Source organism: Abramis brama (assembly GCF_963993115.1).
Source record: "Abramis brama genome assembly, chromosome: 22".
Classification (NCBI taxonomy): Eukaryota; Metazoa; Chordata; class Actinopteri; order Cypriniformes; family Leuciscidae; genus Abramis; species Abramis brama.
Genome location: NC_139984.1, coordinates 23,955,841 through 24,015,356, shown reverse-complemented (window position 1 = coordinate 24,015,356; position 59,516 = coordinate 23,955,841). Strand labels below are relative to the sequence as shown.

At 38.0% G+C, this 59,516-nt stretch overlaps 2 protein-coding genes and 1 long non-coding RNA gene across 6 annotated transcripts in view; 2 read left to right on the top strand and 1 right to left on the bottom strand.

Moving 5' to 3' along the window:
• Positions 1 to 15,158: 15,158 nt before the first annotated feature.
• On the bottom strand, positions 15,159 to 29,045 carry LOC311073313. 2 transcript variants are annotated; one of them, XR_014604130.1, is made up of 3 exons: positions 28,287 to 29,045; positions 23,723 to 23,899; positions 15,159 to 22,020 (listed from the first exon to the last, which is right to left on the bottom strand). It is a non-coding gene; the product is annotated as an uncharacterized lncRNA (long non-coding RNA). The 2 variants fall into 2 exon arrangements; XR_014604131.1 differs by having other exon boundaries at positions 15,159 to 19,098.
• Positions 29,046 to 29,277: 232 nt separating this feature from the next.
• Positions 29,278 to 45,628, top strand: cd34 (CD34 molecule). Its single transcript, XM_084098945.1, has 5 exons — positions 29,278 to 29,411; positions 40,309 to 40,512; positions 40,601 to 40,755; positions 42,991 to 43,143; positions 43,884 to 45,628. The coding sequence occupies exons 1-5, from the start codon at positions 29,336 to 29,338 to the stop codon at positions 44,073 to 44,075; spliced, it is 780 nt and encodes a 259-aa protein (XP_083955071.1). The 5' UTR covers positions 29,278 to 29,335; the 3' UTR covers positions 44,076 to 45,628.
• A 10,056-nt stretch (positions 45,629 to 55,684) lies between these two features.
• The window catches only part of LOC311073911 (L-rhamnose-binding lectin CSL3-like), a 22,679-nt gene continuing 18,847 nt past the window's right edge, over positions 55,685 to 59,516 (top strand). The window contains exons 1-3 of one of the 3 annotated variants that reach the window (XM_084100026.1): positions 55,685 to 56,333; positions 56,927 to 56,974; positions 57,297 to 57,333. In XM_084100026.1, coding sequence (XP_083956152.1) covers positions 56,961 to 56,974; positions 57,297 to 57,333 — 51 coding nt within the window. In that variant the 5' untranslated portion in view covers positions 55,685 to 56,333; positions 56,927 to 56,960. Of the gene's footprint in view, positions 56,334 to 56,926; positions 56,975 to 57,296; positions 57,334 to 59,516 lie in introns of those variants that run through there. The other 2 variants (XM_084100027.1, XM_084100028.1) reach the window with 2 other exon arrangements.

Below are 59,516 nucleotides of genomic sequence, written 5' to 3'. Positions count from 1 at the left end.
CGCAATCCACTGTACAGTTCGTCCCTCAGAATCCACTTGCCCTGGAAAAGTTATGGACTCAGATCCAACTCTCTCTGTCTGTGTTCGTCCCATCGGTGCTCCCTGAAATCCCGGGCTAGAAATCAGATCATCACAGTCCTCACTCATGTTATCACGCAAAGAACTTTGTCTCACTATTGACACGAAGTCGTCACTTGGGTTTGACTGCTGAACAGAAGACAAAGATGAGACTGGGTCGGAGATCACACTTGTGTTTTCCACAGGCAGGAAATTCACCAACATCAACAGATTACGGTGGACGACTTTCTCCTGTCCAGAGACTGTGTCACATATCCTGTAAGTGTGTGTTTCAGTGTTCCTGTCTACTACAGTGTACACAGTGGATTCCCAACGATCTGCAGTCTTCCTCTTTCCTCTTTCCTTTTTGTTAGCCACCAATACACGGTCACCAATGTCAATGGTAGGGCCCTTGACTCTCTTGTTGTAGATCTCAGTGTGACGGTGCTGTTCTTTCATGACATGTTCCTGAGCTATCAACATAGCATCTTGTAGATCTTTCATCAGAGATACCACATACTTGTCATAGCTGACCACAGCTGGATCATTCAGAACAGTACGGAAGAGGACATCGACTGGCAGACGAGGAGTCCGTCCAAACATCAAATAAAAAGGTGCATATCCCGTTGTCTCATGAACTGAGCTGTTGTACATGAATGTGAGGGTCTGAAGACGTCTTGGCCAATTGGCTTTTGTGTCTGGAGCAAGTGCACGGATCATATTGCCAAGGGTCCTGTTAAAACGTTCCACGCTCCCGTTACCCATAGGGTGATATGGTGTAGTGTGTGATTTCCTAATACCAGAGACTCTAAGTAGCTCGCTGATCAGTTGACTCTCGAAACTAGCTCCTTGGTCACTGTGGATACGTTCTGGAAACCCAAATACACAGAAGAACTTGTCCCAAAGGACTCTCGCCACCTGCTTTGCTGACTGATCCTTGCAGGGGAATGCCTGGGCCATTCTTGTAAAGTGGTCAGTCACCACCAGCACGTCGACCGAATTATTCCTTGCATCCTCCGCTGACCAAAAGTCAATACAAACAAGCTGTAGTGGCCTGGTGGATGTGATGCTTTCCAAGGGTGCCCTGCCAGCAGGTTCGGCAGTCTTGCTGACGATGCAACGCCTGCAGTTGCGGACATAGTCTCTCACGTCCCTGTCAAGACTAAGCCAAAAGAACCTCTGCCTGGCCAGCCCAAGACTTCTGAACTGACCCTGGTGACCAGCATCATCGTGAACACCTCTCAGGACAACAGCTTTAAGTGACTCAGGGACTACATACTGGTGACGCTTTGACTTTGTGATCTGGTCTCTTGAAACTCTGTAGAGTATCCCATTGCTCACAATAAGCTTCTCCCAGTGCTTTAAATATCTCAAAACCGTGACTGATTCTTTTACTCGTTCTCTCCTGGAGGGTCTGCGACGTCTCTCCACATAATACAAGACTCGAAAGAGGGCTCTGTCACCGAGCTGTTCATCACGAAGTTCCTTTTCTGTGTAAGCAGGCAGGGAAACCTGACCACCAGGGACAAACTGTGGCACATGGTGCAGAGCGGCAACAGCACGGGTTCTTGCTCCAGTCTCCCACTCACTGTGTGACTGCAAGACAGCAGATATATCGTCCATCCCAATGGACTGAGTGTGAACACACAAAGGAGCAGACATACTCCCAACACGATCATCACCTTGCCGTAGATTCCCATCATGGGCACTGGAGTAGCGAAAGGTGTCTTGAACAGAGTCACTCGTCAAACCTTGGACCTCAGAGAGAAGTGTGGTATAAGGCTCCTGAAGTAATCTGAGACTGACTCTCTCCTTCACAAAAGGCACACGGCTTAAGGCATCGGCAACAACATTCTGTGGACCTGGAACATACTTGATATCAAAGCTGTAGCCGGCTAGCTTGGCCACCCAACGTTGTTCACAGCAATCCAACTTGGGCTTTGTCATGATGTGAGTCAACGGATTGTTGTCTGTCCACACTGTGAACACATGACCCTTCAACCAGTGGCTGAACTTGTCACAGATGGCCCACTTCAACGCCAAGAATTCTAAACGGTGTGCTGGGTAATTCTTCTGAGACTGAGAAAGAGATTTGCTGGCAAATGCGATGGGCCTTGCCCTGGTTTCTCCCTCCTTGATCTGCGATAAAACGGCACCAATACCGTCAAGAGAAGCATCTACAGACAGCATGAAAGGGCGGGTGAAATCAGGGTGAGCAAGGACAACTGTTTCGGCCAGTGACAATCTCAGTTTCTGGAAAGCTTGCTCCATGTCAGGGGTCCAGTCAGCGGCACTCAACTTCCTGCTCTGAGACCTGTGTTTACTCATTAGCTTCTGCTTACTTTTTCGTTTCTGGCCTGACAACAGAGAGAAGAGGGGCTTAGCGATGGCTGAGTAATTGGGTACAAAGTGTTGGTAGTAATTGATCATTCCCAAGAAAGACCTAACCCGCTTCGCTGAGGGAGTCACACCGTCTGATTCCATTAGGTCAGCACTTGTCATTTTCATGATGCCCTCAACTTTACTGGGATCAGTCGACACACCAGTTTCATCGACTATGTGCCCAAGGAACTTCACAGCCTTTCGAAGGAAAAAGCACTTCTTGGGGGCTAACTTCAGGTTGTGGCTACGTAATCTGCTAAACACCACCTCCAAACGTTGCAGAGCAGTCTCTTCATCAGGAGCAAAGACAAGCAAATCATCCAAGTAGCAAAGCAAACTCAGATAGTTCTGATCTCCAAAAATGCTAGTCATCATGCGCATAAAACTTCCAGGGCTATTGCAGAGACCTTGTGGCAACCGATTGTACTCATATAAACCCATTGGAGTGGTGAAGGCAGAGTACTTTTTGTCATCTTCGTGCAACGGCATGTTATAGAACCCGGAAGTCAAATCCATAGTACTGAAAAGGGCGTTTCCTCCAAGTGCTGCTAGGCAGTCGGCCTGGTGAGGGAGAGGGTGAGCATCTTTAAAAGTTCGCTTGTTCAACCAGCGAAAATCCGTACAGATTCTAAGATCCCCATTCTTTTTCCATACGAGAACTAATGGAGACGCATATTCACTGGTGGACTTCCTGATAATTTCTCTCTCTTCCATCTCACTCAGCACTTGGCGCAGCTTCTGATATTGACTTGGGGGCACCCGCCTGAAAGGGAGTCGGAATGGCCTGCGATCTGAGAGGTGAATGCGATGGACAAAATCCTTTGCCTCTCCACAGTCCAGATGATGACGTGAGAAGATATCATTGTAGCGCACAACCAGTTCAGTCAGCTTGCCTTTACACTGCTCGGACACATCACAGGAGTTTATGTCAATCTCACTCAATCCAACTGCCTTGAGTTTGTCGTCAACAGAACATGCATTATTCTCAGATCTACTAGCTACTAAAGAACACCTGGCCATTGAGACCCCAGTGTGTGTGTCATCCATATCTTCCAGCGCAATGCAGGGAAAAACGTCAGCTAACTTAGCATTGCGTCTCACCAAGACGGGTTTATCAGAGGTGTTTATCAGCTTTAACGGAAACCATCTGTCTCCCCACAAAGACGTCACCATTCTTGCCACCAGAATTCCCCTTGGAGCTGAGCGGCATGATGTGAGTTCAGCCATCACAGTGCTACCAGGAGATACAGCAACAGACTTGGGTAGCTTTCCCCACATCAAGTACTCACGACCAGGTTCAAGGCACACTGCCGAGTTGCTTCTCACAGTGCCTATCTTGCAGGGAACTTCCTCACCTCTCCAACGGTCCACACCAGCAAGCATGGAGAGGAACTGTTCAGATTCTGGATCACCAGCAGGACAAGGGGCAGACACAGCTTTCCAATAGGCATCACACTGCTTATACTGATGAAGAACATGCTTGATTACATTGGTACCCAATATCATTTCATCATGCTGGCCCTGGACAACTAGAGTAGGAACTATGATCTTGCAGCCATACACCTCCATCTGCAGATAGACAGCTGACTTAGGCATGACGCGACGGCCACCACAGCCAATGAGGACAACATCTGTACTGAACTGATCATGTGCTGTGAAAGCTCCAGCTCCTCTAAGCTTCATCTCGGCAGTTTCACTGATAGTACAAGCCATAGAACCACTGTCTAGCATAGCGTTCAGGGTCACTGTATTATCAATAATCACAGGAGTATAGAAAAGACTGTCACTGCCGACAACTTTGTGTATGTTCTGAAAGACAACAGTTTGAGTGTCATTACAAGCCATCTTGTTCATCGTGTAAACGGCTTCTGCATTAGAAACATCTTCACTGTGGGAGTTAAAATTATGACCCATACTGTCTCCCTCTGAATATGAGTCTACTAGTTTCCCTTCGACTGAGGCTCAGGGGAAGACCTGGTGGGACATCCCATACGTGTGTGGCCTGGGGCAAGGCAAGTGAAACACAGCTTCTCTGACATGCAATGGGTGATGGTGGTGTGTTTGCTGTCACCACAGACACGACAAGCTTTCTCTCGATTACCACCCTGGAATTTTCCGCCACGAGCACTGCTGCGCTGCTGCACTTTCCCCATCATCTGCTCTAACATGGCCATCATACGAGACATAATTCTATCCTCAGCGTCTTGACTATTCTGTAATACAGCTGGGGTAGAGGCACATGATGGGGGGCATGGAGTTTGATGTGAGGTGTAGCTCTGACTTGAAACTGTGACCGAGGACGGACACTGCGGGTGACACACTGGACTAGGGACTGGAGCAGTAGTGAGGGTAGGGCACTGAGTGTGACACTGCTCAGGCACAGACTGACTGTATGCCGCTGGGTTAGGCTGCATGTTGGCAAGGGTGGTGGTGTGGCTCTTTACCCGCACATCTGCACAGGCTCTTCCAGAGGCCCTTAGCTCTCTCTGGTAGTCATCAATTCTCAACTGTATGTCACGTGCACTCCACTCATGAATGGGCTTACACTTAAAGATAGAGGAGAGTTCTGGGTCGGGACAATGCTTGACAAACATACGTGTCACCTCTTCACCGGAATTCTCCATCCGCCTGCCTTGCCTGCGGAGGCCTTCATCAGCCAGATCAGCTGCTCTGTTTACTCTCAACCAGTAATCAACTGGGCTCTCGCCAGGTCTGGGCAGGGTGGAGTAAAAATCTGCTAGTGGGAGACATGAGGACACATCACTGAAATACTGGAGGAGAATATCATAAATGAGGCCAGGGTTCTGTTTCACGTCGAGAGTCTGATCACTGCGCAGGGCAACCTTCACAACATCTCTCGCTTTGCCCATCAACCTCCCCATGATTTCTTCTGCCTGCTCATCCACAGAACACCGCTGCTTTCTCAGATAAGCTTTAGTTATGTCAATCCAGTCCTGGACTGGATATTTGTCAGAACCGTCACCTCTGAACAGCTTAGGCTCTTTGTCTGATTTTACATGTACAGTAACGTGTGAGTCTGTCTGTCTTACAGTGCTAGAGTCAGTTCCTATATGTGTAGGTGATGTGTTCTGCATGTGTGTGATGTGATGTGCAGGGGATGAGCCGCTCTGCTGTTCACTGCTAGTATTCACTACTCCAGCAGACATTAACTTGGCTACAATAGACTCACCAATCTGGGCACCTAACTGTCCCACCATGCTCGTGAGGTGGTTAATAGCAGCAGAATCAATACTGCTGGGTGTGGATGTGAGAGGACCCTCCCCCAAAGACTGGCCAACAGGAGTACAACCTGGGTTCTGACTTAACCCTGTACCCCTACCACTGTCAGTTAATGACTGGGAATGACCCACCTCCCCACTGTCCATCCTATGTCCAGCAGCACCGCTATCAGAACCCCGCCATGCACCCCACATTCCCCTCCCTTTAGGAAGAACTGGACTAGCAAAATTATCTCCAACATTACTGTAACTATATTTCTCAGCCATAATGGTAAGTATCTGCGTTGTGTATTATCAAATGCAAAAAAGAGAGAAAAAAAGAAAGAAAAAAAAAAAAAAGAAAGAAAAAAAAAAATGTATATAAGAGACAACAATATTAGAGAAAGAAAGCCGTAGCTTACTGTATATCAAGGATAATGAACAATTCCCCACACTGGAATAATATAAACACAGCCCTATACTGCCTAACCATATACAAAGACAACTCTAACCACACTTGATCTCGCACACTCGAGCTGGACTTCAAAGCAGCATCCACGGCGATCGGCTTTGGGCTGATCTGGGAGATCGACAGGTCACGGCACCAGTGTAACGGTGGTCAGGCGGTGAAGGGACTGAGACCAAAACTGGCTTTTCTCACATTTATTCCTTTGGAAAATCAGAACACAAAACATGCCTTCAGGCACTGGAGTACATTAAACAGCATCCGATGTAAAGCATACCGCTTCTGATTTTCTGTTGTAAATTATTACAAATAGAAACATTCATACAGAAGGATAAACCTTTAGCATACTAGACAGGGATAAAATAAACATAAGAAAAATACACAGGAAAATATTTCCTCATTCTGTAACTAATTCACATTTAACATATGGAGCAACATACCTTTGGAAAATCAGAACACAAAACATGCCTTCAGGCACTGGAGTACATTAAACAGCATCTGCACATACAAAATAAAAGAATTGCACTGAATACATGGAAAGTTGCTAGCAGAGTTTGCAGCTAGTCACGTACGACTCAGTGTGTATGAACTCGTGGTCATAATGAAACCATTAATAAACTTTCTCTAAGTTGCTAGAATTGCACCCAAATCTTAACAATACATGTAAAGTAATATAACACAGGTGATATGTCGAAGTTTTCAACTTAAACAACATTTTACAGTTACAACATTAAAACAAAGTGGGAAGTGCTTTATACAGTCAACCTACCCGATGTAAAGCATACCGCTTCTGATCAGGTACGGCAACTACACAAGGACAAAACACAGCAGAGCTGCAGTACACCATTTCTCCAAAGGGGGGCTCCAAAACACCAAACTCAATACAGCTGCTTAATCACGGTGAAAATCACATACTAACACTAACTTACATTTCTAACTCTGTTACACTAGCTAAACGACCTGTGAGAAAATAGCTGCTGGTCGATTTAGTTTTTCAACCGCCATCCATCTGTCATTGATGGTTATGCATCTAGTCAATATTAGCTAGTGTGGTGAGGCCTGTCGCTAATTAGCTGGTCAAATGGATAGAGGTCCGGTGCAGTCCGCGCGCCTCAAAGGGCGCCATCAACCGCAGCCATCAATAATGAAAGAGGCTGCGTGTAATAGCTGGTCATAAATATTTTAGCGTGCTTTGCCGAGACCTCCTATCGCCATTGAGGTGCTGCCCAAGCCAGTGGAGCGGGTTTTAGTGCAACTTCATTAGCCCTGATGCTTCACTGTGAATGCTGATGGTTTGTCGATGTGTTTTGATGTGGGAATGTGAGAAGCTTTCAATACAAAGTTAAGAAAGCTCATTAAAAGAGGTGCTAGTTTAAGCTTAATTGGCAATGATGTCAATTTGAAATGGCTATTCTATAGCAGACTAATGTACATGTGCAACAGTCTCACAAATAATATGGATTTTTGACCAGTGTAGTTGTATATCAAAATTTGTTTCATTATAAAACGCATACTATAGTTTAAATTATACAAGTTGTTTTTTAATTTACCAATCAGAAGGAAAAAAATCACATCGTATTGTTTGGTTGGTGTATTTAGCTACCAAAGGCTAATGTGCATTTAAGTGTGCTAACTGTACTGACTTAGCACAATTTGTACTTTTATTCGCTAAAATTAATTGGACCCTGACTGTTTTTATGAATAAGAACTATGGCATATATATGCATTATAAGTTCAAATCTGTGCGTACACACGTTTTATAAATGAGGACTCTTAACTCTGTAGCCTGAGTTTGAACAAAATGAACAAATATTTTGCGGCGGTAGAGTGGGCGGCATTTGCAAGGCAGAGTAAACTGAGTTAAACGTACAGTATGGGATTTTTTCTCCACTAGGGGTCGCTAACCTATTTACAATAACAAAGGCATAGTTTGATGACGCAACATTTGCTAAGAATTATGGATCTTGTCGTCAACGTCAAGCCGACCGATCTAATAATGTTTATGGATGACTGAATACATCGATGCTTTTATCATGACTGTGATATGAAGCAGTTCGGAATTGCTAAGAGACAGCTATCAGCTCCAAACGCGACGCGAGTCCCGCGGTCGGATATAAAAGGAATATGGACATTTCATTCTACCGAACTACACGCAGAATTACTACTCACAGGTCAGTTTATTAGACAAATTAAACTTGTGAGGTAACGCAGCACTGTTTCACCTGGTCTAACATTACACTAGCACACTAAACTGCATTTGAATGTGTTGAAATGTATGTGTTAGTCTGTCTGTATGAGACTAGCAGTAAACTAGATCAACATTAGAATAACATACAGATCATATTCTGACATTTTATCATTGTTGAACTATATAACATTGATCAGTTTTATGTAAATGTGCTCACCTGTTTAATAAAGTACATGTAGAAGTGGTCGAAGTCTCGGACGTGGAGCTCTCGTTTATATACTGTCTATGGGAGCTCTCGGCATCTCGAAAACACCGCGCTGATATTGATTCTCGTTTTAGTTCTCCTTTTTTATCCAAAGTCTGCTTGCCATGGTCCATAATGTTTGAACGAAACAACAAGTCTAACGTGCAGATAGACATTGCGAACTACAGTGGTCCACGTCTGTCGTCTTGGTTACTATCAGAGGCCTCTGGTTCATAGCTCTGGTTACCATGGCAGCACGAGCGGAAACCATGGACAACACGGATATGACGCCATTGACTGCGACAAAACGGAAATAAAGAAACGTGCCGTGTCTTCGAATTAAATTAAAATTTCTCCTGGTTTGAAAGTTGTTGGAAACAGTCCGGATAATGTAAGTACACAACTAAAAAATATATATATAACATAGATATAGTGATTTTTGCTATTTTTAAAGCAAAAAAGTTACATATTGTGCCTTTAAATCTAAAACTATTCAGCTGCACACAATTTCAAGATAATTTGCGATTTATGAATTTCACATCTGGAAGAGAGGCTTTTTTTGTGCATATGTTCGTTCTCTGAATCACGCACATTTGAGAAATGATCGCAAGATCAAATGTAGGACAGTTTATACACAACATTTTATAAATGAGGCGCTCTCACGAACGGCATGGCATGAAAAGTTGCGATAGTCTTTTACTTTACTATAGACCTTATTCACAGCAGCGACATCTTTGATTTTTAACGTGAATGAGAGCGAGGCTGTGAGGGATAGACATGCATCTCTTCAGTGGGTTGTACTATTATTTAATGTGTTTTTGGATTGTTCTGCTTAAAAAAACCTGCAAAAATGTTTTTCCAAGAAATTTCAGTACATAAAAAAACTCCTGACAACATGAGGTGTGGTAAATGATAAGTGATCTAGCAGCTTTATACAGCTTTTTACAGCAGGTGCCATTGAAAATACGGTAAGTCTATCCCTCACAGCCTCGCTTTCATACCTGTCATGGCGCTGCTCTGAATAAGGTCTATTGTGACGTATATCTGAGTGTAACGGCTCTCGAACAAGAAAAAAAAATGATGATTTATTCAAAGATATGACTTAACCTTGTTGTTATGCTTTTCTTTTTTTGTATGTATAATTACATAATATGCTGTATGCAAATCCAGGATATTTATGTATTTTTATTATTATTATTATTTATTTATTTTATTTATTCTCTCTTTGTTTCATTGTTTGTTCATTGTAAGAGATACAACCTTGCTTCACTTCCCTGAGCTTGTAATTATGTGTAAGTTCTGCAATAAAAAAAATAAAAAAAACAAGAAAAAAAATGTAGGATGGGACTTGGATTTTGTCTATTGGCCTTTGTAGTGAAGAGATGCCGCTGCAAGAGGGAGGGGTAGTTATTTTGATTATAGATTACGAGGGAACATGAATTAAAAAAAAAAGATAATGTGCATAGACAAATCATATATTATAATTATCATTTACAATTTTATTTTACATTTTTACATTTTAATGAGCAATTATAGACCATTTGCAGGTCTTCAATGACCACCAGAAAACCACTAGCATAGAACATGCATTAACCGTAGTAAGTAACCGTAATAAAACCGTAACAAGATACAGAAGCTTTGATCAATAATTTGGTTTTATCTGGCGTTCACCTTGATGGTGTTCCTCCAGCGATGCCAAGGGTGAAGAGATGGGCACCGCTGTCATCCGCAAGCCTCGAGCAGACGGCCTAATCCTGGATACTCTGACAGCGGCTAGTCACCGCTTCCCCCGAGGCTACTTACAGAACTAAAGCCTCAAAAACCTGTCCACACAGGGTACCAGTCAGACGGAGAGAGAGGGGGAGGAAATGATGAGGAGATGTGAGAGTTAAACGTGTGAAGGCTGGAGAGGCGAAAGCAGAACGAGCAGCGTGGCTAACACAGAAGAGAACAATAAGGGAGGGAATAATGAACAAATGATGAAATAATAACTCGAGAAGGGACTTAACATGACACGAGGCCAAACTAAGAGAGCACAATAATCAGACTTTGTGAAAAGAAGTGAGGTTCTGATCGACAGAGCAAGAGATTAAAGGAGGAATAGAGATGGAGATATAAGTCAGAACAGCTGTGTGTTACTGGAGGAGGGAGGGAGGTGTGCAGGAAGAGTGGAATTTAAAAGACTGGTTTTTAGGAAAAATAGTGGGGGAGAGAAAACGCCAGGGTGAAATCACCCATGTGTCAAACTAGAGTTATTTATAGAATGATGGCTTGTTCACCTGATCTGTTACTTTCCTCACTTTCTATCTCACTCCCCCTCTTTCTCTTCATGTAAAGGCCAATTTTTTTCAGGTTTAAGGAATAAGTTTCATTACAAGGTAAAGGAAGTGTAATTTCTGCAGTCCAAAAGTACACACTACATCACCAAAAGTAAGTGGGAAAAAAAAACCCTGTAATTAAAATAATTAATTATAAATTATATAAAATTAATTAAAAAATTATTATGGCAAGGCATAACCAGAAGTTTTACCTTGAATAGTCAATTTAGACCTTTTAACACTCCAACACTTAATCAAAGCATTATATGGACTATTGTCTGTGAATATTAAACGCAAAGAAAGAATACTATTTGAAGTCTGCACGCACATGCTGGCGCTCGAGTGACATTCATGGTGTTTTCAGCGTCTGCAGTCTCATTATTTGTGAAGGACATGAACACATGAGCTGTTTCTCAATTCCAAGAACGCAAAGAATAGGACACAGAACACATCTTTGTGAAAATTGAGATGCGTTGTGCTTATTAAGTATTAGAACTGAACTAGTTGATGATGACGTAGTGCTAGAACACAAGGACGCAAGATTCCTTAAGAATGCATTCTGAGAAACAGTCATGAACTCCATGCAACTCAAAAGGTCTTCACTACAACCCTCCAAAATAAAAGTTCGGTTTAACTTGAAATTATGACAGAAATATTTTGTACTGTACGCCTGACTACAGTCATTGCTTTTGTAATGCAGTTTCACTTTCACTGAAATTATAGTTGAACATTAGTTGATCAAGCCTGGGCTGTTTTACATGGTTTTTACAAGATTTTAAAACACTGGTTGTACGTATCAAAGTAATAATAATAATAATAATAATAATACAACTTATTATAATTTTATTTTTAAGGAATATCACAACATCACACAATTTTTCATCAGTGTTTTAATAGTGCAAACCTCTGCTGTGCAGCACTTTGTCAAAAAAAAATGAAAGGAATTGTTCAAAATTTTAAACGATTAATAACATTTTTAAAGTTTTATGTATTTATTTGATTACAATAGTTTTTGATAATACATTTTAACTAAAACGTTAAATACATAATTTTACAACAGAATTTATGAAAAAAAATATATTGTTACAATTTGAATCAAGATTAAATTGTGAAAGATTTACATAGTCATTTGTTTAGACATCCTGATTATTAATATTTAACTAAACCATTAAAACAGAATTTAAAAAAGTATTTTAAAAAAAGGATTCGGGGGGAAATGGATTTCATAGGGCTGTACACAAGCATTAGTCTTGGCATCTTACTTCGTGTGAGTCACTATTCAGACTGTCAACATAGTATACACTTGTTTTCTGTCAGAAGCGTTGAGCATCATAAGAAAGCAGAGGAGTTTTTCCTGGTTCTATGTTCTTCTCAATGTTCTTCCTGTCTCATTAGACTTGTAATTCATCCAGTATCACTGAACTACATGACTCACTAGGCTTGACTGCCCTGACGGTCTGTTATGAGTGCCTCTCCTTTTTTTTCCCCGACAGCAGCAGGAAGAGTGTGGTAAACAAACGCAGAGCACTTCTCTGGCCCTCAGTGGCCCCTCACGCTCCCACACCATCTGGGTTGAGCTGTAGAGGCTTCCAGTGTGGGAAGATCATGTGCTTATGGGTCCATTAGTGCTCATTCTCATATATAGTTCATGTCCATGTATTGTTGATGGAAACATCTAGCTCTTGCATTCATTTGAGAGCTTACCAAATTCAGTGTCACTGGTACATTCACATCCTGACTTTAGGCATAGTTGGGCATCTGCATGCCAAGAGTGTTCTGATGGCATGTTTATGAACATTTGCAGATGAATCTCGGAGGGTCAGTCGCTAATAAATACACCTCCTCACACTTCCTTAGCTAAATCAGTCAGGAGATGACAGAGTTTACAGAAAATGATGGGCACAGACTTGAAAGTATACAGTCGGAGGATTTCAAACATGTTTAATATATCAAGCCAATTTTAGAACATGTTGTATTCATTTGTCATGCGTCTCCTAGCAATGAGTTTGTATTGTTCGGGAATGACTGAAAAGTCTGTTTGTGATTCTTAAACGTATAGTGTATGCCCAGTTTTTCTCTGTAAGTATTTACAAAGTCAGCAAGTAAGTTTTTAAACCAGTGTTTTAAAATCTTGTAAAAGCCATGTATTCCATCCTTGTTTTGCAAAAGTACAGCCCAGTCTTGATCAACTAATGTTCAACTGTAATTTCAGTGAAAATGAAGCTGCATTACAAAAGCAATGACTGTAGCCAGGCGTCTGCCTAGATAATAGCAAAAATCATTACCAATAATAATTCATAATTATTGAGCATATTATCAGCATATTAGAATGATTTCTAAAGGATCATGTGACACTGAAGACTGGAGTAATGATACTGAAAATTCATCTTTGCCATCACAGGAATAAATTACATTTTACAATATATAATTTCACAGTATTACTGCTTTTACTGTATTTTTGACCAAATAAATGCAGCCTTGGTGAGCAAGAGACTTAAGTATTCCAAACCAATAGGGTATGCATTGAATATGCATCGTGTAACATGCATTGCAAGTTTGAATTGAGATTTGAGATCTACAGGGAATGCGGGGAATTAAACTTTATTTACCCAAGGTGATCATATGGATTTAGAATACTTCGATTATAGTTGTCAAGTTCCCTCACTCTAGTGAGGTTCAACCCTGCAGTTTCCCCCACTTGAAAGGGTATGCTTGCCTCTGAAGGTTTGGACTGGATTTTACTCAATGACCTGGAATCAATTCTTTCTTTTCTTTCTTTTTACACGCCTCATATTGAGCACTTTTGTGGTGCTCCCTTCCCTGATATTCCCTTCTTAGTATATGCGTTCTCATTATCTGAAAGAGCAGCGTGAACATTCTGCAAAGTATCTAGTTTTGTGTTCCACAAAACTACAAGGTCAATCCATTAAGCATGAAAGATTTAGAAGTTTATTAACTTTGCCAAAAGCATGTAAGAGAAGTGTTGAACCTAAAGCGTGTGCTGCCTGGAGAGTTTAGTTTAGCTAAAGACATGATGCTAAAGCTTAGCTAAACAATGCTTATATGTCTCTCAGTTTATGGATTTTCCCCAATATTCGTTTTACTCTTCTTCTTTTTTTTTGGTCTGTCTGTCTCTCCTCTGTTCCCTTGAATCTATTGTCCAGGTTGAAGCGTGTCTGGGTTTGTAAGGGCTTGCTTTTGCTGCAGTTCTTTGAGAATTATTTAAGGCATAAGAGTTACTGTGGGATAAATATTTGATGCCTAGAACCTGTGAGTCTGTATTCAAGCCCAGAGCACATACATCAGAGGCAAACAATACACACACACACATGAAAACAAGACTATAAACTCTTTGTACATTTGTTTTCTAGTAAAATAGACTTTTAACAGAGCTCAAATAGAGATCATTTAGCTATAGAGGTTTTAGTGTCCGTTTCCCGTCTCAGTCTCAACATTTCAAGTTCGCATTTTACTTAATGTATCAATTTGGCAGATGCAGCTTAGTGATGCATTTGAAGATGATGAATGTGGGTTTAATGTTTTCTCAGCAGCTTTTGCTTTTTCTAGACTATGCTGTCTTATGAAATATGAGGTGCATAATTAGTATGTTCACAGACAATACTATGTTTGACCATTAGAGGGCATCGTTGTAACATGGCACAGCTTCACTGTCTCCTGTAACAGTTCAAAGGTTTAAATGGTCTTATGTTGCCATCAAGTGGAGAAAGCTGGATTGCTAATATAATAGACTTGAACCATACTCGAATCTAGACAAAATTATAACCAGGTTTGCATTTCCTGAAAGGAAAATTAGGGCTTGCAAGGAAGCAAAAAATAGTTTTAGGTAAGCTTAGGTGATGAAATGACATCACAGCTTGTAAAGTCAATTTACGGTAGATGGTGAAGTCACAATTCAATATGCAAATAATTCCAACAAAGAAAATCAATCATAATTCATATGTACATTTTAAACATTTTGTCACAAGTCTATGGAAGATTTAAAATTGTATTACATTTTTTTCACCCTCAGAGACCCAAGCACTAAATATTCATGTTGTATTATTTTTCAACTCTTAAATATGTCTTTAGGAAGATATTTGTTTCGCATCAATGTCTAATCTGAGACATTGTCTCTTGTCATGTGTTCTCCAAACTCATCAGGCATTATAGGAGAAGACTCAGAGCTGTTATCTTGTCAAAAAGTATATAATAAAAGGGGGCAAATAATTGATCCCAACGTGTTTTTGAGAAAAACATTTATTTCATAATGTGATTTCCCCCCCACTTTCAATGAAAGGTTAGATTTTTGCACAAAAAAAATGAATAAAATATCAAAAGGATAAACAATGCAAATTATTTTTTTTACAGACATCTTTGATCATATTTACCAAGGGGGCAAATAATTCTGACCAGCACTGTATATAGATGCAAGATGGCAAAAAATAGACAATTTAATATACACATAAATGCTAGACGACAAATATTTGCATACTGAATTTGTGATCGTGACCTCACTGCTGTTGATGGTGGACATCTTAAGTCAATGGGAGAATTCAATCTTTATTTCTTTGAACACATAGTTTCGATATGAGATTATGAACTCTATTATTTATCAGATCACTGTGTTGAATAACCGTAAGGTATCTATCACAGGCAAAATGCTTGCGTGAGAAATCCGTCAAATAAAAACATGACAGTCCAACAGTATGACCTCAGTTCAGATATGATTCTGATAGCAAATATAATAAGAAGCATGTGCGTGCCCTCCATAATGGATCAATCTCACAAGCCTTTGCTGGCAATACCGATTCCAGCTTTCTCCAACACGCACACACACACACACTTCTAAAGATTTACAGTAAAAATAGACCCCATAACCCAGACATGCTTTACAACTGCATGTCATTTCAGGTTTGCAAAAAAATGATTGAATTTACAATGCAAAATCCCTGTTTGCTTTCTCTCAGCTCTCTTCCAAGTACTGTCTCGCACTCATTTTGCAGTCAGGCCTAAGTCTGATTTATTGTAAAAGACCATACATGGAGAGAGAGAATGAGAGATAGGAGTGAAAACCACATAGACGGAGAATAACATCCGTGTGTGTAAGAACGGCATTGTGGGAAGTGGGTTTGGAAGAGAAGTATGCTATGCAATGACTGCACATAAAGGGTTAGGAATTATGCTTTATTTTTCTTGATATCTCTCCTAGGTCTCTCTTTAAGCGTTATATTGATGTTTGAAGGAGGTTTTGAGAATTTCACAAGGATTAAACGTCTACAATAAATCACTTATATGAGCTGCCAAGCCACCCAATCAGCACCAATTAGGACTGGTCATGTGGTGTGTTCTGTCCTCTTCAATCAGCTAAAGACAGAGAGACACAGTGAACCAGCAGAGAGAGAGTGAGATGAGAAGATGATGAAACGAAGGATGTGGTTAAAGCCACATCAGAGCCAGAACATGACAGATAAAGAGTGCTTTTCTCCCAGAATCACACAAGTACAGAAAGTACTGGCATCACTGATGAGAGAATGCTTGTTGAGCAAACTTTTGTATGATGTGTTTGTCTTTTAATCTGCAGGTTTTATTTTTTTTTATTCAACTACAATTCAGATGAAGTGCCTCTCTCATGTGTAAAAAAATGTACCATGAAAATAGTCCATACGACTATTGCACTATATTCCAAGACTTCTAATGCCATATTTACTATGAGCTGTTCATTTGACGACAACTGACTGGATCATTGAGTCAGTGAGTTGAATCTGAGAACCGGATCAGTTGTGAACATATTCTTTTCAACCTGTTTTGCTTTGAAAAAATCATTCTTTTGTACCTGTTTAATTATTTTTTTAAACAAATTATTATTTTGAACCGGTTCTCTTTTGAAAAATCATTCTTTTGAATCAGACCTTTTTTGTACAAATTGCTATTTTGAATAATTTATTTGAATAAACTAATTGTTTTTCTGAATTTCTCTCTCTATATGTTACGAACTGCTCCGAGACACGAAGGTTGAGATCCAAATGCAGCTTTAATTAAAGGGGTCATATAATGGTACATGCACTTTTACAAGTTGATTGTACTGAAATGTGTGTTGGCAGTGCCTGTACACAACCATCATAAAATGATAAAAATCCATCCAGTGTTTTTTTTTTAATCTTCTTATATGTTTCCTCCTGTCTCAAATCAAGCTGTTCGATATTGTGACGTCACAATATCGACGCCCCTCCCACGATGGCTGATTGACAGCAGCGTTTCAAACACAGACCCGCCCTCGTGAGCGAGCTGTCAATCATAACACGCGCCGACCGGCGCGTTCATTGTTGATAGCTGGAGTGCTGAGTAGAATGACGTCTAACAATTGTGGTGTTCTGTTCTTGGGTGTAATAACGAACACAGCAGTCATATTGATGATGTTTCTAAATCCGTACAGCTGAAGACGCAGTGGCTGAGTTTGTTTTCGAAGGGAATATTCCCCACGATCAACGTCAATGCTGTCATGTTTGCGCGAATCATTTCACCAGACTGCTTTACAAACGAGGGTCAGTCTAAAGCTGTTTTTGCTAAGAAGCTGCTCTTGAAAAAAGGATCAGTACCAACTATTCGTGTTCCTGCTGAACCTCCAGAAGAACAAGTGAGTGTAACGTTTTATTGACCTTTATATTAATCTTTATATTAATCTTTGCAAATAGCTTGCAAGCTTCATGATGAATGTGGCTATTTTTACACTCGGGGTACATTATGGCATGTTTTCTATGTACGACGTTATCAATATAATTCATAATCCCACGTTTATAATGAACAACGCGTTAGGTTATTGTGTTATTATAACAAACAGTGTATGCACAGAACAGAGGGGCGGGGTGAGCAAAGCTCATTATCATTTAAAGACACATGCACTGAAACGGCGTGCTGAAAACAGAGCTGTTTTTGACCAGGTAAAATGAGTGTTTTCTTACAATACTAATTAGAATTTTTAATTGAAGTATATTACAAACTTTTAATTTAGACCCTAAAGAATCATATTAGCTTGTACAAAAATGACATTATATGACCCCTTTAAGGGGCAATCCAGACACGTAATCCAATATACAGGCAATAGGTCAAAACACAGGTAGGCCGCCCAAACAAACAAACAAACCAGGCAGGGGTCAGAGGCAAAAGAGTAATCCACGGAACAGGCAAAAAAATCCAAAAACCAAGAGACATGAAACCAGGGAAAACATTCAGAAATGCAGTGCAACAACATACAAAACTTCGCAGTGAGTGAATGAGTGAACATGGTATAAATAGGCTGAGACTAACAGGGTAATGAGACAGGTGAATGCAATCAGTGATGATGAGTCCGGGCAGTGAGTTATGGGAAATGTAGTTTGTGAGGGAGTGATAATAGTCTGGTGTGGAGTGCCCTCTGGTGGCTCTCAAGGGCACTCCAGCTGGTGACCGTTACACTCTATCTATCTCTGTCTCTTTTTTGTTACAAATATTTTTTCAACAAACCATTCTTTTGAACTAGTTCTTTTTTTACTGATTTTTATTTTTATATTATTTATTTTATTTTTTTATTTTTTTTATTTTTTTACAAATCATACTTTTGCACCAGTTAATTTCTGAACAAATTGTTCATTTAAATCAGAATTTATTAATTTATTAATTTTACAAATTGCTCCTTTGAAATAGTTCTTATAAAAAGTTTTTTTTTTAACTGTTCTTTTTTGACCAGATCAAGTTATTTTCTGAACAATTCTGATTTTCTTCTTCTTTTCTATTGTAAGAAATGCTCTTTTTAGTCATTTATAACTATTTTCAGCCGTTTGGGTTAGTGTTTTTTTTTTTTTTTTTTTACTAGATAATTCTTTTTCACAAACTAATTCTTTTTTGAATCAGTTTGTAAAAAAAAAAAAAAAAATCTTTTTTTACAAATTGTTCTTTAACAAATCGTGTTAACTGTCTGTAAAATAAATGCCACTTGGTTTAATATTTGGTTTTAATGCAATAAAGTTCCTCTGCAGATATACAAACAGTACGTTTGTAGTATGTCTTTTTCGCATTCTTGTTTCTTTACTCCATTGAATGTCAGTTGTATGTTTTGTTTCCCATACTGTTGAGCTTACGCTTTCTGTTGGGTGTGGTGAGGATGTTTTATTAGCGCATGGAGAGTCCTTCCTTCTGAGATAACTGCTAAAGTCAAACATCTGCACACACTCAGCTCAGACAACAACAGGCTGTAAAGAAAGAAAAGGAGAGAAGAAATGAGGACAAATGGAGGGGATTTTGGACAGAGAACAAGAAACACAGAGCTGTGTGTTCTGAAGTTTTCACTGCATTTCATGAACAATTTAGCCCGATCACTTAAAAATCATTAGAGACAAACCAACCAGCTATTCATTACGTCTGTAAGTGGTCTGTGTTTTCTATTGGTAGCTAGAGACAATTTCAGTTTCAACCACAATAGCTAGAAAATCAGTTTAGGCTGAGTTGTTGTTGTCAAGGGAGATTAAAAAGGCACAAGAGTTGTTACACAAAGCACCATTTCCTCATAGAGCAGCACTGGCCTGAAGTCATTTAATTGGCCCAGACAAAAATTTAGAAAGCCAAACTGAACCTCGGTTTCCTTTATATTTGCACAAATTGTATATCATCAAATATTTATAGAGCAGGCATGCATGAAAATAATGGTCAGTACAGTAAAAATTTCAGCACATGAATTTTGAATATTGCACAACCCTGCCATTTACAAGCTTTTGATTATATAATAATATGTCACAATTTAAAAGTCATTAGTTATCATATTAAAAGACACTACCTTTTAAAAAGTTTAGGGTTAATAAAATGTTTCTAAAAAAAATGTTATGCTTACCAAGGCTGCATTTATTTGATCAAAAATACAGTAAAAACTGTAATATTGTGAAATATTATAACAATTTAAAAGAACTGTTTCCTGTTTGAATATATTTTAAAATTAAATGTATTCCTGTGATGGCAAAGCTGAATATTCAGCATCATTACTCCAGTCTTCAGTGTCACATGATCCTTCAGAAATCATTCTAATATGATGATTTGCTGCTGAAATCTGCTGCTTAATATTTTCGTGGAAACTGTGATATTTTTTCTAAATTCTTTGATGAACAAAGTTTAAATGAACAACAAATCTTTTGTAACATTACAAATGTCTTTAATGTTTTGATCAAATAAATGCATTCTTTCTGAATAAAAAGAAGCACAAAAAGGAAAAATCTTACTGACCCCCAAACTTTTGAATTGAAGTGTAGTTAATGCAACACGCATCATAAAGCAATTATTATTCAAATATACAGTATATAAAAACAAACTGCGAGACAAAACCAAATCCTTCAAAATTGACGTCTCTGCACTTTAGACTGGGATAGGGATCCAAAAAAAAAAAAAACATATTTCACCTTTAAGATTTTGTTTGAGCCAGGCTGTCTTGTTGTAAATGATCTATGAATGAAAAGCACCACTTTCCCAAAATATATGATACAATCAATTCAGAGATGGATCTGGCAGGAAGTAATAATGTATTCCATCTGGATGCCCTCTGACTGGATTCATCTTAAAAGACTCAAATAGAGAAATAAGACCAGTACAGATGCATTACAAACGCTGTTCAAACATATCTCAATCTGTAATGGCACTTTTCCATTAAAATCCATTTTCCTGTGATTCCCAATCGATTTTTCCCTACATGGAAAAGTGCCTGCTGTATGTTGTTTCAGGGTCTGTCTCCTTTTCCGTGTGTCTTGGAGTGAGCCAGAAGACAATTCCATTCTAATAAAACATGGAAATTCAAAGAGGTATGTGGAATTTTCACTTAAAGGGATAGTTCACCTACAAATAAAATCCTGTTTTCATTTATTCATTCTATGTCATTTCAGACCTGTTTGACTTACTTACAGACTTACTTCACAAAAACCCACAGAAATAGATATTTAGAAAAATGCCTATATATGAAGTCAATGAAGTCTAAACCCCAATGTTCTAAATTTCAATTTTTTGTGTTCCACAGAAGAAAGAAAGTTATTTGGAACGACAAGGTTGACTACTGAAGAAAAAAAAAAACAATAATACAAATTTATATATTCTTGTTTTCCGGTATAAATATTTAAATATACCTAATTCAAGATACATTAACTTGAGAATAAAAAGGCTTAAAATATTAAGTCTTGTTTTCTGGAAAAAAAAAATCAAAATTTAATTTTTTATTTTATTAAAACAAGAAAAAAAATCTGACAATGGGGTAAGAAAAAATATAATACTTTCCTCCTTGAATTAAGTTTATTCTTCTGATCCCAATTGCAGATATATCTCTCAATTTTGATACATTTTCAGAAACAAGACTTAATATCTCGAGTCATATTTATATATTGGAAAACAGCTTATAAATCATACAAAGTGATTTTTTTTGAAAAATCTAAAAAAGGTTTCTGTGGTGAGTAGGTTTAGGGTATATAATTTACAGTTTGTACAGTATAAAAACCATTATGTCTAAGGAAATCCCCATAAAACATGGAAACCCAACTTGGGTGAACTATCCCTTTAAGGGGACAAAAGAATAATGTCATCAGTGCAACAGAATGAGCTTGGGACAGTTTCTCTGACCTGGACCAGGATCCAGAGGGTCATCTCCCAAAGTGATGTCCAAATATAGCCACAATCTACACACACTCACACTCATAAATACACACATACCAGAGAAAGACAGGAAGCAGGCAATAGTTGGACAGGAAGAAGGGGGTGTTGGCTATCACACTGTGCAGAACATGGGCTCCCTGTATTGTTTCCTGCGTTTTCTGGCCAAAGTGACTCCAGTCTCATTTGTTCTACAGGATTGCAATCCAGATTCCTGTGAGCTTCTAGGCATTTGCCTATTTTCAGATGGGAACTCGATTTGCACCTCCTGAATGTGCTTGATAGACACATTCAACGGTTCCAGTAATCTCCCATAATTCCATGCATTGCTCAACAGCTGCCAGTCACTGTTTCTTTTGGCTTGGCATTTGTTTGTTTGTTTCTTCTTTCAAGTCCCCATTGATGACATCAACGTCACATTATTTTGGCATCAGACGTGAACACAGGCCTGGTCTTGGTCAGTCTGATCACTGCTTGTTTGAACAGGCCTTTAGTTTCTGTTTGGACAGACAAGGGAGGAATTTTGTGGCCATTACACATGTGTCGTTTTAGCTTATTTATAGATTTCAGAAGCTTTTGTCATGACAGTTGTCGAGAAGAGGAGCCAATGTAAGTTATGTTGCCATTTAAAAACAGTTTGGGGATTTTGGGGCTCAGCTGCGCTCATTTGTTTGCAATTTAGCTTCACAAATGACTGTAATAAATCTTTAAAGATTTATACCTTCACATTCACTATTTATTACTGATGCTTCAATTTTTACAAACCTCTAATCCAAAGTATTAAACTCGTCCCACAACATGTGTGCTTCTAACGTGAATGATATTTTTTTTCCTAGTACAATAAAAAGTGCACCAAAAAAAAACATCCTATAAACTTATATTGTAGAAGAAACCTGAGCCATAGAGACCACAATAACAGTGATTCGTATGGGCCAGTAAGGAATATCCACCTAGAAACCATCCAGGACACCCTAGCAACACCATAGCAACGCCCTGGCAACCACCCACTCCACTTACATGTAAATCAGAGATTTGATCATGCAGTCACTGTTATACGCTGCACCAGATCGCTAACATAATGTCATTGTGAATTATGAACACCGAACAGATGCACAACAGCTTAACCGAAGCGTCACCGCATGCAAACCGCAGTCACACAACCACAGGTTTCTCCACCCCACTTCCTTACTGGAGTCAGGGGAAGCTCAACGCTTTCTTCAACTAGACGTGAAAAACATCCCCAAAAATCTAGAAACATGTCCACGGTGCAGATGCTATATTAATTGAGTTCATACTTTTTGCCATTTAACAATATGAGAGAATTTGCTACTATATAGGGCTGATTGATGTATCAAATGCATATATATAATATTAGCCTATAACAATATATTCGCAATCTGGTGATTTTTACGTGAACCAAATGTTCAAACTGTCCATTTTAATGAATCATATTTTTTACTTCCTGCATAAAACTTTTTGAATTCAACATCTGTTTGGTCAAATGATGGATCAGCCTTTCCTATACATCCTCTGAAATGCTTAAAAGGCTTCTTCTTTTTCCACAAAAGTGGCATTTATAATGTTATAAAAGACTGACATGTCAAATAAATGCTGTTCTTTTCAACTTTCTATCCATAAAAATAAAAATAAATAAAAAATCATGGGAAAATGTATCATGGTTTCCACACAAATATTACTGCACAACTGCATTGATAATAAGAAATGTTTCTTGAGCAGCAAATCATCATTAGAATGATTTCTGAAGGATCATGTGACACTGAAGACTGTAATGAGTAATGATGCTGAAAATTCAGCTTTGTTATCACAGGAATAAATAAAACTTTAAAATACATTGAAATTAAAAAAAATAAATAATAATAATTAAATAAAAGCAATCTTGGTAAGCATAAGATAATTCTTTCAAAAACATGTAAAAAAACTTATCAACCCCAAACTTTTAAATGGTAGTGTATATATAGAATTTCGTTATATTTAGATAAACAGATTTTAGCTATCAGCCTCATTTATTGCTTACATCCATGAACATTCTCTTAACCATTCCATGTGGAAGTCATCCTCCTTCCCAATGGAATGCAAGTAACATTGTGGCAGTTTGTGTAAACCATCCCCCCGCTTACCCCCATGGACCGAAAAATAACAAGGTCACAAAAGGTCAAGTGCCTCTGACCATTTACCCACCACCCCTGAGCCTCATGATGCCTGAACGATGCCTGAACGGTGCCCTCGGCCACAGAGACGGTCTGTTTGTGCTCTCGTTTACATGTTCTTTTCTGTGTTCTCACAGGGCGTGGCTGTGGAAGGAGGAGGCAGAACATACACGCTATGAGGCAATCCCTTCTCAAAACCCCTGAGACTCTGAAAGAAAGAGAGGAGGAGGAAGAAAAAGATGATTAGTCTTCTCCATGGTAATTTAAAACAGGTGTCTGAAAGGGGTTGTGTGAGCCTTTGTGTGGCGCGAATGTGCAAGAATGCTGTATGTTTTTGTGTTCCATCTTATGTAAACCAAAACGACAAATTCCACAAACAGGAAATGACAGGAAACAGGAAATATCACAAACAGGATATGAATGATGGCGCTTGTAAGGTTTATCTCCCCAACAAGTTCTTTATAGGCTGGTGTTCCATAGTGGCTTAAGGGCTGTTCAATAGAAGGTTGCTGGTTCAAGCCCCATAAGGAATGATTCATGAACTATTGCACCCCTGATTAAGATGCGTAACCTGCCCCCCCGACTGAGCCTGGTTTCTCCCAAGATTTATTTCTCCATTCTTTCAACTTAAAAATACTATATAAATAAAGGTGACTTGACTTGACCTCAAGTTGCTCCAGGATGAAGGAGAGTACAATCTTAGGTAACACTTTAGTTTAGGGCCCAATTCTCACTATTAACTAGTTGCTTATTAGCATGTATATTACTAGGATATTGGCCATTTATTAGTACTTATAAAGCACATGTTAATGCCTTATTCTGCATCCCTTAATCCTACCCAATACCTAAAGTTAACATCTACCTTACTAACTGTTAATAAGCAGTTATTAGCAGTTTATTGAGGCAAAGGTTGTAGTTAATAGTTAGTTAATAGTGAGAATTGGAAACTAAATGTTGCTTTTTCATCTCTCAGTTATATTTCATTAAACAATCAACTTTGTCTTTTCTCAGATGAGAAATAAAAATAGACAAAACTGAGGCTATATATTAACTCTTTCCCCGCCATTGTTTTTTTTATTTTTTTTAAGTTACCAGTCAGCGCCAGCATTTCTGATCATTTTCATAAAGCTTTCATGGACCCCAGAATACTTTGTTGTGTGAATATCTAAACATACAGTATATCCAAAGAAAGAACAACAAAATTTAGCTTAATGCATTCTTTTTTTCATCAGTACACAAATGTGGGTGTTTCCAGGGCTGGACTGGGACAAAAAATCGGCCCGGGCATTTTGGCCCAGAACGGCCCACTATATGATCATAAACACCACCCATCTTTGCACGCCCTTAATTATATACATACCAACTCCTATTCATTAAAACCATTAATGCCATGTAATCAGTGAGTATAGGAACGAGTGAGAGTTAACAGATGAAATAAGTAAAAATTTCGACATTTATTAATACAGTTGAACTATACTTCACAGTGGTGAATCCTAAAACAAGCTATAAGCTGCATTGGCATAGCAATACAAGTGTTTCTTACAGGATTTTTGGTAAAACTGTGGTGGGTGGACCTCGGTCCTTCTAGGGGGCTTGGGGGGCATGCCCCCCCCGTGAGAAAATTTTGTGCATTTTAATGTTAAATTCATCAATCTGATGCACTTTGAGAGTTCAAAATTAAAAGCTCCAACCCATATTCAGTGTGCAAATTAAACAAAGAAAAATTCAAACCTCTTTTATTTACAGTGTCTATTTACATTACACCTACTACATAATAATAGTTATAATATTAATCCAATGACAGTAATTGCCATATTTTGTAAAACAAATACACTAAAAAATAAAGGAAACTTTCATAATTAGTTTTGTACCAATTTCTATACTTAAAGAGATAAGCACATGATCTTTTATTTTGACGCAAACTGCATCAAGCTTTTATTTTGGCGGAAAACATGGTTTACAAACGCCTCTCATTAGATTTCTAGTGAATTGCGGTAATCGTCAACTATGCAGATGTGGAAATAATCTGTAACTGGGTTATGGGTTCCTACACTCATGACATGGCCTAAGTGTTTTTAAAGTAGTTCTGCTTACCGCAGGTTCTACACTTTCTCATCTCTCTCCTGATCCTCCTCACTATCCGCTGGTGCTGATGAAGGTCAGAAAACATATATTTTGACACATAAAGCGTCTGCTTTAAGGGCCTGGTTCTATTTTTTCACGCTATTTCTCTGCACATTCCTTGCGTTTCTTCTCCATCTCGCTGACTATTTTGACAGATACACACTGACACTGCTGCACACTCGCTCACTCGTTTAAAGTTGTGATTGGGCCAGCCCAGTGTCAATCAAGAAAATAACCAATGGGCCGCTGATCTACGTGTTTCATGGGCCGGTCTGTCAGAAAAAAAATACTAACACTGACTTTTTTGGACCAATGCATTATACCGGCACAAACCCATCGCTGACAATTAAGCAAAACAAAACCAAACGAATGGGCCGCCGATGTATTTTATGGGCCGTAAAATAAATAAATAATAATAAAAAAAATTATGTATGAGTATGAGATGTATCGGCCCAAAAAGCACGTCGGCCCACCGGGAAAATGCCGGTATGCCCAATGGACAGTCCAGCCATGGGTGTTTCATAAAAAAGCTACATTTTGAACAAAAAGCTGAGAAAATCAAGTTTCTGTCAAAGACTATGTCTGGATCGGATTCAGAATGATGATCAAAACAGATTGAGTAGATCGAGTCCATCAACACCTCCAAAGCTTGCACACGCCTATACTTCTTTCCTTGGTCGACATTTCATTCGGTAACGTTAGGCAGTTTTCATTTATATGCTGTTTAATGTTTGATAATCATGTTACTTTACATGTGCATAAGCAGTGCTTCTATTGCTGGTTTCGGCTTCTTCTTTGCTTGTTTTGGATCCGGAGATTCTGCACTATTTCAGAAGATGCGTAATAGTGTCCAATAACAGTGAAAACATGGATTGCTGGAAAATTCAGTCAATGGCGGGGAAAGAGTTAAGTATAGAGCTGTGAAATCAACGTGGCTATATTTTATACACTGAACAAAATTATAAACGCAACACTTTTGTTTCTGCCCCCATTTTTCATGAGCTGAACTCAAAGACCTAAGTCTTTTTCTATGTACACAAAAGGCATTTCTCTCAGATATTGTTCACAAATCTGTCTAAATCTGTGTTAGTGAGCACTTCTCCTTTGCCGAGATAATCCATCCACCTCACAGGTGTGGCATATCAAGATGCTGATTAGACAGAATGATTATTGCACAGGTGTGCCTTAGGCTGGCCACAATAAAAGGCCACTCTAAAATGTACAGTTTTATCACACAGCACAATGCCACAGATGTCGCAAGTTTTGAGGGAGCGTGCAATTGGCATGCTGACTGCAGGAATGTCCACCAGAGCTGTTGCCTGTGAACTGAATGTTCATTTCTCTACCATAAACCATCTCCAAAGGCGTTTCAGAGAATTTGGCAGTACATAGAAAAAGTCTTAGATCTTTGAGTTCAGCTCATGAAAAATGGGTGCAAAAACAAAAGTGTTGCGTTTATAATTTTGTTCAGTGTAGATAGATAATTTGATGTTGGATGAATTTAAAAAACATCTCCATTTGCACTACATTAATCTCAAAGCTGTCTTGAAAAAACAATTAGGATATTTGATTTGCGTTTTGTCTTTTACTACAGGGATTGTAATGAGTACTTTAAGTTGCTTTTGATGAATGCATGTGCTACATGGATACTTGCATACTAAACAGCCCTCAAAAAAATTTGATTTTTCATGTTTCTGTCTGCTTAAGAATAAAAAATCATCTACTCTGAAGTAGAAAACAGATGAGTTTTCCTTTGAGTCATGGTCACGCTAAGTGCCTGGAGCATCTTGCTTCACAAAACCATACCCACAGGAATTAATTTACAGATTTGCTCTTTTCATTTAGAGCATCAATGATACATTTCAAGACGCATTGGCCATTTGTAACTGGAGTGCCTTGTACTGTTCTTTGAACGGCTCAGGTTACATGTGGTTCCATATGTGGAGTCTTGGCCGTGCAGTCGGACCCTCCTCACACCGTAGTGTTAGCGGTCCCACTCCACCCATTGCTGGCCAGAAACTGGATAGCCCAGGTGGATGTTGTGTGCTTGAGCCTATCAATCATTTCACTTCCAAACTCCCCACATACCTCAAAAAGGGAGGGAAAATGAAAAAATCAGGCTTGTGGGAGGGGGACACATGTTCTCCGCTCTCTCCCCCATCTGGCCGAAATGTTTGACAAGTAATTTTGCGAGCAGTCCCCAAGAACACACAAAGCTGCTCACACTGCACTGTTTCCAGATGTTCTCCAAGCGGCGCCAACACACAGATACATGTGAACGATTCCCGCCCAGTCGCACAGAGGAGAAATGAAAGTTTGTCTAGGGGAAATGGGATTGCGTGAGGGTGTGTGCGTGTTTAGATGCATGGGTGCATGTGTGTGTCAGCTTCCCTTCCGTTTTTTCCTTTTATATATGTGTGTGTGTGTGTGTGTTGGTATTTTTGGGTGATTGAGGGTTAAAGATGACTCACTGTATTACTCATTGGTCCAGGGACACACAAATTCAGCGTGCATGACGCCATGTGCTTTCTCAAGCTGATCAGCAGTGAACAGAGTATATAGTCTGCAGAGATGAGAGAAGAAAGGACATCATAGTTAAAATACCAAAAGGAATGCAAATCAGACAAGCAAAAATAATTTCATGTTTTTTTGTTTTTTACCTTTTCAGACCCATGGATTTTTCTTTTTTTATAATGCAAATTATTATAAACTATAACAAAAACTTTGGAAGCCTATTTACACATCAGCCTAAAAAATAAACGTGATTGTGAGTTTAAAATAAGAAATATCGTGACATTCACATTCACATTGTGACATTTAAAGTCAAATTATGAGATTTAAAGCTGCAATTGTAAGATATAAAGTCAACATTACCTTTTTTATTTGTTTCCTCAGTGGCAGAATGCAACTTACATGATAATGTACAACAACAACAAAATAAATATGGAATATATTCTTTAAAGGAAATCCTAAATGTTTTATATATGAACCTCCTGTGGACCAACAGATGAAAATGTTTAAAATGACATCATTAATCAATCAATCAATCAATCAATCAATAAAATCAATAAAATCAATAAAATTTAAACAGATTCATTTCTCTGAATCTATTTGGAGGTTTAATTGGTGGCAGCCTTTGTAGTTTTATGAATTTTCCAGAGAGACTTGAAGAGACTTTTTCAAAGTAATGAATATAAATATACAAAATAAATATAATAAATATACAGCAACATATACATGTTTCAACTCTTCTTATACTATCAAATGCACACAACATGAAGGAGGTGGCCTTGCCTGCAAGACGAGAAGAATGACGGTAGGAAGAGAGAGAGAGAGAGAGAGAGAGAGAGATGTGGGGGGAGTGTAGAGGGGCCATATAAAACCCCTGGAGCACAAGCCATGCTTTATCTTGTGACCCGCTCATTTCTGTCTCAGGCACAGGAAACCCCTAAACTCTTTCAGCCCTGCCCCAGCGCCTGCATACACACTCTCTCACACCTCAGCGTGCTCAGAGACCAGAATGGCTGTACGAAGAATGAATGAACTCTGGAAAACCATGGCTCTGGCTTTAATGTTCGGCTTTCTTTTGCTTCACAGTAAGTTTATTTGAAGTCTTTTGTAAGTTATTTTGTGTATTACATGCAGCGTTTTATCATTGTTTAACCGTTTGCATCCTTTTTATGTTCCTATTATATATTTTGTATAATTTTTTTATACAGATTTATAGGAACATCTTTTTTCCTTATAATTTGTCAGGATTCATCATTTTGTAAGCTGTATAAAAGTATCACTGATTTTGAGATCTAATATAATGTCTTATTTTAAAAAAATAGTCTCACCTTGATTGATGTGACACCCAGCAGTTTGTAGTGTTTACTCAAAGGAGACGCTGTAAAGCTAGCGGGAAACTAAAACAAAGGGCTCTGGCTTGGAGTGGAAACATGCCGTTGATCGTAATTGCGGGCTATATCCTGCTCTCTGTCTGGGTGGAGCTGGCCGAAACATGGGCGTATATGTGTGTTTTAGGGACTGAAGAGTTTGGAAAAGCCTGGAAACTGTCTGAGGAGTCTGTTAAGCATCTTTATCCTGATTTCTATGACTGCATGTGGTGAAATTGTCCTTAGTAAAGCAGACGTTTGAGTGGATTTATTGTAGACTGAAACGTGGACCACAGTGTTTGGTTCATGTTCTCCTGAAAATAGATGGATGTTTACATTATTAGCCACAAGGATGAAGACAGTCATATGTAAACGGCACTCTCTTTCCAGTGAGATTCCAGGGAGTTCCGTTATTTCAAAAAGGAGTAAAAAGAGCTGGTTTGTAAGTGACGCCCATGTGGGCAGGGCAGAGCTCTACGCCCCTTTTCCCAAGAGGTGAGAGTAATGCCGTTTAAACGGGAAGTCTGGTTTAAACACAGTGCAACTTCTCAAAAGCGTGGTGGTTGAATTAAACACCAGAAAATGTTTCAGTTTAAATGTAAAAGAAAACAAATATTAAAAAAGAGAAGACTATCACTTTATATAAGAAACTACAAAAATGCACTTCCATAGCAAACAAACACTCACACAGCACATCATCAGTTTTCAGGCTAAATGAAAAATTGAATTAGGCAGCCTGCCCCCCTTGTTAGCGAAGAGAAACCAGCGAAGTTTGCCAAAGCTATGTGTAATATGAAATCTGAAGTTAACGTGCCCTATATTCCTACAGTTCTCCTCAAATGTACTGCTCAGTGTTTTTTATAAAGAGTAATGTGAAACTGTAACCCAGCTGAATTCATTAGGCTGTAACACTCATGCTGCCGTTAAGACTTTGGAGGTTGCAAGAAGTCACTGTTAAAGTGAAGCCTCTTCCCTCCCCAACAAGAGGCCGCAAAGCACTGTACGTTTCCATTCCCACCAGTCTGTTAAATGCTTGGCACTTTAGTGCAATTGGCACTCCCGTGAGACTTTGCCAATGGATGGTCAGAACATAGCAGCACTTTTCAGCCAACCATGGAAATATGTGTGTATCAAGAGGGTGCAGATCCTAATGTTGGTACGCCATTAAAGTTCCGAAATTGCATTTAAGTTCATCATATCCAACAGAAAATCTTAAATGCTAGTTATAAAGATTCAAACTGATCTTAGCAGACATTAATCATAATTCTTAGTAAATCTTATAGGTTTAAGATCATAAAATATCACTCACTTTAATTTGTTAAGGGAAACTTTTCAAGTCCTGCCTCTTGGACAATGTTTCTTGTTAACTGACTGCAAATTATTTTATGCAGATTTAAAGACTCTTATAAAGAAGTATTTGTTTGTTTGTTTGTTTGTTTTTGCCATACAAGCATCTATGGCTATTTTTATGGCAAGATTGATGTATTTTAAAAAGTAAATAGTGGTAATTAGTAATGAAAATCATAAACTGACTCTTATACTGACTCTTTGTACTGTATTCATATCAATGTCGCTCTTGTGGCATATTCAGCTCATTTCACAAGATTCCATGCTTCACTCAAAGCAACATTTTTATGTTAAAATTGAAAAAATTTCAATGATAAAATTCACTCTCTCATGACATTTGAAACATGTGTTGTCTCCCATTTCTCTGTAGACTGAAATTTAAGTCGTTAGTCACTAATAATCTTCCACTGTAGTTTTTAAATTTAATTTGCACTCATTCAAACATTGTTTACATTTCTTTATATCGTTGTGCACTGGACAGTGGCTAAACATTTAAGCATTTTGGCAGACGCTTTTATCCTAAACAAATTACATTGCTTAAAAATAATACAAAAATTATATTATAGAATTAAACATCATGGTTGAACCCACTTCAATGTGTGCTATTAAAACACAATATTGGAAGGGCATAGACAGAATCCTGAGGAGTGACCAATTTTGGTTGTGAAAGCAATATTCTGTTCATGTTGTGTTGGCAGAATTTATTATTATAGCTCAAACACCAGAGCAAGCCACTACCAATGCCGAGGTCATGGGTTTGACTCCCAGAGAATGCATGAACTGATAAAACTTATACCTAAAAAGCATCTACTAACTACATAAATGTAAATTTACAAAATGAGAAAGACTGATCTGAAAAACCTTCAATTTATAATAACCGAATCTGCGGTTTCAGTATGTGGACGCTCATCCGCACGCTACAGTTGCTGCAGAATTAAATTAACCGAAGCTAAGTGGCTAAAAAGGGTCAAATTACATGGTATTTGAATAAAGCCTCAGAGGAAAGACTCAGAAGATAGAAGTACTGCATTCCAACCGGCCACCCACTGTTCAGCTGTGACAGTGACCTCCCATTGCAAGTATTGCTCTTTTAGAGGCGTAACCTTCCTCCTCTAATGGATGGAAAAGGGCAAGAAAGAATGGTTCGCTATGACAGCCTGTTGGCAAATGTGTTTAGCTGAGCTCACATTCACTCCATAGTTACGTTAGCCACCCAAACGACATGCTAAATTTCAGTTACCACCTTTTCCCATGTTGTGAGTTCAGCCATTATACACCCTGGTAGCTATGTGGCATTTCAGTGGACAGGTGCCAAGTTAACAGTTGGTGCCGCCCAAGCATCATGTAATATTATTAAATCTGGCTGTGTTTTGAGCTCAAAGGTGAGTGCGAAACACCTTAACGCATCTTTAGCTCCTTGGCAGACCTAGCATCCCTGATGCAGGTATTTTCCCAGTCCTTAAACTGCTACTGTGGTGTATTACAGTTAGATATATGGGAAAAATCCAAGGCCTTGATCAACTGTACCAACAGGAGCCAATTCATCCACCCTGGTCTGAACCAACACATGGGAACTCCCAAACTACACAATGCAGGATGTTTAAAGGGACTGTTATCACACACATTTTTATTGCATTTGCTGGTAGAGCAGATGCATATTTTCATGGGTTTAGTCACACAAAGAACACATAGTCAAGGCACAAAGGAAGAGGAAGTCCATGCATGCCAGTGCATCATGCATCATAAAAACCAAATGGATGGCAGGGGTCACTACAGGGCAAGGAGTGATATAATAAGCTTATATTTATGTGTACCTTAGTTCTGGAATATTCTCCTTAGCTGACAATGCGCTGTTTGGCCAATAAAAACATGCAGCTACCAGTTTCTCATGGCTTTTAGCTATTGCCTGGCATTCCTGCAGTCCTAGGCCACTTAACGTCACATTTGCAAGGGTGGGGAGCCTATACTGTACACCAATGCTGTAGAATATCTTACATCACTCCGATTTGGGTGTGTGCTCGTTCTCACTGGGCTTCTCAGTGCATATTGATTGAAACTGAAAGGGTGGAAAAATAAGCAGTTCATTCTCAGATTATGTGAAAAGATCATCTGCACAAACAGTAATTATGACAAGTTGTATGTTTACACATTTATGTCCATCACCCCACTTATAATTAAGAAAAAGATACAAAACAACTATTACGTATCATATTAAGAACTAATGTAAACTATCAACTAACAGTCATGTTTAATTAGCTGAACATCATCTTAAATGAGAAAAGATAATCTGGAATCATATCAGGGTTGTTTGTTGTTGTTCTTGTGAGTCTGTTATTCTGTAGTTCCCCTGGCACTCCAATACAGTTTTGCAGTTATTGCGTTTCTCACAGCTGGCATGCAGCTTCCAACCTCTCACTCTGACACAGCGCTCTGGTAATATGAGTATCCAAAAACCTGAGTCCAAACATTAGTGTGTAATTAGCCTGTGGTACAACAAAATCTGTAACAAGCGGAAACTCCAAGACACTAGCTTGGACCATTCTGCTGGTTGAATCATCATATTAGTCAAATAGCAACTTATAAAGTGATGGCAAAGTTTCGGCTTCACAGAAACTCTAGCTGTAACCTTCAGGATAAAATCTGTTCACTTTGATGAGAAACTTGTGCAACATCCTGTACCTAGTCATATGTTTGTGCTTTTTCCATAATTAAGGTTAAAAAAAAAACCTAATCTTTTTAAAAAAACTTTTCATTTTCTTATAGAAAAAAGAAAAGTTTTTTAAAGATTTTTTTAATGTATATATATATATATATATATAATATAGTATGGTATCTAACATAACTAATAGTAATCACAAAATATCTAATAGATATCACAACAACAAACACTGTTTGTGCTTTTGATGTGTACAAAGATTGAGTTATATCATTGTTTTTTGTAATACTTGTTACATGCAAGTAACTTTATGGAGAAATTTGCAGTTCTGTGGTGGTTTTCGCCATTTTGCCTGAGGAATAAACAGAGCTAATGTGGCTTGGCTGAGCCTCTTTAACCAGTGGGGTAATTAATGTTCAGCAAGCAGCACAACACTGGGGCAATTCTACCTAATGTTCCCTAATTGAAAACATAAGATTTTATCATTTGCTTGCCATTAAAAGCACGAGGACTTTCTCACAGCAGTCTTTCCTCCTTAACCACAGTGTTACAGAGCCCAGGGGATTTGTTACGGTTAGCCAGAAAGTGAGAGAGGGGGCAAAACCCAACCCCAGTTTTTCTTTTGTGTGATGAAAAGTAAAAAGAGAGAGAGAGAGAGAGAGAGAGAGAGAGAGGCTTCAATACCCCCTCATCTTTCTGTTGTGGCCTTTTCTCCAAGCATTGTATAAGCTGAGCATGGCAGTGGATCAAACATTTAGATATCCTATTACATTGTCTGAATCAATCTGCATGATGATGTCAAAGAACAAGAGCCTGGAAATGGTCCATGGACATCTGCAACCACGCAATGCTTTTGGTGCTGACAGTGAGCTGCAAAAAGTGGAGGCAGCTGGCAGCTGGAGGGGGGTGACAAGATCATGCCTGTTTTGGACAGTAGGGGTGATATTTGTAAAGATGTATTAAAAACACCAAAATCTGCAACATTCATTAACTAAACCATTAGTTATTTTTTATAGTATCTGTACAGTATGGTTCTTATGGAAATGAACACAGTGAATGAGACACTATTGTAGAAGAATAGTAGAGGAATCCACTAGTAGGTGGTCTATGTATTAAACTACATCTCAAATTGGGTACAAAGGTGTCAGGAATGGGATCATTACTGTGTGCATGTTTAACGCACTGTCTATAGTTTCTATCTGAGATACCTACATCCTGTCTGGCTTGGGGAACATTCCACACCTGACACTAATTTGATTAATTCCTTCTCCCCGTTTTTGTTTTGTCAGAAAACAACTGGGCTGTGGGCTCATTGCTAAGTAAACTCTCAGGATCAGCATGGTCGCAAATGGAAATAGTTATCCGGTAGTTGGGGTGGATAGAGTGACCACTGGATTTCCTAGTGTGTCCGTTAAAAGGGCCCATGAAGTTCTTTGACCTTTTGAGAAATAATATTTTGTGATTGCACCAACAGTGCATCACAGGGGCTTCCACTGTAAGATTTTTTAAATAAATCAACGAAAAAGACTCCAAATACTATTTAAAAAAATAGTTAAATGCGAAATGAAAAAGCCAAGTTTGTCAGAACAAACTTTAAACATTGTCTTGACAAAGTCTTGTAGGAAAGTTGTATAACTAAAAAACTCTCTCCCAACAGAGAAAATGAATCAGACAGACAGACATCGATAGAGCGAACGATTGATAGATAGAACCATAGATAGAACAATGGATGGATGGATGATAAATGTTAACATAACAGGCCTGCTTAAGAGAGGGGATTGGGCTGCAGCTGATTCTGATCACCAAGAGATGCTCTCTCTATGGCCTGGGTGGAGAAGCCATGATTCCCAGGCTTCCGTCCAGCTTAGCAGGCTGCAGACGTCAGGGCCTGATGTTTAAGCACAAAGTACACTGGGAGGAGAGTGGTTCCCTTGAGATCTGTGCATCTGGTGATGGAGAAAGATGGACTCCACCCTGCTGGACAACACATTAGAGATTATTAGAGTGATTACCAACCCTTTTGAGTTGCCTACATCCGTCATCACAATCTTTCCTCTTTCGCTGAGCTGTTTATTTAGGTTTCTCCTGTTTCAACCAGACCTAGAGATAGGAGAGAGATAGGAGATCTTGAGATGGCCTTCTGTCCTGCAAGATAATCACGTCACAGATCTGAGTGAGGAAGGGAGAACAAGAGGAGGTCTTTGTTACGAAGCTATCCCAGAGTTCAACAAGCTTGTGATTTAAGCATTAATGCGGGTATTTTAGAGATTAAAGACACTCCCTTATGAGCCGTGAAAAGGCAGATTGCTTATCGCTGCATTGCCCCTGGGGATTGAGTTGGCGATACAGACCAGAAATCTTCTAGAGTCAGAATGAAAGACATGTCTTTAGATTCCCAGAAATAAATGTCTATGGGAAAATTACAGTGACATCATTTTTAGTCTTATGAGTAGACCCATGGGACCATTTAAAGAGGCAATGATCAAAACATGACTTAAAATGCTTTGAAAGCCACTGAAAAAGGTCATTTGGAGTTCTTCTGCCATCTTTCTAGCACATACTGTAGATAAAAACAAAATAAAGCACAATTCTTGATATCTGAACCCTACAACTAAGACGTAAAGGAACAGTTGCCTGGAAAATGAAAATTCTGTCATCTGCATAACTGCCTATTTAATGAGGTACTTACTTTAAAATAAGGAATGTGGAAGAAGTAGGCTTTAGCTCTCAGGTTTATATCAGAGCTGTCAGGACGTGTCTGGCTAAGCTTACTGCCATTTGTCCATTCAGACACAGCTGAAAGGACTGGGGATTTTGGGGAGTCTTTGCCTAAGACTGTCTCATTACATCAGACCAGACGTGCCAAAACACCATCAAATGGATTAGAGCGATTCAGAAATCTGGAAAGCACATTTGGTCCCTGTTGTGTCACTTTACTTAGGAAAACAATGATTCCGGTCATATTTCTGTTGTATTGCTGGATGAAAAACATGCACTGAAGCAGTTAGGTGGAGCCACTCTTCCAGATCTCTGTTTATGCTTGCTGTCGGGGCATCCAGAAGTCAGTTTGATTACCAGATCTCACTGCTACACGAATTGTGAAATATTAAATATGTCAAGAGGAATATATCATTTGGGATGAAAATTTTATGTGATGAGTTGTATGCCTTTTGAGGTTGAATTATAACAATTGACCAACTTCATCGAACTAGAATGTGCATTCTACAATCTCTAACTGCCATGGTGACCACGTTAATAAAGATTAGTATGATATTACTAAGTATGATAATACTTAATAAAGTTGGCATGACTGTAGTTTGTTTAGTAGCTTTGAAGAGAGACATCACGGATGTAAATGCAACAGGCATTTCATAAAGCATTTTGTAACTGTAAAACTTTAAAAAATAATTGCCAAGATAATCATCACCAATTGATGCATTTTCTTGACAATTTATGGATTTTACACATAGGCTAACTTAATGCATATTATGCAGTAACAAATGTATGTAGAACATTTATTAAAGTCTACATAAAATGTATGGACAAAAGATATGAATTTTATGCAAAAATAAATTGATGCATAAAATTTAAGCATACATTCAGACACTTTAAAAACTGGAAAGTACTTTCCCAATCTGGCGAACTCAGATTTGACTAGATGACTTCACGCAACACAAGGTTTTCATCAGTCCAACTGGAAACAAAGTTGTGTCCACAAGGTTTAATCAGATGTCTGGCTATGAGAAACAATGTTTATACGAATTGTCTAGGATGACCTCATTCACCTCAAAGATCAGTGTTCCCTGCTATACGGATGATGATGTTGTACCACAACAAAAGTCATGTCCCTGCACAGAACAATACCATGAAAACACACTTTTTGGATACTGTTTGCATTTGCATTTTAGCATTAACATCTAGCTAAATTACCTTAAAACCCAAAATTACATACGTATGATTTGGGATGCACTAATTCTAATCTCATAGACATACCATTTAAGAGAGAAAGTTTGGAAAACAGGATGTCGCTACTTTGTCATTGTGTGCTGCTTTTAGAAGGGGTATTTTGTTCTGTACACTTTACACAATTAAAGACATTCGTTATCATACACGTTAAAAAAGAATGTTGTTGTGCTTCTCATTTGTAGAAAACACACAAATACAGAAGTGTACAAAGGCGTTCATGTATGCTGGTCTTGTTTATGTGATATTAGGAGAAGAGGGAACATTCTTCCTAATAGTTATTATATCAATAAACATGTCAGGTTTTGGCTTAGTCATGTCAGTGCTTATTTTTTATTAACATTTTTAAGAGCTGTAGGATGCATGCCCAGTTCAGCCAATTAAACTATATAGCCAGCCATTCAGTATCAAGCACGATAGACCCGCTTACAAGACACTCAAGAGTGTTTCTGTAATGAAGGAGGGGTGCTTCTTGCTGTAAGTGCGGGCGAGTGCTATCATGGTGGCCATGCAAATCACAAATCACAAAATGCTAAGAATCACAAATAGCAAGCGAGGTATCATAGCAATCAACGAGATCTGAGCTTGACCAATCACAGATTGTCATTTCTTTTGGTGTTTTAACTAAAAAGATTCATCAAGGATCAGCATTGCTGCCTTACAATACAGTGGCATTGATACAGTCACAACTGTTGAGACAAATGTAGAATTAGTTTATGATCAGGGTGTGGCAGATATATTTGTATTGCTAGTTAGGAAAACACAAGACCACCCAGCATGAGCTCCAGATAGCATTCTGAAGCCTGCGTGACAACGAGTTTGACGGCAAGACGTGTGGTGTCCTAAATGACACCACAAAGTGTTCTAAATTTAAAGCTCAGCTGCTCAAATGCCCAATGGCACACAAAAAAAGTACAAAAAAAAGTAATCAACCCTTTGCTGAAAAAGTATTCCGGGATTAATACAAGTTATACTCAATCAACAGCATTTGTGGCATGTCAATTACCACCACAAAAAAAGTATTTCCACTTGTCACTTTTCCTTTAAAAAAGAGGAACATTCTGGGTTACAAATTTAAAATAATGGAAGAGAAAGGGGCTAATAATCAATACATGTTAAAATATTCACTGTTTCAATAGTTTAGTCACAAGTGTAAACAATAAGCATGACTGTAGTTCTAAAAAAAAAAATTGCTTATAAACCTTTTATGTGTAAACTTATGTCCAATATTTACTTAATTACAATTTTTCTCAAATACTGTAATGCATCAGTTTTAACAACAGAATTAACATGTTAGTTTTACAATTACAATAATTTATGCTTTTAAATCCACCAAAAATGGACTTTAATTGTATTTTACAGTAACCTCAAATTTGCACTTTGATTGACCTGAACTTTTATTGTCAGTCAAAAGTGAAAACTCAAATATTTTACTTGAACACAAGTTCAATGACTTTTGGATGTGGTGTAGTTAGTTGAGGATGCAACACCTAAAACAACCAAGAAAATGAATTCACTCGTACGTTACGCCCAGCCACGCGCTTCCTGCATTCCACGCCTCTAGACAAAACTCTTTCTTAAGGAGTGTGGTAATGTACAGCAAAGCCAAAGGTCTTGACTTTTCGAGGGTGATGTTTATTTGCTCAGTCAGTGTCTGCAGCATTACCCCCCTGCTTAAGTTATTAATAATGCAGAGTGGCTGTGCAAACAAGGCACATTTTTGGAGAGGGTGGAGACAGAAGGGCATTAAATAACAGTCAAGGAGGGGCCAGGCCTCTTCTCAACCTCAGGGTTCACCTACCACCCACATGCTAGCAAACACTGTGCGGCAATCTCTGGATGAGGAGCATCTGACACTCAAGTTAAACCCTGCAAGCCCTTTGTGATTTCGTAGTAGCCTAATATATGAAATGAAGGGGTGGCATGGATCCAAACTCTACTGTTTCACAAAACTTTTATTTATTTTTTATTTATTTTTATTAGGATTGCATGTATCACTGCTATGAATGCATAATTTTCAGCACCATGGCAAAATAAATCCAATTTTACCCGAGTTGTGAACGTGAGTTTGCAGTTTGTATTAAATGTGATGCAATAAAACAACATCACGTTCTGCATAGAAAAACAAACACAGAATGCAACCAGTGCAATCTGATTCATGAACAAATTACTTTTAATGAACAAATAATTTTTAGTGAATCAAAAACATAACAGCATATAGTGTAGCCCCATCACAGACAAATGACTCCTATGAGCCAATTCTTTTTTGGTGAATCAAAAACATATGGCACAACCAATTGTATGATACCCGAAACAAATGACTCTTTGGTTATTTTAATGAATATTTGGTACTGATGTGCTGCTCCCTAAAACCATGTTCATGATTAATAGAAACTATTGACTTCCTGTTTCAATAGGAGCACTGGAAAAAAGTGACTGAGATGAATGTTCTGTGTCTGAGGTGATCTTAAAGCAAAATTAATAAGATCATTGTAATTGCTGTTATGGGCGGCGCATTAATGGCAGCTACAGAAATGTATCATGTTCTTTGTTATTTATGTAACATGCAGTCATTGACCAACTTGAGGTGGGAGTCCGACCTAAAGCTTCGATTATTTGACATTGAGCATTTTCTGTGTTTCCGTGTAGGTTGTCAGGGACAGGGCACCAGTCCAACTGATGCTACAACAGACCCGGGAACAGCCTCAGCAGCAAATCAGGCAGTGATATCACCAACAGTCCCAGAAACAAACACAGCAGCAGTTCTGCCAGCATCCTCAACCCCTGAGGTCAAAGCTCCAACAACACCTGAACCAAACAAACCAAGTTCCGGTTACACTACTCAACACACTGGTATGAGCCATCAAGAATGTCCAAGAAAAAAAATTGTAAAGTGTTTTAGTTGGTGAAACTACTATTACATGATTCTTTTTATTTTTAGCTCCATCAGAACCCAGCGCCTCTGGCAACAGCAAATCCACCACCCTGATTACATCCCTACCAGCCCAGCCAGAAACCGCAGCCTCCAACAACCATGTAGACGACATAAAGAAAACAACGAATCCAGCCTCAAATCAAGAATCCAAACAATCAGAAGTAAGTAATTTTGAGTCAGTTTTATGGATTGGAATTCTGGGTGGAAAAAACAATGGCCTGAAAAGATTGTAATTTGACAGATTAATTAAGAACTATACAAGTTTTCTTTTAATTGATTATTGATCACTGATTTTCATTGGTCAACAGCTTTCATGAAGAATATGAAAAAAATTCCAAGAATATGCTGACATTTTCCTAAACTCAACGTGTAGTTATTAATCAACGGAAAAGTAAAATTTTTGAATAGAACACCAATGCTGTGTTTTTCTTTACATGTCCTTTACAGAAAACAAGTATGGTAGAGGTACAGTGATGGTTACAGATGGTAATATCATGGCACTGATATTCAATTATATGGTACTTCAAAGTACTTCCAATAATACCATGGTACTTCTCCAAAAACACTCGTTAGTTTTATGGTAACTGTTTTAGTCTATTTGGCACTTCTTGTGATTCATTTACAAAAAAAAAGTACCATGGTACTACCATATTTTTGGACATTTACCAAACAGTATCATGGTCATTTTGAAAGGAGAGTACGTTAATTTTAGTACCATGGTATATTATACTATGCTATTTAAACTCCAATATACAGTATCTCTACAAGAGCTGAATACACTTTACCAACCCACCCAAACCAGTGGACAGAATGACTTCAGATGTTTTCAGTTTCTGTCATCTGCGTCCGTGTACATTAGAAAGGAAGGAAGCTTCGTGTCTGAGAGGATAAAATTTAGCAAGGCAGTTTGAGCTGTTGATGCCTGTGAGCTCAGATTAGGGAGATCCTGTTTTGTCATTCGCTATAAATAATCCCTGCACACAAAAGATGAATGAGTGTGAGAGAAGAGGGGCTTCCTCTCACTGGTGCCATGCAGTTATGAACCCAGGAAAGAGGTTAGACAGAAGAAGTGGGGGGGAGATGATGATCGTCTATGTTGGCAAGAACCGATCTGAGACCACTGAAAGTATAGTTGGTGAGATAATAATGTTGATAGGCCAGTCTGATGCAGAATCATTCATTTGTTTTCATCATGATAGGCATTGATCGTTCGGGCATGACACCATGGCGTGACACATCATAAATGCTTTGTAAAAGGCAGGGAGAAGTGCTAAACTAGAAAGACTCCTTCCTGTTCACTTCCTCTTTTTGTTTTCTGTATCAAGGGTTCGTATAAGGGATGCATGTCAGGGAGAGTGGAAAATGTCTAAATTAGGAAAGCTTAGGAATGCTAAATATCAAGGGCGTAGAATTTAGTTGGGACGCTAGGGACATGTCCCTACCAATATTCAGCTATTCTGAATTGTTCCTAGCAACAATTTTGATCAAAAAATGTAATTATATATGTAAACCACTGTTGTTGTCATTTTGGACTCAGTCAAAGTTATAAAAAAAAACTACGCTCTTTGAAGTACTGGGAAAGGTGTTTGAAACATAGCCTACGTGCACGGCTCAGATGAATGTTAAAGTTTACCCTCTTTAACTTAATGTTGTTAAACTGAATGTATTAATCAAACTGTTAGGCCAAATATCCACAAAATTTAAAACAACACTTAAATAAGAGGGCGTGGTTTGTCTGTCAATCAGATGCGCATGAAAGATGTGTTCGTTCAGTAGTTCTTTCAGAATCATCATTGGTTCAGTTAATTTTTTTAAATAAAGTGAATGTGCAAAGTCATCAAGAGCGCTCTGACCCCCCAAAAAACACTGTGTGCTCTACAAGTGCTATATATATTATATAGATTACATATACATTATTTGTAGGCCTATGTACTCTGATGCTGATGAGAGAGGTTGATAGTACTATGGACAGAGTAAGGGTCTTATGCTCTATTGTTGATGACTTCCATTGACTGGGGTCCATCAACTGTTTGGTTACCAACATTCTTCAAAATATCTACTGTTGTGTTGAGCAGAAGAAAGAAATGCATACAGGTTTGGAATAATTTGAGGGTGAGTAAATGATGACAGAAAGTGAGCATTAGCATTATTATGTAAAAAAAATTTTTTAAATAAGCATGCACAAATAAATATCCCATATCTACCAATATCAGTTGGTTGTACCAATATCAGAGTTATTTCATCAAAACAGACCTACGACAAAATATGCAACAGCCATACTGAATCAACATCCCTTGATCAAATACTAATTATGACTCAAAATGCTATTGAATCTACACAATGTTCAAATCCCTCTGAATATGTTAATATATTGGTGTTTATGTGTTTCTTTACAGTCGAAAATTAATACAGAAGAGAAAGGCGCATCTGGGTCTTCTCCTGCAGTTTTCGTGTCTGTGCTGATGGCCGGCTTACTGCTTGCTGCCATAATAGTCGGCATATACTACTTCAAGTGCCATCGCCGAACCAACGGCAAAGGCATAAAACTGGTGAGTCCCCAAATTAATGGCCCAAAGAAACATTAACTGTAATATCCTTACTAATTGTAACATCCTTACTAATATCAACACCAAGCAAATCTTTAAAGCAAATTTACACATTCATTCATTTCCTGCTTTTCCTGCCCAAATCGATGACTTCAACAACCGAGTGTTCCCAATCAAAGTTTAGCGTATTTGGTAAAGAAGTGTTGCCAAGCTTGTAATTAAGAGGGAAACAATTGGCAGCATATCAGTGCAGCGCAGTTCCTCCAGCACACGCCCAATCTAATGTTCAGAACCACAACTCATGCAAATGAAACACTAACTGTTTCATCTCCTTGCCAATAGTTCTAAGCTGTTTTCCTTCTCAGCTAAATTATGTCAAATTATGAAACTGAAACAAAGTGCACTCCATCGGACCTCAAAAAGAGGAATAATAAATAAAATAAAATAAAATAAAATAAAACACAGGCTAGGATTTCATAAGCCATATGCTGCTCAATGAATGCTTTAGCTTTGAAGATGCATCATGAAATATATTCCATAAAATAAAAATGATTTTATGGCAGTTTTCATATTGTGCTCTGCAAAATCTGATTTTGTGCATCTTTCTTTGAGATGGCACCACAAGGCGCTGTTCACTTGCAGAAAGAAAGCTTCTGGAGGGCACTAATAATAATAATAAATAGCAGAAATAATAAAAAGCAAAATAAAAAAGTAAAATCTGTTTGTATCATGTTTTCCTACAGGCTGAGGAGTCTTACATGGCTGACGAGGAGAACCAGGGCAACACTCTGGTGTCTGTGGCCCCTCTGAACCAACCCGAACCCCAGGAGAAGCCAAGTCTTAACGGAGAGTCACAAGAAGCAGTGAAGCCCCAAACTCCCCCTGCTGCCACCAATGGCCACTCGACCACCAAGACGGCAGACACAGAGCTGTGAATGAGCCGTTCTGCCAACGAGGGTCTGGGTGAAACGCTCAGTTCCTGCTTTATAAACCCAACTCAATCTACTGCATATTGACCTTGGCCGTCAGAAGGCTCGAGGGAGACAAAGACTCAAATTCCCACATTTACATGTAAATATGATGCAAAATGTTCCATTTAAAGTCATACAGAACAAGTAAACATTTCTGAATCAAAGTATGGCATACGAATATATAAAATAAAAACAACTGGTCAAGTAATCCTCCTCCTTATCTAGCAAAATAAACGTCAATGCTTGAATGCTATATGAAAGATTGTTGTGATGTTATGAAAGTTGTAAAATGCCAGTTATGACAGTGATGATTTATAACAAGAACATCATATAGGCTAAATTCAATCAAAATATCATGCAAGAAAAATCATTTTAGTCCAAGAGGTGCAACCCTTGAGTATAACACTACTGTGGGGTGGGGAACCTTTCCCATGAGTCATTGCTGGCTTCCATAAGAGCAGCCAGGGCTGGAACATAACACCGGGAGGATCCGTGCTCCTGTCCCAGTGCTCTAAAGCTTCCAGCTGAGTGTAAATCACATCACACCATAAAGAAACTCTCAGAATCCAATGGTGCACGAGTTCTGTTTTTGTTTGCTTTGGGTTGTTTGTGTGTTTCTAGACTTATGAAATGTTCTATATGTTCTTCTTTGTGTACAGTATGATCTGACTAGTTAATAGTCTTGTATAATTTTGTTAATATCACTGCATGACAAAGTAATGATTTCTGGAGTTGGTGAGCATGAAAAAATCAGTTTAAGTGTACACGTGAACTCCATTTCATTGCTGCGAACAACCCTTAATGTAAAATCCAACAAATTAGCTATGCTGCAAAGCCCGTTAGCACTCAGGGTAACAGCTATATTATTATCTTACATTTCTGGATTGAGTTACACCGTACTTTGTAAACCAGTATTATGCTCTTTTTGTAATATTTTTTATTCTAGGCATCTAGATGTAGTGTTTATGGACTGAATGACTGACTTAATCGTTTGGATGACCTGCCTTCATTTTTAAAACTTTCTTGGGTGGGTGTGTTTTACTTTGTATCTACATTTGCTACTACATTGTACATAAATCATTAGGCATAAACAAGTACATAATTAGTTGCAGCCATTAAACCCTGGAGTTTAGGCCTACCCATCGCCTTTAGATTCACTCCAATTCAATGAGGAACAGTGTATACAAAAATAAAATTTCGACACTATTTTTCAACCCATATCTTGTTTAAATACTTCACACTTCTTCACAAGATTTCTGACACAAGACTTGACTAACCCTTTGTGTCAAAATTGAGTGCTAGAGTGACAGTAGTATCTCTTGAAATAAACAGACAGAAAATGAAATTATGTTTTAAGGTTCAATGCGAATATATGAAAGTATGAATATCATGTCCTTTATTTCAACTATGACATTTTGTTTTAACATTCCGGTGTTCAGTCTTATTTTGGATCGGTGTACTAGCATTGTGTTAAACTGATGTATGTTTGTGATAGGAATAAAGTTTTGGAAAATAAATCAGTATGTGATCACTAATCATTTCTACTTTACCCCAGTGAGACCTCGTCTTTGTGTGCCTTGGATCTATATGATACAATTTGTCATTTATTTGGCTGCTGGGCTGTTTACTCAAGAGTTTCTGTTTGATATGAAATGCACACATATGTTCTCACTCCATCTCTCTCTTTCATTCCTGTACACACGTGCAAAAATTTGGATGGTCTCTAAAGGCCATTTAAGCAAACAGCTGGTTTGTATAAGAGACGGTGATGACATCATAATGCAGGGATTTGGGTGGGGCTCGGTGTCCCTAATCAGTTTAAGAGAAAGCAAGTCAGCGTTCATGTGTTACTGACTGCTGAGTTCTGCTGTTAATGGGATAATCATATCACATCACAAATATCTCCTGGAAATTAAGCTATGAATGGCTAAACTTTCTAAACCAGCACAAATATCAATAAAAATGGCAACATCCCAAAGATGAGTTGAAGACCAGAACCTCAGAAACCTACAGTAGATCCAGAACAATATCAAACACCGTCCAGCACTTTAAAAAAAAGACCTCTTATCTCTTAATTTCTGACTCTGACTCTGATGATGACGTGTTTACAGGCGTGAGGGCGGTACAACCTGTCACTCACATGACATCACAGCAAAAGCAAACAACAACCATCTAATAATTCAATCAATTCTCAATGGATAAAAAAAATCAAGTCCTGCACTAAATTTTTTCTTGTTCGAGAAGTTGTTTCATGTGGATAAACGTCACAATAGGGAAGAAAAGACTATTGCAACTTCCGTTTCATGCCTGTGGGGTCCTCAAAAGATACACACAGACTAGGTAATTAAAACCTTCACAAAGTCAGACTGCCTTCTTGTAAGCCAGGCCCAGATCCAGACCAAATATTTATGCGGCCTTATATGGTCCGAAGACCAACGGCATAAAATATCTTTTAGTAATATATAGCAAATATTGCTAAAAACATCACAATACCAACGTGAGAGGAAACGAAAAAGACTGTCCTGACATTTTCCTGCCTGGAGCACGTTCAAGACTAATTTATTGTGAGTCTTCTACCTGTATGTAATTCATAATCTCCTCTGATAATCACAGGATGCTCTTGTTCCCCACAATTCCATTCCCATAACCCTAATGCAGATCACTTTCATGATAAATAGCTACAAATCATGAATGAACCACAATAACCTCACAGTGCAACCCAGAACCCACCAAAACAAACAAAACATGTACAAACGAGTCTGGTACAAACAAACAACAGACTGAGGAACAACCTTCCTTTAGGACAGAAATTAATTTAATATCATGACTTAGGCTAACTGAAAAGAACGACTAGGACAGTTGACCTCAAAATAACCAATTGATGAGCCTACCCTGGGGTATCAGATTCTAACACATAACATGTACCATATTTTTATAGGCCTATATTATGCTACTGAATGATTTGCGTGTACAGTAAGCATAGTAACAACATGATACTCAAGGACGTGCACAGACATTTTGAGGGGCAGGGGCTCAAGTGAAATAAAGGGCACTTCTCATAATTACGTTTTTTTGTTGTTTTTTTTAAACAAAAAAGTATATATATTAACGCAACTCTGACTTCCTTTTTAAAAAAATAATTAAAAAAGTAAATTAATTTTATCTTCCTCAAACTCACACAATTGTTTCATTTTCAAAAGATGTCTACAAAATAATCAGTTCACACAGAAACCATGGTCTCCTTAGTATTCACTAGGTTTATAGAGCAGCAAAGGAAACCATTCCACAATGTGCATGTTTTGAAAACATTTTCTATAGTTTCAAGTAGGCTATATATTTAGAATAACCTAAATAACTGCATCAAGCAGAGGGGCGTGTTTTGCTAATAATTTGTTTATTTTTGCACAAGGCACTACATCGTTTTAATTATTTTGGTGTTATCAGAATACATAACACTTTAAAATTAAACTTACCAAAATAATTGAGTAAAAATTCAATAAAAGCCAATGTCATGTGTGTATTTGTGGTTGTATGGAATACTATTTTATAAAGGTTTAGAGGAAATAAAAAAAGTTAAATTACTCATAAATAAAAAGTTAGGGGGAAAGACTCTTGATGTAAGTCATTAACTGGGGACGTTCTGTATGCAAATTAGGCGTCATTCAACTAGTTAAAATGCGCACATTTGCATCTAATTGACAGGGCAATGCAGGTAAATAGGATAAACAAAATAACTAAAGCATATCACCTGGTGGTGATATATGCTTATTTTATTACTAACTTATTTTATTACATGGCTTGGTTGAATTCCAATGTAGAATGCGGTCTGTGATTTCTTGATAACAGACCGCTGTGCGGAGTATAAAAAACCGTTGCCATGAAAAACAGAGCGTTGCTATGGACTCACAGGATTCTAACCTTAGAGACGGAGCGTACTATTTTCTTTAGCGGAAGCAACACAATCGGTTTAACAATCGGGGGAGAGGGAGCGCTTCAGAACTCCTGACCTGATATTTATATATACTATTCTTCAATAAATATATTTGTTTGACAGGGAAGCTGTGCGCAAACAGAAATATATATTATTTAAAAAAATAAAATAAAAAAAAGCACCCCAGAAAAAAGGGCACTTTCTCTCCAGGAATAAAAAGGGCAGGTGCTCAAGCCCCCTTTGATGTCTGTGCACGTGCCTGATGATACTCCAAGCGTAGACACCACATCTAGAAATCCATGATATGCCATGGTACGTTTTTGTTATTTTGTAACATAGGCTACTAAATATTTTTTACCTACAGTACACAGGTGTTGATCTTCAGACCCTCCTCGTCTTTCACGATTGGATGGATTTGAAGGTTTAGTCCAGTTTTCTGTGGGTAAAGTTTTAAGTTCACTGTGTTCTAAACGGTGTGTTGTTCTACAGTTAAAAAAAAAAACGTTCCAAATGATTCAGTGTCCGAGTGAGTTGTTCGAATAATTAAGACCGAATCGCGAAACGATTCATCTAAAATGATTCATGTTTTGCAAACACACCCATTTGACAGATTCGTTGCAAAGAGTCGATTGAAAGAGCCATTCTTGAACAGCAGGCAGAAAATACGGACTTTGATTTATTAAAAATTTGTCAGGAAAAAACGTTTTTCAACTAGGTAGTAATCTAGTTGTCAGAGGATTTATCAGCAAAATGAAATGAAGCCTAGCGCAAGTTCTGCCAGGAAGACTCAGTTGTTCTCGTCACTTATTAGCTTCTCATCTATCCAATCATATCTTAATAGCCCAGTATAAAAGGGTGGGTACACATGTCTGAGTTCGCAGATGCTGTCGCTTCAACCACCTCCATCCTCCCCAACCACCAACAAGAAGGGACCTTTCCTCCATCCCCCCCAACACCACCATGTTGGGTCCTCCCTTCCATCCTCCCCAACACCTCCAGACGGGCTCTCTCCTCCATCCTGAAGACGTCAGGATGTCCTCTTCCTCCTTCCACCCCACCACCACCAGATGGCCTTCGTCTTCAGGCAGGATATGCAGATTCCGTACCCTCGGAATGCGAGTTACAGACGGGGCCTACGCCAAAGAACTTGATTGTTTGCTGAGCTCTTAAATAAATGTTTATTGTCACAGTATTAATTCTCCCGAGTCTTTCTGGTAGAACTAATGTTCGTGGCATGACCAAATGAGGAACAAGTTATAATACAGAAATTATTTGGCGCCGCCAAGACTGAGATGGTTCCCTTCCTTGGCTGTCGCCATGTCACTAATAATAGTTTTACATGCCATAAGCAAGGAAACGTTTGAATCGTCATTGCTGTGTTTTTCATGCATGGTAAAAAAGCAAGTGTGATACAAAATAAAGAGTTTCCACCAGCCAGGAATAAAGTCTAATTGTCAGTAATTAGACTTTAATAAAGCAATATTTATGTAAGTGACAGGGCTTCAAAAATATGACCACTACTTTACAAATTGCAGTATTTAGCATGTATAGCTATGTATGATCAATAGAAAAAAAACATATTTTGTTATTTAATGGCACTAAATGGTCATGTATCCATATGGCTATTTCTTCCAAGAATTCCATGTCCAAAATCTTTTTTTGTTGACCAGACTTGTTCTCATTGATCATCAAAACACGTGTTTGACCAAGAGAAATCCTGAGCTTATCTGTTTTTCTTGCAGAAAATAGTTTTTTTCTGCGCGTGTGAGAGTGTGTGACACAAGGAGTCAGAGATTAAACTCACACACATATATCCACACCCCCACCCAAGCCAAGGCAGCAGGGTGTTTTCTCTTGTCGGCCCTGTGAAGGTGTGTGTTGTCGCAGCTGTGAGGTTTGTCGAGTTTTCCTCCGCCTGCACTCTGATGGTTAGATAGCCTTGCTGAGGGATAGAGTGAGAGAAGTCCAAGAATGTTATGTGTCATGGGGGTTCAGGCCACACCAGCCAAGGGAGGGGAGGTCGGAGAATCCCTGGAGAGTCTGCTGTCACCGAGAGAGAAAGGCAGATGAAGGGAGAGAAAGATAGAGGATGGACAAAGGCTGCAAATTGCACTTACCTCATGTATTTAGGCTAGAACACTTGAAATGAACATAAATACCACAAAAGAAATCTTTGGTTCATGTTATCTTTGGTACAGCTTTCTGTTCTGATTGAAGACCACCTCACATTTTAATTATAACTCTTTAATAGTTTTGGAATATGCATGATTTAATTTGAGTTATGATAATAATTTAATCAATGTTTACTGATAAAAGCTCCCTAATGGATATAATTGCATGGAAATCCTGTTCTCCAAACCACATGCTGGAGCCTATGCCTATCTGTTTTAATTATTTATTATTATTTAAATATTACATTGATTTATTATTTTAATAAATAATTATATTATATAAATAATATTATTTAATTATAATATATTATATAGGTGATATTATCTTGTTCTTTGATTTGGTTTGAAATCTGGTTAAATGTTTAATTATTATTAATTGGATTTCTACTCCTGATATTATATTTTGAGACGTCTGTTTCAAATATCATTCATCTTTCTGACAGAGGCGTTTGCAGGTGAATTGTAAATCAATGCATTCTAATCAAAGTAAACATTGGGTAAATGTCCTGGGTGATCACATGCTCTTATATAGCCTACAGAAAGCCAATTCATGTGACCATTCTGTCCCCATTATAGAAGCTGAACCCTCAGGAGGTTTCTATTAGGAATAAGTGAGCTTAAGAATGTTTACCCACTTCCTGCTTGATGTGATGCTTTATCTCTCGGGGTTGGAAAACATCTGGCCCTTACAGATCTGGGCAGGAAATGTATCGAATTGACGGCTTCCCCCTTTCTTAATGGAACCACTCCTGATGCATCTTTGGCTGGTGCTTTGCTTCTACTACACATAAAATCACACACTCTTATGCACAAGAAACAGTCCCTGCTTGCCAAAACTGATTTCATCAACACCTTTTCACTTCAAGGACAATAAAAGTATATGATTCATATTGCTTTAATCTAATCTATTCGGTGACCAATATGTTCTGGAGATGGTTCTGTGTGTGCAAGAGGCATTCAGACAATAAAGCTGAACAGAATTTCACTCAGATTGGTCACTCTATCAGCCGAAGAAAAGGGAAGTCATAAAATAAGGGTGTGGGCACTTAAATCCTCCTAAAACACACATTTCACACTCTCAATGGTTTTATTTGTCGACTAGCCATGTCCAACATTTATACATGCATCACAAGAGAATTCTGTGATTTTTCTTTAAGTCATGGACATTTCCACCATAGCATCATTTACAACTCAGATTATTTATTGTTTGATAGCATTCTGTAGTGGAATGCATATTAAACCATTATTTTTTTTATGTATCCATACATGCACATAATTAAATAATATCTGCATTTTTTCATAATTTAACCAAATTACTCAGTGATTGGTATAATGACACAAATAACTGATGAAGTAAATGATGCATTGTAAACATTTTCCAATATAGTTTTATAACTTTCATATGATATAAAGAAAAAAAAAGTTGATAATCTGTAAAAAATCAACACTTTGGCCCATATTGTTCATGCATGATTTATGGATCACCCTCTGCTTTCTGCAACCCTGAGTGTTTATCAGGATCATGTCACCCAATTTAAACAACAGAATATATTATTGTGCATTTTATTAATGCAGGGCCTTTATTTTGCCTGGAACTCAATGAACGTTTAGCCTTTCAGAGTAATCCATCTTTCCAGCTCAAAGTCCTCACTTCATTCCATCCCTCCCTACACCTAGTCACAAACCAGACAGTTATTAATACACACATACTGTCATCGATGTCCTATGGCAAGAGGGTGTGCTCAGAATACTATAGAGAACACATAATCCACCGCTATACGTGACTGACTGTTCTTACAGGAGGGTCAGAGGAGGCTGCTGGACGTGGGCTGACCTCCAGATTTCACTGTATAAGCATTTGGATGGAGGATAGAGAATAAGACAAAAATTATAGCAGTGAAACAGAGAGAACATCTGCAGAGATTTGCTGATTTATCTTCAATATAGATTGTTTATCAAAGACAGCAAAGGGATGTAGAGCAAATGGAGACAATCTGCGACAATCTCTCTTGAGAAAATTACTCCAACGATCTCATATGTGTCTCAGTTACAAAAGCGATCTGAACAAAGCCATTAATTCTTAAGGTAAAACTTGTGCAGTGTTTGAGCTGTAAAGCTGTTTAAATGATTTGTTTTTTACTGTCATTTCATGCATTGCATTTTTTCTTCACAAAGTCATATTAATGTGAATATTGTTTACGTATTGTGGCAGAACTATTTTAGTGGTGTATTTTAGCTTTTACAAATTTGGTCTATATTCACTTCCAATGTACGTGTCTAACTGTAACCAAGATTTTTGCTTTTTAAGAAAAGTTATTTTTAAAAAAAATGTTTTACTGTAATCAACATTACGCCACAATTGCCGTCAATTGAGCTTTACTTGTTCTCAACTTTAAGCGATGTAATAAAGCAATAAAATGTTCCATTTGGGTGAGTACATGACATAAACATGCATACACAAGGGTAAAGTGACGCGAAGGATATCGCTGCTTACGCATGTAAGGCGTGTGCACATTTAAAACCTAAAGGGTGTGTCCATAACAAAATTTAAACTACACACATACCAAGCCGTCCAAGCCAGAGTGACCTCTCAACAGACACACACTCTCTGACACCTGGTTGTCGCGCCTGGGGGGGTTTAATTTCATCATGTGTAAAATATGATACTGCTAAGTTTTATTAGCTATGCTAACACGTGCACACATACAAAAACTACACAGTGTCACAGTGTCAAGTTCCCAATACTGGAAGCCACACTTTCACAAGCATTCATTTATTTCTAAGTATTCAATCAGCAGCATATAGTCAGTCAGTGCCTGATTGAGGTCATTTGCAGGAGCCTGTACTGAGGGGTTTTTGAGTGTGAACAGGCCTGTATAAACCAGCCATATGACAGTGTAATAGTCCTCTGGTTTAAGAATATTACTGGATCATAACATTTTACTGCAGCTCGGAAGGGTCAAGTACGCTATCACATTTTTCCACATGTGCAAAGTTTGCACCTGTTGTTTGGAACATGCATGATGGATCAACACGGCGTATCTGAAATTAGCATTTCAGAATAACTAAATGAGAATTCTTCTGTACATGCTTAGAATTGATGCACTTATTAAAGCTGATGTTGGTCATTTATATATAAATAGATGAAGGTCTTCCAGGTTTGTGGAATTGCAGACACAGACGAGCCACTAGTTACGAGTCTCTCACTGAAAACTGAGACCCACACAGAATTTGATCACTGGATTTACAGAAATCATTTTATTTTTAAAATCAAGTGTTTTCTCAGCATTGCAACATTGCACATCTTTTTCCAGTTTGGGAAACCCTGACATAATGTAATATTTAATGCACATTATGTTGTTGATAACATAGAATGGAATATTTTTTCTCTTTGTATTTATATATATCGTACAAGATTATCCTGTTTAAATCACTGTGATAAACGAGTTAGGTCAAAAGTAATCTAAAAGTAATCAAAAAGTAGTCTGATTATATTACCTTAAATGTGTAATGTAATGGATTACGTTACTAACTAGAATTTTTGTCATGTAATTTGGAATCATTAACCGACAATTACTTTTTTGCACAACTTTCAGCCTTTTATTAGTGTTTTTTTTTTTTTTACAATTGCATATACATCACCTAAACATTTTTACTCTAAATCTCACGTTTGATGAATGTATATATGTACATACATTAAATGTAACCTACACAACTTAATAAAAAAAAAAAATTCAAAAAATTGTTTTTCTTTTTTTGTTTTTACAATTGCAGGTACCCAACCGATACATCTGTATTCTAAACCTCACATTTTTTATTAATGTTAACATAGTTTCCCCCATTACTGTAACATCAAAATAATTAACTTTTTGTTAGGTTTCTGGTTAAATTAACAGTTACAAGATACTACTGTACTGAAAGCAAAGAAGAATTAGAAAAAATGTCACCATTGCATAAAAAACTGTTTTCATAAGAAGGATCAGGACAGCAGATGAAAATACAATGAATAAAACTATTGTTCTCTGTGAGATGTTTTAACTCTCTTTACAGGGGAGTCTTCAGTTGTGTTTTCAAGGCCACAACATCTGATGAAGACCATGCAGAATCTGGAAAACATGTCTCTTTCTTTCCACCATGATGCAATACACATTTAAACGGTTTCATTTCCTGTTCTCCAAAACGCTCCCAAGTCAAGCGTCATCTCAGCTCAACTCTGAACATTCCAGTCAATTGCAATTACATAACTGTTTGTTTCTATATTGGCACTAGATTTATTATTAAGTGTGTGTGTGTGTGTGCGTGTGTGTGTGTGTGTGTGTGTGTTGTAATTAAGTTGCCCACTTTATCATTATTTATAATTCATCTCGGCCTCACCAAAAAAATTATTAAGATAAAAGATATTAAAAGCAAGATACGTTAAGAGCAACGTGGACACAATGAGTCTAAAGTTCTTCTGTTGTTGTGTACAGGGCCCAGCATAGTGTAAAATCATGACACTTGCATCATGAATAAAGAATGTTAACTGATCCATGTTATCTTTTTCTTGGACAAATGTCGCCCCCTGGTGTAATAATGATGACTAGGCTGAACATGTATATTTTGACATGTTATGTCAAGCTGGAAATGCAGCTGGAAAGACAGTGAAGCTTTTTTATATTAAATGTACACATTGTATAGGGCTATTATTTGTCATTATAGTGCTAATCATACATTTCATTACATATACATTAAATATGTCATATATTTTAATAAATCATAAATAGTATTTCCGATGTAAAGGTAATTTTGATATGTGACAGGTAAATCTCAAAACTGAAAGGGACCCTTTAGACCCCCATAACTGTGTCAAAACAGTGATTTTCTCTTAAAATATATTTTAATATTTTTTATGAAAATGCATAGCTAATCATGTTCACACTAACATAACAATAGAATTGCTTTTGAAATGTTAACGTGAACGTGATAAACACATGCATTTAAGGTTAAAATACCCACAATAGTCATCGGTGTCTAAGGGGGCTCTTTCTGTTTGTGCTTTTCTTGCCAGATGAGGAAAACATCAAAATGTCCTTTACATCGTAAATTAAAAACATGTTCATCATGTTTGCAGCCAGTAAGACTTTCACTAGCCGAGTGGAAACGCCTTTTTCTTGCAGGGGTCATAGTGTGGTCACATTCGATGACAGGACACTCAAATTTGTCGTACGATTTGAACGGCACGTCTCACACCAATATGTAGCTCAAAGGGAAATGCCTCTTCTAACAATCCAAATAACCCAGCAGTCGCGATACATGTCAATACGGCTCTGCGACATGTGATTCGCTCGAGTGTTTGTAAACATGCGTCAAAAGCATGTGATTCTACTGACGACATACTGCGTTCTAGACAGACAGCCAATCAGAAAACGGGGGTGTGTGAGCTGGGCGGGGCCTCGCTGATGCACTGTGGAACATTCTATTCGCTCGGCAACACGACGCTTTGCAATAGAAAAATGCAGTTCAAGTAATCATCATCCGTCGTTTGACATCATTGAAAGAAAGAATAACACAACGACACGTGTGTTCAGGTTAGTGGGGTATTTTCTATCTAGTAAAGTTGATAAGTACTTACATTAACATTAGGCGTTGCGTTGTTGTAAATAATCCACCTTCAGGGAAAATGTTTTGTGTGACATGTTGAAGAACTTTTGTATCACTGTGTTTTTGATCTAACGTTAATACAAAATAATAAATAATAAAAATTTAATAAATAAATATTATTTGAAAAACGTCATATATGTAGGTAAGTCAGTCTGTCCTGGTTTGGTGCATTATAAGGATGCTGTCAGTTATGTATATTGAGATGCTTTAGGAATACCTTGACTAGTTTTCATGGAAATGTTATCCTGAGTTAAATATAACTTAGCCTACAGGTGATTCTTAGAAAGAAACAAATCAAGGTGGGGTTTGCAGGGAAGAGGAGGGTTCTGCTGCGACAAAGGTGTGTGTGTGTGTGTGTGTGTGTGGCCTAGCCTACTTGGCGTGGCAAAGATAGGATGTTACGCAGTTCTTATTTACAAGCCAGTGTGCTTTGCCCTGACCCATGTATTATGTTTTCAACAGTCAGGAATACCATAACAGGTGAGCTCGGTCGTTTTTTCTACTTAACGTTACGTTAATTAAAACATGTAAGTTTTCCGGACAGACATCAGTCGATTAACCACATAGTTTGGTGCTGTCCTGAGCATACAAATAACCTCAGATTTGCATGAAAGGCTTAATACCTGTTCATTTTATTATATGACTGGGTTTATGTAACCTATTGATTATGTGGTCCTTATTTTCATTTCGGCTTGTTTGCTGTTCCGTGAGGTAACTATATGAGGTTTACCCCCACCATCAGCCTCTTATTTCTCAGCTAATGATGTTTTTAGTCAAGTGCGCACCTTTTATTTCTGATGTAAACAAAGCAGGCATGTACTTTTCCACTGCCACTGGGTGGCGCTCTTTTGCGACTGACTGCACAGTGGAATTTATTTTAATTTTATTTTTGAAATCTATTTATTTAAAATAAAACAATTGTTTATTTTAATTTGTATTATCTTTTAATTAATATGCTTAAATAACTAAATATATTTAATCTTTAAGTACTATATTAAAATATATGTATTACACACTAAAATAGTTTTTTATTTACTTTTAATACATTTTTTTATCTTATTTGATATTTACAGTTCACAGTGAACCACTGACTGGAAAGCATTGACTATGGATCTGGACAGGTAACTTAAAAAGGTTGTAGGCTCAAACCCCCCAAGAGATGATTCATGAACTATCATTATTGTGCCACTGAATAAAAGCACTTAACCTCAGGTTGATTTATGGGGACTGTCGCTGTACCTAAAGCATCAGCTAAAATGAGAAATATAATAATTAGAGTTACTATCCAAGAGAGTAGGATAAGTATTTTGAATGTTGATTCATCAGACAAACTCAAACATGTCACAGGAATTCTTGAACTCACCATCATTTAGTTGTACAATATATATGTGTACGTGTATAAAATGCAATTTATTTCAATTTGTACCTATTTTTGTTTTGTAGTGAATCTGGGATGAAGAGTGACTGCAACACTTTAAAGGTACGTGTCCACATATTAGCAAACATCTTCAGATTATTTTTGTATAGATTTGCGACAAAAAACAGATCCTGTTTGTCACGTGTATTCTCTTCTTAAGTGTGGCACCATTGCGTGTTTACAGTGGCAGTCTGCCGTTTCATCCATCCAAGCCAAATAAGCAGAATAAGGTTAGCCATATCATCGTTTCCCTCCACCAAATTTAAATAATGGGAATTCACCCTCACGGTGTATTATAACCTCATATAAAACTCTTTGATGGCATGAGAATCAGCTGTCGTGGCATTTTTGCCAAGATCATCATTTCTCTATTTTGCCAAGGTTTTATTTGAGCAGAAGCTATATTAAAAAGTGCGTCATTCAGGGTCAATGTGGAGTCAGTCGACCAGGCTCCCGTACTGATAGAGATTAAGTCAACAGGAAGTGCTATGCAAAGATGACACTGCTAAAATGAACCCACCTGCTGCTTCCTGCTAATGATGACTTCATTAATAGCAGACAGGAAGGACGTAGTTAGCATGCACTGTTGCTGTATATCCTGTGTGACATGGTAAGGAGACAAACATGCGATGTCATGTTGTATTGATAAAGAGATAATGTTCTGTCTTGTATCCAATGTTTCTTTATAAAAAAGTGCCTTCATTTGATGTGGGTGGCCAATTTTGTCTAATATTAAACTACATTGTAATCCTTCATTGGTTGGACCTAGGGGTAAAATAAAAAAAAGTCAGAAGGGTTCAATCCAAACCTCAGAGGTGTATTCCTACTATTAGAAGTGAGCTATTACTAAAATTAAAAGTTTGTTAAAATAATCAAACAAATTCCATTTGTTGTTATGTTAGTTGTCCTACACAAAGTTTTCATTGACAAGCAATTTGTTTGTTCAGACTGAATGCAACTTGATAGTCTAGTCTCAGCATAAAGGTGCGGTCACATTAGTGAAATTTTGTGGGCAAAATTCAATTGTCTATAGCGTAGCGTTGAAAAAGTACAGCTCCCACAGAAGTCACTTTCAAACCAAGCAGGTTTCCGTTGGTCAGTGTGGCGAAGTCACGTGATCAAATTTAATATGAGAGAAATCGACATGGGGAACTTTTTCAGCCCTGTGAAACTCAATCGCGTGAATTCCTATTGGAATGACTGGATTGAGTAATGGTAAATGTGACCACACCTTAACTGATGTTGAGTATACAGTTATGCAGAGTTGAATATTAACAGATTCATTCATAGTTTCTTTTTTCTTTTCTTTTTCTACTGCATTAAGTTCAATGCATCTCTGCATTTATTGCTTCAAGTTATTTACAATTAGGGTAACGCAAAGGGGTGGAACATTTCCGGAAACTTTTCAGAAACTTTCCATGGGAAGTTAAGATGGGCAATTTTGGAAATATTCCAAGTTGGAAACTTAAGGGGAATTTACGGGAATTAAAGAGAATTAATTGGAAATTTGAGATAATTTATAAAACTGTATCATATAGAAATGAAAATATAAACATTTTGTTTGGTCGTAAGCAGACATGCATGCAAACTAATACAAATTTATCTCAATTAATGATTTATTTGTGAGCATAACTTTAATCAATTATTTCATTGAACAACAAAAAAGCACGAATGTTGAATAAATAAATTATCCCTACGATACCCCCAGAAAATCAGCTGAATTTACATTAAATCTGGTTGTTTAAACCATGATTATAGGCTAGCCTGGCTAACCAGTTTATTCCCATTAATTCCTGTTAACTCCCATATATTCCAGTTAATTCCCATTGAAAGTTTCCACCTTTGAGAATTCCATGAATTTCATAATCCCATTTACAATGGTACACATCAAATAGATCAAGTCATACCAGCCATCAGCTTAACAGATGGCCTCATAACTGTAATGTTACATAATAGCTGTCCCGATATACTCTGACACAAATAGATTAAAACACAGCTTGGGTAAGAATGCACTGTGAATTGTGACTAGGTTTAATTTGCGTTCAGAAAAGCAGGCCAACATATAGACGAATGAACGTTTAGTTCTGTCTCAAACAACCAGTTGGGTCTAGTTCATTGCAGAGTCTATTTTCCATAGGTCTGTATCTTCTTGCATACTAAGGATACCTTAATCAATACACAGTTGACATTGTTCAGGTGCCATGTTGTAATGCGATAAAAGGTGGTTCAAAAACCATTAGGGATAA

Bases quoted from the DNA above. Each gene is read 5' to 3' on its own strand.
- cd34 (XM_084098945.1), top strand. From the start codon at position 29,336: ATGGCTGTACGAAGAATGAATGAACTCTGGAAAACCATGGCTCTGGCT. The intron at 40,513-40,600 runs GTATGAGCCATC...TTTTATTTTTAG, and splicing joins TTACACTACTCAACACACTG to CTCCATCAGAACCCAGCGCC. The intron at 43,144-43,883 runs GTGAGTCCCCAA...GTTTTCCTACAG, and splicing joins ACGGCAAAGGCATAAAACTG to GCTGAGGAGTCTTACATGGC.